The sequence below is a fragment of the Eriocheir sinensis genome, unplaced genomic scaffold (genome assembly GCF_024679095.1).
Source record: "Eriocheir sinensis breed Jianghai 21 unplaced genomic scaffold, ASM2467909v1 Scaffold773, whole genome shotgun sequence".
Classification (NCBI taxonomy): domain Eukaryota; kingdom Metazoa; phylum Arthropoda; class Malacostraca; order Decapoda; family Varunidae; genus Eriocheir; species Eriocheir sinensis.
Genome location: NW_026112135.1, coordinates 142501 through 212496, shown reverse-complemented (window position 1 = coordinate 212496; position 69996 = coordinate 142501). Strand labels below are relative to the sequence as shown.

The 69996-nt window shown below is 41.2% G+C and overlaps 2 protein-coding genes across 3 annotated transcripts; both read left to right on the top strand.

Moving 5' to 3' along the window:
- The first annotated feature begins 38024 nt into the window (after positions 1–38024).
- On the top strand, positions 38025–52602 carry LOC126994321 (nuclear transcription factor Y subunit beta-like). 2 transcript variants are annotated; one of them, XM_050853646.1, is made up of 5 exons: positions 38060–38571; positions 47922–48166; positions 49995–50084; positions 50652–50759; positions 51124–52602. In XM_050853646.1, exons 1-5 carry the CDS (start codon positions 38247–38249, stop codon positions 51283–51285), a joined length of 930 nt encoding a protein of 309 aa, XP_050709603.1. In that variant the 5' UTR covers positions 38060–38246; the 3' UTR covers positions 51286–52602. The 2 variants fall into 2 exon arrangements, 1 of the variants encoding a protein (XP_050709603.1); XR_007749004.1 differs by lacking the exons at positions 47922–48166; positions 49995–50084; positions 50652–50759; positions 51124–52602 and adding exons at positions 40097–40298; positions 40775–42883; positions 44459–44692 and having other exon boundaries at positions 38025–38571.
- A 2624-nt stretch (positions 52603–55226) lies between these two features.
- Positions 55227–65915, top strand: LOC126994318 (actin-related protein 2/3 complex subunit 1A-B-like). Its single transcript, XM_050853643.1, has 10 exons — positions 55227–55386; positions 56467–56565; positions 56949–57100; positions 57343–57451; positions 57582–57754; positions 57962–58079; positions 58840–59018; positions 60721–60824; positions 64000–64180; positions 64311–65915. Exons 2-10 carry the CDS (start codon positions 56499–56501, stop codon positions 64347–64349), a joined length of 1122 nt encoding a protein of 373 aa, XP_050709600.1. The 5' UTR covers positions 55227–55386; positions 56467–56498; the 3' UTR covers positions 64350–65915.
- The last annotated feature ends 4081 nt before the right edge of the window (positions 65916–69996 follow it).

Below are 69996 nucleotides of genomic sequence, written 5' to 3'. Positions count from 1 at the left end.
TAGAGGAGTATTGAGAGGTTTAGAAGAGGATTAATCCTCTTCCATTTCCTCTTGACCCTTTCCATACTGTGATACCGACGTTTGTGTCAATGGATGGAAATGGTTAAGAGAAATAAGAGCGAAATACTCTCGCCTCTCACAACCGTTTAATATGTCCATGCACAAGGCATCATCCCTTTGATTGGAAAAAGGCTAACGAACGATTTTTAAGAAAGGAGACAAAAATACCGGTAATTACAGGCCCATTAGTCTAACTGCAGTTATAAGTAAGCTACTCAAGAGCATAAATAGAGACAATTGTGAGTTACCTAGAAAGCCACTCATTAAATGGAGATTCACAACATGGCTTTCGTAACAAAAGATCCTGCCTATCAAACTGATTAACCTTTTATAACGACCTCTTCTCAGTTTATGACATAACAAAACCACTGGACTTAGTCTATCTTGATTTCCAGAAAGCGTTTGATAAAGTCCCACATCATAAATTACTTTATAAATTAAAGCAACTAAGTATTGACAGTCAAGTACACCAATGGATCGCAAATTGGTTGAGCAAGACAACAAAGAGTAGTGATCGATGGATTTAACTCAGAGTGGGCGCCGGTCACTATTGGCATCCTCAGGGCTCTGTTCTTGCCCCAGTGTTTCATTATTTACATCAACGATGTGGATGTTGGAATCAATAATCTCATTAGTAAATTTGCTGACGACACAAGGACTGGTAACTCGGTTCTTACTGACGAAGGCAGGCAAAGCCTCCAAGAGGATTTGCATAAAATTTTGGCTTGGTCTGATAGATGGGCGATGCCCTTTAATGTAGACAAGTGCTAAGTCCTTCAAGTTGGAACAAGAAATAAGAAGTTCGATTACGAAATGCGTGTCAAATTTAAAAGTTGCTTCAATGTGTCAAGGACCTGGGTGGCAAAATTGCGTCAAACCTCATTCTCACAGCAATGCATCAATGCAGCAAATAAAGCAAACAGAATGTTGGGCTTCATTAAAAAAACCTGTTTATTCCAAAAATAAAGAAGCAATACAGTACTGTCTCCAGGATTGCGAGTTTCAAGTTTATGATTCACGAGTTTATGATAGGGACCCAAAATTTATTTTTATTGAAAACTGAAATTGTGATATGACCCGAAAGGAAAAGTTAAAGGCTGCTAAACCAGGTTTTTTCACACCTTGTTGTGGTCCTTGATTCCCATTCTTGCTCTTACCCACCCCCTGGGCCTTTCCATTGGCCGTGGGAAGTATGGTGAGTGGGATCCGGGCAGCCAGGCGATGTAAAGCCCACACACTATTCTCATTCCCTTCTGTGTGTGTGTGTATTAACCTAGTTGCAAAATACAGGAAAGAGGTGTACTAGGCTCATGCTGTCCCGTCTCCATAACGCTTATTATCCAGTTTGCCTTTAGATTCATGAATCGTTTTGCACACAGTCTCCTCGCCAAGTCCGCTCCATGGTGTTATGCTTCTGTATGGAAAACTGTATTTTTGATGTCTCTCCCACAGTCGCTTCTTCAATATCTTACCACTGCCTCTTGTCACACTTCTGTCACGCACCACTAGGTCTTCCTGTCCGATTTCTCCAATCCTCTTCTATCCTGTACAATGCTATTAGGTCACCCTTCTTCTTTCCAGTGTTGTTAGTCCCAATTTCTCCAGTCTTTCTTCATAAGTATGTTCTCTCAGAGTTTCCAGTAATTTAGTCGCTGCTCTTTGTATTCTTTCCAACTTTCTAATTTCTTTCTTCAATCTAGGTGACCACACTAATGCTGCATATTCCAGTTTTGGACGTATCATCGATGTTATTAGTTTCTTCACCATTTCTTCATCTAAATATGTAAATGCTGCTTTTATGTTTCTGAGAAGATTGTATGTTTCCCCAGTTATCCAGTCTATATGTTTTCCAAAGGATAACTTGTCTGTTATGATCACTCCCAGATCTTTTTCTTGTTTTTTCATGATTCTTTCATTACTCAGAGAGTAGTTCCCGATTATTCGCTACTGCTCTTACCAAACTCCATCACGATACACTTATCTTTATTGAATGTCATTTCCCATTTGCGTGACCATTCACTTATTCTATCAAGATCTTGGCTCAGGGCTACACTGTCATCATCATTAGCCACCCTCCTCATTATTATAGCATCATCAGCAAACATATTCATATAGCTTGTCACCCCTTCTGTCATGTCATTAATATATATTACAAACATAATTGGAGCCAACACTGATCCTTGGGGGACTCCACTCGTCACTTCCATCCACCTTGATTTATTATTCCTAATTACTGTACTAATTTCTCTCTTCAACAAATAGTCCACAATCCAATCCAGTAATGAACCACCCAGACCTCCAACATGATTAGGTTTCTGTATTAATCGCCAGTGGTACTTTATCAAATGCCTTCTGTCCAAATACCCTCAATCTGCCCAACCGTCCTTTCCTGTATCATATCAATTACTCTTGAATAGAAGCTGATCACATTAGTTACACAAGACCGTCCTCTGAATTCAAATTAGCTATTTGTTAACCTTTTGTTGTTAAACGCTTGCAGCAAGCATCTGAAGCGTAACTTGCCAGTGGTGCTAAATGCTCACTGCGAGCTTCAGTCGCACTCAAATTTCCCATGTATGAGAGTGTTCCAACACTATTTCTCACACCACAGAATTGCCAATTCAGTGAGTTTTCCACGAAATTTGGTGGAAAATCACATCAGCCTAGTGCAGAAAATCTACGGACGAGCAACTGGTGGATGGATGTTGTTGTCCAATATAGCGGCATTTTTGCATAGCTTCACCTATCACATGACTGATATTTTGACCAAATGGTTGTAAATTTTGCAGTTAGCAATACTGCCCTGCCAGCACCCCATTTTCAAAAGACCTAACTCAGTAGTTTTTTTACGGCTGACTGTCATGCATGTAAATGTAATCTTCACAGACCCTGAATGTGCCTGTACATTCGCAGGAGAGGCTTACATTACTAAATCTTATAGATTTTGGCCTCTTTTTTCCAATGGTGTTTTTGTTTTTTAGCTGTGATGAATAGTTTTTGAGATACAGAGGCTAAAAGAGCGAGCACTAGCATCACTTGCTGGTGGTGCTAAAAGCTACAGCGCCAGGTCGCACTTACAGCAAAAACAGAATTCCCCTGAATGTGCCTGTACATTTGCTGGTGAGGCTTATATAACCAATCTTATAGATCTTGGCCTCCTTTTCCAATGGTGTTTTTGTTTTGTGAGCTGTGATGAATAGTTTTTGAGATACAGCGGTAAAAAGAGATCCCTTCCTCGCTGGGTGCCCGTACTGCTGAGGATAGTCTCATTGAGTGCTAGCAAGGAAAGTTAACATACTGTTTTTTTCTGTGTACTCCACCCATCTGTTTTTTTAATTTTTCACACATCTTTGCTACAACACTTGTTAATGACATTGGCCTATAGTTCAACGGGTCTTCCTAACTTCCTCCTTTATATATTGGGATGATGATAACCCTCTTCCAGTCTCGCACAATTTTGCTTCCTTGTGCTAGTGAGACTAATAAGTTGCTCAACTTTTCAGCTATTTGCTGGTTACACTTTTAGCACCCAATTTGATATACCATCCGGTCCTGCTGATTTCTCGCATCCACCTTCCAATAATTTTCTAAATTCATCTGCTGATGTTTGTATTCTCTCCAGACCCACTCTATTCCCCGGCACTGCATCTACACCTTCAAACTCACTCTCCTTTGTGAACACTGTTTTGGAAACAATCATTCATTACTTCTTAACTATTTCTACTTTTATACACTATCAAAAGTTTTCCCACCATTAACTTTAACTTTGAATCTCATCTCTATTTTTCAACTTTCCATTTTATGAACTTACAAAACAGTTTTGTCTGGTCTTTTGAGTACACTTATCTACAATATTTTTCTCAAAATTCCTTTTTTCTCTTCTTACTTGACATAAGCATTCCTCTTCCTTTTGTACTCATTCCATAGGATCCATCCTCCTATTTTTCTCCATTTGTTCCATGCCTTCTCCTTTTCCTGCTTGGCGTCCTACACACTTTCTAAAATTGTACCACTCTTCTTGAATTCTGGCCTTCTTTCATCCTTGGGTACCCATTTTCCACTCCTTCAATTTGTAAATCTGTAGAAAGATAGCCCATTTTCCTCCACATTGTGCAGCCTCAAAAAAGTATCCCATTACAAGCTTCCTCAAATGTTTCCCAAGTTGTTCGCTAAAATTTGCCTTATTAGCGGTGAGTGTGTGTGTGTGTGTGTGTGTGTGTGTGTGTGTGTGTGTGACAATGTTAAGACATGACCTGGACCTGAGCTCAAGTCATGTTTTGATTCAAAGCCCTGATCTAACTCTTCCCTTTCTGCCCCATCCTCTCCACATCCTTCTCATTTCACCTTCTGTGTGTGTGACAGGTATGTGACATGATTCCCTGATCGTGAAAGTCAGGTCATTTCCTGACCAAAGCCCTGACCTGACTCTCCTTTCTGACCCTCCTCCCAATAATCTTCTCTTTTCTCCATGTTTTCATCCTCTCTATCTCACCTTTCACAAGAGGGTCATAACCAGAGCTCAAGCTACACACCTCCTCTTGAGTTTCATTTCGGGTTTCATGGTATTGTCAAGCTGCAATCGAGCTGAACCAAACGCGACAGGAGGAAGCGTGCGGGAAGTTCAAACGGTTAACATGTTACTAAGTCTTCGCTGTTAGCCACAATGTTTGAGGAAAACGTCCAGCGTGGATACTTACCTACCTTTTACAGGTAGCGCATGTATGCCGATGTAGTAAGTAGACGGTGCGGACCTATCCATGTCAGAGAGCAGCAAAACTCAAGGTGATAACGCCAGAAAGTCAGGATGGTAAGAATTTAGGACTAACCGAAACCCAAGTATCGTGAAATCCTGGTTAGCATCGAACTCAGAACTTGGGTACTAAAGAACCGAGACCTTCTGTAAGTTTCCACGCTTGCCTGCTTCTGCAGGTATAGCGCTAAACTCGGTGGAAACGCGGGAACCCCTAGGTATTGAAAAATACTAAAAGCGCTTATTTGGTTCCGGCCCGATGAGAGTTTTTCAATTTTTTCCCACTTTTACCCCTTTGGTTATCTCTGTAAATACGTATAGTAAAAAGAAGAAAATGTGAAGAGAAAATTGGTCGTTGGAACCCCGCAGCTGAAGCGTTAATTTCTAGCATGTTCTTACAATTGGCTGACAGTTCTAAAACATGCTTTGTGGACTTGACCGAAGTCCGATGATCGCTATCGACGGCACTCAGTTTACCACCATAGGCGCAGTCATCAGAGTCACTCGGTCACTTTGATTCAGCTTCAGTGCGGTTTCATTTCCTCCTCGCCCGGAGCAGAGTGTAGAACTGCTGATGATACCGGCCACGGTAAGACATGCACGGATGTATTCCGAACAAAAGTGAAAATGATCTGTGGCCTTCGGAATGTTGGCGATGAGATGAATGAGAGTGTAAAGATGTTGATGCTTCCACCATTCTTCTGAGTCAAGAAGAACTGGCGTGGATATTTGAAAACGAGATGTAGAGGTGATGATTATATATATGATCCTGCATCGGTGGGGTATGCGGAAGCGACTTATATATGTTAATGTAATCTAAGTGGTTAGAAGGAATCGCAAGGCTGTAATGCCAAATACTTGTAGGTAGACGTGGACTAGTAATACACAAAGCAGCGTGAAAACTTGAGTGCAATAATTTCCATGAAACCTCGGGATGATAAGAATTTAGATTGAGTTGTAAAACTTTTGAGAGGATTTATAAACAAACTGATGTGCATAGAAAAACTTAGAGAGGGAACTGTACGATATTTAAAAGGAATATTTTACATATCCTTAAAATGTTCAATTCAATTGTTCATAACGATGAGGGGATAAATTTTACATGAATTATAAAAATTTTCTAAGAGGTGAAAGAAAATGAAGAGAAGAGCCAGATTTTCAGTTTCTCTTTTTTTAATGACTTTTATTTTCACTAGTGTTTAAACGGTTCATGATTTTTGTCATGAAAAAAGAAAAGAAAAAGAAAATAAAGTCTTCTTTATTGGTCATTGTGCATTCAGGACCTTTCTTTTAACCTATTAAGCCAGCGAAATAGTTTATATTTTGGAATTTCACTCCCAGCTCTAAAGGCCGGAGCAAAATTGATTGAAGTTTTTTTTCATAAAACGGCTTATAACCATGCTGAAAAATAAAGAATGTGAATACTTTTAGCTTACTCATCACCTAGAAGTCAATTGTTGGAATACTTTTGGGTCGATTTGGGAAGCTAAATGGTCGTTACTGATTGTCAGAGACTCTTTCTTTGTATTTTTTTTTCTACAATGAAGAGACAGCCTAAGTATGCAAAAAGCATGAAACACACATAAGAAAATCCCCTGCTACCGCCAAGCCCAAAAAAGAATCGAAAAGAGGCGTTGAAAGAGAGATCAATTTCTTGGAGGAGAGGTCTGATACCTTCTCTCTTGAAAGAGTTCGGTTGTAGCAGGAGGAAACAGATGAAGGAAGATTGTCCAGAGTTTACTAGCGTGAGTGATGTGAAAGAGAGATGTTGGTTAATCCCTGCATATGGTTTAGATAGCATAGGACGGAGTACAGTGAAAAAGTCGGAAAAGAAGCGAAGGCTGGCAGTGGAGGGGGAGGTATGTAGTTAGGGCAAGTTCAGAAGAGAAGTCAGCTGCAGCCATCAGAGAAGATAGAGCAGAGCAAACATCACACGAATTTAAGAGGTAGAAGACTATCAGTAGGAGGAGAGCTGATGAGACGAAGAGCCCAGGACTCTACCTCCTATCCAGGAAGAGCTGGTGTGAGGAGTTCTCTACACTGTGTGAGATGTATACTTCCATACGAGGGCAGACAAGGCCCCCAGACATGGAGCAGCAACTGTGCACGGGGGAGAAGAACTGGCGGAGACGATATGAACGCCCAACCTTGAGGGAAGCTATTTAGTAAGAGAGATGTGAAGTTTCCAGTTGAGATTTTGGAGTTAAGGATAGACTGAGGATGTTTAGTGTTGAAGATGGTGATAGCTGAGTGTTGTCTGAAGGAATAGGGGATAGGTGTTTGGAAGATTGTGTCGAGTTGAGTTAGGTGGAGAAATTGGAGTTTTTGATAGCATTGGAAGGACACAAGGTTCCTTCTGCCCCAATCGGGAAAAATGAGCAGCAAAGTCTGGAGGTTTAAGCTGGCTCCTGCAGCCTCCAGTCTGGGAGTCTTGTAATTCCTGTTGAGATGGCTCTTCGTTGAAAGAAGTTGAATACCTGCAGAGTGGGGAGTACGTCGGCGTATGAGTGGACAGGACAGTTTGTTGCGGAAAGATCATTGATGAATAACAGAAGAGAGTGGGTGATAGGACAGAGCCCAGTGGAAACACTACCAATGTTGACAGGTTTAGGGAAGAACAGTGACCGTCTACCACTGCAGAGATAGAAACGGCTGGAAAGGAAACCCAGAGATAAAGGAACAGAGAGAGGGATAGAACTGGTAAAAGAGGAGCAGTTTAGAAAGAAGACTTGTGCTAGACTTGACTGTCGAAGGTCTGATATGTTTCCAGCTGTGAACAGAGAAAAGTTTCAATTCAAACGAAGCTAGAGAGAGGATGACCAAGAGTTGTGTTAAGAGAGCAGAAGATTGCCAGTAGAACAAGCCTTGCAGAACGTGTTCTACATACTGGCGATCAGATAGAAGGCATAGAAGAAAGGTGCTTTTAAATCTTTCCAGTTAAGGGATTGATTCAAAAGCTTTAGATAGACAAGGGAAAGTAAAAGCTACAGGGCGGTAGGGGCTTGAGGTATTGAATCGGTCACGCTTCTTAGGCACAGGCTGTACAAAGTGTGGTTGTGTTTCACAGCAGGAAGGAAAGGTAGATGCTGATAGGCAGAGACGAAAGAGTTTGACCAGGCAGGGTGTCAAATAACGGGCAGCACAGGATTTTAAGGACTGCTAGGAGGCACTCCATCAGGTCCATAAGGGCCTTCTGAGAGTTGAGTGCCAGAGAGAGGGCATAGAAAACATCATTTGGAAGAATTGCAATAACAGGCATTAAGGAAGGAGTCAGAGGGGGATGAGTAGGAGAGAATAGTGCCCAGAATCGTCTCAGGGTGAGCGAGTTCTTTTGCCAGAAAGTTTGGAGCGAAGAGTTCAGGCCTGAGAGATAGAGATGAAAGATTTGCAAAAGGCCACAAGTTGTGGAAGTTAAGGAGAGGAGGGAAAGAGGAAGAAGTGAAATTGAGGAAGATATTTTTGGTTAGATGCTAGATGTCACGGGAAGAATTAGAAGAAGCAAGGTGTTGACATTTTCTATTGATAAAAATAGTTTTGGTAAGTCGGAGAATAGATTTGGCATTTCGATTTCCAGGTTGAAAATGTAAAGGTGGTAGTTAGCGTGGGAGTTCAAAGTGCTCTGGAACTCTTTTGGAGAGCTGGGCCTTCTCTTATCTTTTAATATTAGCATGGAGAACAAGCTATGATTAAACCAAGGCTTTTTAGCATGAGGAGTAGAGAAAAGACCGTGGAATGTATGCCTCATTCCAGAGGACAATACGCTTCTGAGATGCGCTGGGCACACAGAGGCCTCTTCCCTGGAAGCAGTAATTTATTCCCATGGAAATGGAAAAGTACATCTCAGGTCGTCCCACCCAGCTGAAGGCTTAAATGGCCAGAAGCATCAGTCTTCGGTGGGGTCCAGGAGGATGTACAAGAGCGATAGGACAGTGGAAAACATACAAATAAGGTTATGATCGGGAGGAGCCTGCAACGGAGCAGAACATAGTTTGACAGAGAGTAAGCAGAAGGATTAGAGGTAAGGAAGAGGTCTAGAATGTTGGGCCTGTCTCCAAGACGGTCGGGAATACTGCGGTAGGGTGCTGAAACCAACTGCTCTAGGTCGTTGGAGGAGAGCAAAGTTAAAGTTTGTTCACCAGGCTGGTCAGTGAAAAGAGGATGAAAAGCCAAAGCTGGTAGGGAACATTGAAATTCTCCTAAGATGGAGATTTTCTGAAAGGAAAGGAGAGTGAGTCAAGATGCCAAGCCCACTTTAGAAAGTTCAAATAGTCAAAGAATTTATATAGTTAGTAGAGCAGAAGAGAGGATAAACAGCAGATGTATTTAGTAATAGAATGACAAATTTGAAGTCTTCAGCCAGATGGTGGAAAATTAGTGAGAGCTGAAAGGTCGTGCTGGCCAGGGGGTAAATGGTGAGTTGGGAAAAGATGTCGTTGCAATACGTAGGCGCAAATATCTAGCTTCTTAGATTGAAATTTAGGATAGAGATAAAGTAGGAGGAACAGAGTAGAGGTTAAGGTTGTCAGTAGCCTCAGTGAAACCTGTGTTCCAGTGGGAGGAAGAGAAGATGATAGTTTAGAGGAGAGAGATGTCTGCACAGAATGAAATTAGAACAAAGACCGAATGTTGCAGAAAAGGAGTTATCAGGACACCTCTCAAGTCGGCAGCCAGAAGGGAGTCCTCCTGGGGAATTTATGGTCAGTGGGGACCTGAGGCATATGTTTTCTCGCCATTTTGAATTTTGAATTTTGGGAAAAGGTGTGTGTTGTGAATGTAGTGTGTGGTGTAGAAAGAGAGGAACTGTCTTTAGAGAGCATGCTGAACTTCAATTTGTTATGAGAAATAGGGAAAGATGTGAGAAAAACTTTGTTTTGAGAAACGCCTTTGAATTTTTTTTTCCTCATTTATTTCTAGCTCAGATTATTTGTTACCTCTACCAAAATTATTATACTAAGTTTGCAAAACATGTTTCTGCCAAATATTCTGATGCATGCCAGGTCTTGATATTGCACCTGGTCCCCTTCTTTATAATGTAAGTAAAAAATTTTGTTTGTGTTTGGAAGGCGGTGGCTGAGTGGTTAGTGTGTGGCCCCTGTGATTCAATCGTGATTCTGGGATTAATGCAGGTTTAACCCTTTCCTCATACAAGAGTCTGGATGCGACTATCCTCAGGCACAGTCGGGGAGCCCAATTAGTCTTTAACCTCTGTATCTCAAAAAATATTCATCACAGCTAAAAACCAAAAACAATTCACTTTGAAAGAGGAGGTCCAGATCTATAGGAGTCGGTTATATGCCTCTTTCTAAATGTGTACATGCATTGTTCAGGGGAGTGTTGAATGTTAACTTCACGGCCGGTGCGCAAGTGGATGATCAGCCATATTGAGGGAACTGTGGACATCTTTCCTTGAGATTCTGGCAAGGTTGTATTGCCAATCGTATTATTTACAACTATTTTATCAAAGAATCAGTCAGGTGATAGGTGAAGGTGTGCAAAATGCCATATATTGGACAAGAACACTACCAAAGTTACTGTCCAGATTTTACACGCTTGGGTTGGATATGATTTTTCACCAGATTTAGCATATTAGCCACCAATTGCTAAACCAGTTGTGAGAATTAGTGTTGGAACACTCATACGGAGATTTAGTGCGTTGGGGCTGTGCTTAACGCTTAGCACCACCAGCAACACGCCAACGCCCGCTGCAAGCATTTAGCAATGAAAGGGTTAAATCCAATCGCTACCACCTGGGATTTTTCAGTCACCGCCAAGTGGCATAAGACTACCCACATGCTGTACAGAAGACCACCTGTCAATACAGACTCTAGGAGGAAACCGTTTCCTAAGTTTAATCAAGAATGAGCTCCGGATCGCAGTATTGAGCCAAGAATAGATGGCACACCACTATAAATACTTTGCTCTGTGCCACTGACAGGCTGGGGCTGACCACCAGACTCCCTCAAGAGAAAACCTCCACGGCCCTTTAGCTTACCACGTAAAAGAAAAGTATTATGATTCTCCCATCTCCTTCTAATCTGTAGTCATACCATACATGTTCAGGCGAGAGAGTTCTTGGAACCATTTTAGTTACGCAATTCTCTGTATCCTTCCCAACTTTCTGATATCAACCTTCTTTTGTGGGCGAATTCACATAATTGCACGGCATATTCAAGTTTTGGTCTTTATCAATGTTGTTATTATTTTTCTTCATCATTTTTTGTCCATAAAATGGAATGATGCCTCTTAGTATTTTGCATCATCCTGTAGATTTCTCCAAATAGCTTGTTTATGTGTGCTTTTGTTCCTGGGGTATAGTGTGTATTGCATCGTTACTCCCAAATCTTTTTGTACCATCAACCCACTACCTTTAAGTTTTCTTCTCCCATCCTATGTGCTTTCCTCGGTCTATTTTTACTTTTCCCATTTCCATTATACGGCAATTTGTTGGAATTAAATTCCATCTCCCATAACTGGCTCCATTTATGCACGCTATCCAGGTCTTTTGCAGCTCTTTCAAGGTCTTCTTCCTCCATCGTCACTTTTCTTATTAACTTTGCATCATCTGCAAAAGGCTCATAACTTTTTTATACGCTTTTGGCATATCATTTATACTATGAACATTATTGGTGCCAGAACTGAGCCTTGAGGAACTCCACCTCTTCTCTCCTCCAATTTGATTTCTTCCCTAATCACCAAATCTCTCATTTCTCTTCCTGTTAAGTAATCCTTCATCCACTTCAGTAACCTTCCTCAGCATTACTCCCCACTGCCTTGGTTTCCAGATGAACCTTTTATGCAGACCTTGTCGCAAAGTTTTTTTCAAATCAGAGATACAATCAGCCATCCTTCATCCTCTCTTACCATGTCTATTGCTCTTGAGTAGTTCATGTACGCTGGTAAGTTGGTGACCTACAATTTTACTTTCCTAATTCCAAACTGTCCCTTATTTATCATGTTTTCCTTGTCCCAAATGTTCGACCCATTACTGTTTTTATTATCACTTTCACAGATTCTTACAATATTGGTTAATTTGTCAAAGAGACTCGGTTCCTATAATTTATGTTTCAATTTAGAATTCCACTTTTATAAATTTTGATGCAATTCGTTTGCTTACCAATTTCTAAGGGCATTTCTTTCCTGTATTTGAAGACGTATGTTATTGTATGTCATAAAGTGGCTTCCATAATTCATTTCTACACTCTTTTTAGCACTCTGACCCGATATTTCATCCAATCACCCATACTTTCCTGTGTGTGTCAATGGAATATGACTTGTTTCAGATCATGGTGTAGATAAGTGTAGAGACTGTGCTTGTCATGTATGTGAAGAGGCTCCATGCTTATCTGCTGCTTGGATCTATGTTGTGATGCCAAGTGTTTGAGTGTAATTGTTAGTGTGAACCTACCTGCCTTGGTGCTGGTTTGCCCCAACTTATCAATGTTTCTGTGTTTGTGTGACTTCCACACCATGGAGCAATATTCCAGTGTTGGTCTCTCACACAATAGCAATGAGTGCCATGCACAAAACATCATCAACGTCAACAACTTCATGCTCGCCATGGCCCTGGAGAACCAAGAAGAAACCGCTACCGCATTTCTGTTGTATTTCTGCTCAGTTTAAAAGACAGACTTTTTGCCAAAGTGCTATCCTTGTCCTTTTGTGACATTTGCTGGAGTAAGGCGGAAATAAACTTAACGTGAATGTAAGTTCTCGATAAATCTTCTCCTACAGACAACCCTTGGACAAGAGAAAGGGACTGAAAGGAGAGAAAGATACATGAAAAACGCTGAGGGCAGATGGCTTGCAAATCTGCTCGTAGTGACTTGTCTGGGGAATGAAGGAGACTTATCATTGTAGTGTGCAATGGTCAATTTTCTAAGTGGTACAGCATTATTATTAATACTTTAGGGCATAACCTGTGATTAAAGTCAATAATCTAAGCGAGAACATAAGCTTTCACACCTGACAGAGTAACCTGCCAGGCCCAATTTCCAACTTTTTGACTCTATAGCTTCTGCAACATTGTTGTACATAAGTCCTTGAATTAATTGCTGAAAGGAATTTTTTTTACCTGAATTACAGACCATCTATACCTATGAACTCCTAACTTTTTGCAAGTGAACCAATCTTGTAAAATTTAACTAGTTATTATAAACTGTATTTACTTAGTACACAAAAAATTCTAACCTCATCTAACCTGGACCTACCCTAAATCTAACCTAACTATATTTGACCTGCGTTTCGTCACAAAATGTGATAAACGGAAAGGAGTCCCTGATATATCCCCCTGCCCAGACCATATTCAAAGAAATAATTTTCATTAAACAGGTGATTTTCGGCTAATGGAAAACAATACATCAATGTTGTATGTGCACAAAAGGGAACATTTCTGAAGGATAAAAGGAACCACAGTTTCCCGGTAGTTGAAGTGTAGGATGAGAGGAATGGTCTTATAGATGAGGAGATTGTGGAGGCAGGGAGTGTCTCAAATGAAGGAGGTTGGGACAACAAATAGACAAGGAGGACAGGGACTATCTGAGCTACCTCAAGCCCTGTAAACTACAAATACACAGGATAATAAAGATGTGCTCTGCCCAAAGCATAAGCAGGGTTTTGCCATTTATTGAAGCAGACAGGACTTTTTGCACCATCCCATCAATAAAAAATATATGAAAGAAGGCTTCTTCCTTGCCTTCATTTCCTCCCCAAGTGATAAAAAGCTAGCGGCAAACACTATATAATTGGGATCACTCTATATCCACGAGGGATATGCAAGGCCAATTCACATGTATCATTGCCAAGTTTCTATCTTTTTCCAATGTATATATGTGTCTATATTACCCATTAGATATATTTTCCTTATGTCTCCTTGCTGCATCCTCCGGGTAGCTGGGAATACAGGGTTGAGAACTCTTTATTCAAAAGTCCTTGGACCGAAAGTGTTACTTAATGCACTTGGATATTTTTTGGATTTTGTGAAATTTTTAACTTTTTCTTTCAACAATATCTTTACACCACAGAGCACACAACACACGGTAATCACAATGAGTAATCGAAAGTATGATGACTGATTGATTTATAAATGCTTATAAATCATGTTTTTCAATTTTGAAATACAACTTTGTGTGTAAGAAAAGCCAATTCCTTTATATAATGATGAGATATATACTCTTTTGAGAGGCATGAGTAGTGTTTTTTTTTTTTTTTTATGTCTTTACCTATTGTGCCGGGTAGGCTTCCTTCCTGGTGGATCCTGATGGCTCGGGTCCAAGGCTTCTTTCTGGTGGGTCCTCATGGTCGGCCCAGCCCGTTCTGGCTACAAAGCAGGCGCAGTGTTCTTATAGTGGCCTTATCTTTGCATTGGCTCATGCTGCCCTCCCGAGCTCATCTTTTAATCCTAGAATCTAGAGTCCGGCTGATAGGGTGGTCTTCTGGACAGCATGTGGGTAGTTTTGCCACTCAAGGGCGCGGCTGAAAAAATCCCCAGCTTGGTGGCACCGATCATCAGGGATTGAACTCTCATGCCCTCCTGAATGCGCCGGCCAGTTTTGCTATCTGTTCAGCCACCGCCTACCTACGTACATGGTATGATACATTTTTCCAGCAACGCCGACGCCTGGGACTGATACAGACACCCCCCCTCCTTCTTTCTCTCCTTCCCTCTTTTTATTCATCTTTCCTACCTCCTTCCTCATCCATTCATCCATCCACATCTAGATTTGTCCTTCCATGGAGGGGATATAGGCCTTTGTCGGGTGACAGTTAATAAAGAGGGTTTACAGCCGATAGATTAATCTCAACTTTATCGGGTTGTCACCGGACCAAAAGTCGCTTCTGGGTCGACAAGGGATCGGGCGCGCTTGTTTTCGTTTTTTTCTTATCTTCCTCTTCTCTAATGTATAAAGCATTCAGCAGATATTGCAGCTAAGACAGTCTTAATCTCTTCTCATGCTCCCTTCTTCCCGTCTCTTCTTCCTTCCTGTCTGCCTCTAAGCCTATATATTTTTTCTTTGCTTTCTTCCTGTCTCCATCTCTCATTTTCACATTTCTCTTCTTTTTCTTACCTCTTAACTCCATACAAAGCGCCAGATACGCATAAATGTACATATTATTTTTTAATACCAGTGAGCGATACGTGCACGTGCTGTACATATTTAATGTATTATTTTTTCCAATCACTGGAGTGTAAATCGGGGTGATTTTCCGTGGTGGTGCCCTAGTAGACTGATCCTTGGGGAATACTGACCAATTCAATATATTACATTTATTGCCATAACTGGCAAGCCTGGGCATAAGCCAGTATTCTGGGTACAAGCACTTTTTTTATTTATTTGTGTAGATGTTGGAGGTGGTTTCTGAGGTTGTGATGTGGAAATTGAAGTGGTTATGGTTGGAAAGTGGTTTGAGCGTTAGCGTTGTAAGAGGTATAGAAGGTATACCGATGTCCAAAACCAGCAATTTCAGTGCCGTCACATTTTTGTGTAAGTGAGGGGGCCACATATAAACCGTAATTACGTTGAGCTTAACACTCTTGTGGGGCTACTGTACATTGAGCTGAACTATCAGAAAGCTCAAATGAGTTACTTTTCAACAATATATACAAGTCTGTAATAAATATGTCGAGAAAAACTACTCTGATGTACAATAACGCACAATAAGCAAGAAAAGTCTACGCGGCAATCAACATCGGACCATTTGGCTTCCCCAAATGGGGCTGATCAAAAATTGGTCCAAAACACTGGGACTTCTAGGGGTGACAGTAAGCTACAAAGACGTTTATATTTCTTCATTTTTCTGTGGTATTGGGCTGTTTTATGCCAAAAAAAAAATCTTGATTTTTCTCCCGACACTCAAGGTGGGGAGGAAATTACAAAATACCAAAAACACTGTATGGGTTAAGTATGAGAGTGATCACTGCTGATTTAAAAAAAACAAAATTATAAAATTGAAAAATTCACTTTCTTCGTACATGCCTCAAGCTAGCTTAGGCAAAATATTGTAAAGAAATAAACAAAAACTAGCAGAGTTATGGCTGAATTCCACCGCCTCTTCTGGGGTTCGCTCACTATGTCACTATGAAACACTTGCCTGTGCTGACGTACGGGCTGGGGGCCGACTACCATCCAGGCCCCTCAAGAAAGCCTACCAATCCACAAAGGCTGGGACATAAAAAAGTAAAAAGCATAAACTATAATTCATACACAGGTGCATCATCATGTTTCAGCATAGAAAATGGCCTAAAAGAATATTCAGATAGCATCTTGAGGCAAACTAGCATCTGTGTGATGGCTCTGGAGGCAGCAGAGCTGACACATTGGCATCAGTCACCTTGAGGAACCTGAGATAAGTTTCGCATCGCCGGCTTCTCGTGACCAGGATTTCCAAGAAATGGACACCATCAGACTCACAAAGTCCTTCAAAACAAAGAAAAATGGTATTCAGTAAAGAATACCAACCAGGAAGGCATTGTTTAAAGGAGAACCTTAACTCTGTAATCCTGCACCAACTCTTCTTTTAGAAAACGGGATTAGTTTGTTTTTTGCACAATCCCGCCAATTATTTGATCGGGATTTAATAAACAATACATCATTGGAAAAAGGAGCTAAAGCACAAGCTTTTCATCATGAAGGACAATTGTTGGAAAAAATTATATTGTTAGATACACCAACAAAATTGAAAAAATTTATCACCCAACAATAGAAAACTGAAAATTCTTCCATGATGAATCTTTTGATTCTGCTTAAGTTTCTTTTGGTTGGTAAATTTTTTCTGCAGTGTAGGTCATTAGATGAGAGAGAAAAAGTTGAGTTTTATAAAAATTACATTTTATTTTTTGCTGCTATTTTTGTATCGCACTTCATAGATCTGGAAAGTAAGTGTATATTACTCACCATAAGCATACATTTCACATGCATATAATCAGGATCATACACTCAATAATTAAAGAAGTGCGGCGATCGCCCTCAAGCATGTTCAGAGATAACAAGATGTCGTAAAAAGCAGTTACCTTGGATCGTAAATGTGAAGGAAACAATTAAATAAGTTTCCAATTACAATTTAACAGTTTACCCTAAAATATTAAAACGAATAGCAAATATTGTCTTAGAAATGTTATGAATAGCCATTGTATCTTATTATGATGGAAAAAGGAAGAAATGGAAAAGAGAATGGGATGTTTTGTGGAATTTTCCATTTGACGATCATGTCAGCATTCAAAAGCTTTTTGGATTTTGGAGGTTTTCAGATTTTGCAATTTCAGATCAAGGATTCTCAACCTGTAGTGGGTAAAGTAACTCTATGTGTAGCCATTTCAAGGCTTCGCTTCCACGAAGCGTTGGTCCTCCAGAGCCAAATGTAAACAAAGTAACCCTGCTAGTTGTGTGAAAAGTTTCTCTGTACACGTGACCTATACATTATTATCCACAGCAGCAATAGGTCATAAACCATACTGGCAACAGGTTACTGTCCTCCTCAGGTGTCACACGGGGTAATGTTGGTTATCGGTGAAAAGGTAGAGTGACTCGGTGGCAGTTTTGTTCTGTCTACTTCTGCCATCTTCAATTGTGTGATGCTGGATGTCTACCTTCTGTATAAATCTTAAAATAAGTTATGTCAAAGGAGTTCTGATGCTTAGATTTTTATTCTCGAAATTGTGGAAAATAACCTCCAATGGAAAATTTGGAGACAAAACAAAGGATCTTCGATTCGGACAATATCGCGTGGCACCTGTATAGGTGCATAACACGCATATCTGTTTCTACAGTTTGATTTATGACATAACATTTCATTGTTCTTGCAACCTGGTGGTGGCACATCACCTCAGTGTGCGGTGCTCGGGCTGCAGGGCCTTGGCGGGAGATTTCTTCTTGGGTGTTTTATGGGGCTAGTTAGGCTGTGGGACCACAGCCTCCAGAGCCCCGTTTGGCGGGAGGTGGCTGAGCGAGCGGCCGTGACAAAAACAATGATCATGATATGGCAGCATCTTGATGATGATGACGATGGCATTGGGACGAAGGCTTTACCTTTGCAACGGCACATCCGAACACTGAACAGTTTTTTTCCATCTTGAAGAAGCGGACGTCTGAATCCCCCTGCCCCTTTCTTCACCAATTACCACGTTCGCCCCTGCCCTGGCAGTACACGTTACAGCACACACGGCTCAGCCCTCACGCCAACACTCTAGACAACAAACCCCTACATGACCAAACTCTATAAGGGAGGGGGCCGTCATCTCTGGGCCCCAAACGCCCCTGACCAGGTGATTGACCCCTCGGACGAGCCACTTGCCCGACCCTCTGCTCAGCCCACGGAGACGCCCACCGCCACCTCCACATTGTAATCCAGCACTAGGGAGCAAGGTGCACTGTTAATTTGAGTACCAGTACTACCGGTACTGAAAACTCAAGTACTGTTATGTTCCGTTACTGGTACCAGTACTCCGCAGGAGTTTTTTTCTGAATGACTTTCTTAGAAATTCCCAAATAAATTTCCCAGAAGAAAACTCTCTCTCTCCCCTGCAATCTTAACATCGAACCGAGAAGATGAATGCAAATGCCTTAGGGAGCCTTTTCGATTAATGTAAAATCACTTTAGGTTTAAGGACAGACCACCTAGTCTTGAACCATGGGGCCCTGTGTGGTCTGATTTCTATGTAAATGCCTCTCTCTCTCTCTGTCTTTTTCGATGTATCAGTAGTATCTATCTAGTAACTCTAACAACAAAATAACTAAACAATGGAAGGGAGCATGTCGGATGAAAAACGAAACGCCTGAGTGATCTTCCTGAACCCAAGTGATCAAGGAGGCTTCGCGGTACCAGGTACCGATTAGGTTGGTATTACCGGGCTACCAGGTACCGGGTACCTGGTACCACAAGAATTGATTCCTCGCGGTACCCAGTACCGGTACCTGGTACTGCAAGTGAAGCCTCATGCCATCACTTCGTTCCGGGAAGCTTATTGATCACTGGCACTGGCAGTACTGCCGCTAGTACTGGCACCTGTTTGATCTTAGTGACGCTCGGTGCCTGCCCACCTCCATGTGGCGGTATGGGCCTCTGTGTGTAGACGTGCTGAGTCACTGCCCTGGCTGCTGACCGTCTCCCCAAGTTCCCACCATTTTGTCCTGCTTTCCGTTTCCATCACAGCTCCCGTTTCCATTATTTTATTATTTTATTTATTTATTGGAGTTACTGGATATAATTCTTGATGTCCGATTCTTTTTCTTTTTTAGGTTGCTAATAAATATTGCTATTGTTATTAGACTATGATCGAGTACATCCATAATAACTATACATGCTATTTTTTTATCGAAAAAATAAATATTCACTTCATTCAGAGAGAGAGAGAGAGAGAGAGAGAGAGAGAGAGAGAGAGAGAGAGAGAGAGAGTGAGAGAGAGAGAGAGAGATATACATAGAAAATCAGACCACACAGAACCCATGGTTCAGACTAGGTGGTCTGTCCTTAAACCTAAGTGATTTTACATTAATCAAAAGGCTCCTAAACGTTGCATTTCATCTTCTCGAGTTGATATTAAGTTGCGGGAGAGAGAGAGAGTTTTCTTTACAGGAAATTTATTTGGGAATTTCATCAGAAGTCATTAAGAAAAAAAACTCCTGCGGGTACTGGTACCGGTAACGGTACTAACGGTACTTGAGTTTTCGGTACCGGTATTACTGGTACTCAAATTAACGGTACTTGCCCATCCCTAGTGCTGGATTGATTGATGTCCGATTCTTTTTCTTTTTTAGGCTGCTAATAAATATTGCTATTGTTATTAGACTATGATCGAGTAGTCGAGTACCCATATCACCGAGATATCCACTCACTGAGTGGTGATGTCTCTCTCTCTCTCTCTGAATGAAGTGAATATTTATTTTTTCGATAAAAAAACAATGTGCATGTAGTGTTATTATGGATGTACCTGATCATAGTCTAATAATAACAATATTTATTAGCAACCTAAAAAAAAAAATCGACATGAAGAATTATCATAAATCCAATAATAAACTGAGTGAACTTGTACCGGTACTGGAGCAATCTGGTACCGGTACTGTACCGTTTAGTTGAGTATTCGTTAGGTACTGGTACTGGTACCGGTACCGCTCACCCCTCTATCCAGCACTTCAGAAGGTGACGTACCACAAAACAAAATGTGTGACCGCTCCTCTCCTCTCGGCAGCCCCCGCATCCTCGCCTCCACTCTCAATGACCCCGACCCTACCCCCCAAACCCAGCCTGGCGATCCTCCCCAGCGCCCTGCCCTCACTCCGAGAGGTCAAACCGCACGCGCTCCCACTTCCGTGACCTCTCTCGCTTGCGATTCCACCCTCGTGTGCTGTACTGAACTGTACTGTAAATCTTGCTGTGCTAAAGTACAAAAAGGTCATTTTCGCGTCGTGCTGCGTAATGCTTATTGTCAACCGAGTTAGCTGCCCGCAGAGGTGTGCTGTTTGCTGCACGACCACGTGCTTCGCTGACAGGATTATGTTGCCCTTATATTTTACTACCTCTCTCTGCCTGTATCTACCTCTCGCCGTAAAGCGCCCATATATATACACATATACACAAACACAGTGTTACACTCTTTCCGCCACATTCTTTATATATTTCCAGATTCCACCTGACGCGCCAACTCTCTACGCAGGTGTTCAGACTTACCTGACCTGGATTCTGACCAGATTATTCCCAGACACACACAGTGTAATCCTTCATCACCTGCGCGTCTCTCCTCTCGTCCCTCGCGTTTCGGCTCCTCCTTTCTCTCGCCTCCTCTCTCCATTGCCCCCCCCACTCCTGCCCCTCTCTGTCTCTCCTTCCTCCCTCCCTCATCTCCTTACCACCCTCTCTCCCTCCCTTCCTTCGCCCTCTTCCTCCTCCCATCCCTATCTCCTCCTACGCCTTCCCATCTCTCTCTCTCTCTCTCTCTCACTTATTCTCGCTTATTCACGCACGCGTCCCTCTGCCCTACGAAAAGTTAGAAAAAAGAAGCAAATATATAGATAAACACTACTCACTTGCTCTTCCCTCCTACCAAGATGGCGCTTAAAGAAATGTTCGACTGGTACAGGAAAAACTTCTCTGGTCATTTCTTCCTTGACGATCGACCGTTCGCAAAGATCTGCCTGTTGGACACAGCAGATGGAAACGAGACTCCTTCAACAGGACGAAAGGCTGACGGCTGGCGAGAAGAAGATCACCGAACTAACAAGTACTGCTGATACCCTTTGCAGGAGCTTATCCAGGCCATCATCGTCGCTCCCTCTCTGCAACGGACGCCTCATCACTCTCCCTCTCACCTGCACTCGATGCCCAGCCACCTTCCGAAGAAGGCACGTCACAGGGGAACTGGTAGAGCTTGACGCTTGAATGCTTCACCCCCGTGAGAGGAGTGCGGGGAGCCAGATCCGCCCCTAGAGCCATTTATCCTACTCATTGCTACAACAGATTTGGCGCATACTGGAGGAGGAGGATGAGGAACAGAGCACCTTCTGGTCGGTGACTCAATGATTCGCCATCAGGTGGTTGAATTCTGTGGGCAGAGTCCCCGTCGAAGGCGTAAATGCACCAAGGTATATCCTGAGCTGGTGTTGACGAGCATCACAGTTGCCCTGGACGAGGTCTCCGCTGAGGCCTCTAATGACTCACTCTTTGTCCTCCACACAGGTACAAACGACGTCACCACGACCTTGAAGTCTGAGGAACTGCTGGATGCGCACCAGGCTCATCCAGCAGTGAGCAAGTCTAACTCCCCTAATATTATGATTTCAGAATTTCTACCACGACATGGGATGAGGGCGACTTACTTGCAAGGCCTTTCAGCCTCAACAACCGCCTGCAGACTCTCTGCGGAGAGCTTGACGTCGAATTCTTTAACGCCTGGAACGATTTCTCGGCCAGAGTAGACTTTTTCCAAAGAGACGGCATACACCTGTCCCCCATCGGGCAGCCAGATTTGGAAGGCTCCCTCAACGCCGTACGTAACGCCCGAACAACAAAAACGACTCTCAGCCACGTCCTCCATCCCGCCCGTGTAAATAGACACCTCACACCACAACAGACCTGTAACATTGAACCCTCCAGTACCTTTATTACCAAGCTTCAAGATAACCTAAGAGTCCTTAGTTTCAATGCGTAGCCTAAGAAACAAGTTTGATGAACTGCGATGTCTTGCTCTGACAGAAAACTTTGGCGTAATTGCTATAACCGAAACATTTATCGACACCACTAATATTGATTTAAGTTCGAATATAACATAGATGGCTACAGATTCTTCAACAATGATCGTGTAAACCGTAGAGGGTGTGGTGTCGCCCTTTTGGCAAAAAAGCTACACAACCTACTGACAAAACACCAAGAAACAGTAACGTTGAACATTTGTGCGTGCGAGTAAACATTGCAAAAGTCAATTTAAATATATCTGTATCCTTACAGGCCTCGGGGCAATCACTTGATGGCGATCTTGAAATGTACAGCGTCTTAAGGCAGTCACTTAATAACAGCGACTCACTGATACTAGGAGACTTTAACCTCCCCATATCGACTGAGGCGACACTGTCGGTACAGAAGGTGAGTCCCATAGAATGATCAATTTCTAGAGGAAAATTATCTAAGCCAAATGGTTTCTGAACCAACTCGACAAAATAACATACTTGACCTTGTTATAGCGACCCAAGATAACCTAGTCAGTAATGTCACGGTAGGAGAACACCTCGGTTCCTGCGATCATAAACTAGTGCGTTGACATTGTTGAGGAGCTCAAACATCGGTGACTGAAAATAAAGTTAAGGTGCCCAATTTCAAAAGAGCCAACCGTAGAAATCCGACGAAAACTAATAGATATGCAACTATCAGATGACGGCAATGCAGAGGACGCCTGGCTAAACTTTAAAAAATCACTTACTCACTCAGCAGGACACATTTGTCCCCTTGTGCGAGAAGCAATTAACACTAATAAAGTCCACCTTGGTTTAATATCGAAATTAAACACTCAGTCAAGGAGAGAAAATTGTCTTACAGGTTAAATAAATACCAAAGCACGCCCGAAAACATTAGACTTTACAATGATGCAAGGCGACGAGTAAAAGATTAGTGCATCAGGAAAAGCGTATATATGAAGTAAATATTGCAGCCAACTGTAAAAATAATCAGAAATCCTTCTTCAGTTACATAAACAACAGAAAGGCGATCAGAAGTGGAATTGGACCTTTAATAAACAGCGACGGTGCACTAGTGACTGACAGCCAACACGTTGCAAACCTATTAAATAATTTCTTTTCCTCGGTGTTTAATTATAACAGTCCTCCCACCTCCACAACCAACACCAGTACTAAGTTAAATCCCGAGCATGCATTGTCTACCTTTGAAATAAAACCCGCTTAAGTCCTTAAAGCCCTCAAATCACTTAAAACAAATAAAAGTCCTGGACCTGATAAAGTATATCCAACTCTGCTGAAAGAAACAAAGAGCGAAATACTCTCCTCCCTCACAACCGTGTTTAATACGATCTTGCGACAAGGCATTGCCCCTTCAGATCGGAAAATGGCTAACGTAACACCGCTTTTTAAGACAGGAGACAAAGAAGTACCAGGTAATAACTGACCCGTTTGTCTAACTTAAACAATAGGTAAGCTACTCGAGAGCATAATTAGAGACAAAATTGTAAGTAATCTTGAAAGACATTCATTCATTCATTGGGACTCACAACATGGCTTCGAAACAAAAGATCCTGCCTATCAAATCTATTAACCTTTTATAACGACCTCTTCACTGTTTATGACGTAACCAAATCACTGGACGTAGTCTATCTTCATTTCAGAAAGCGTTTGATAAAGTCCCGCATCATAAATTACTTTACAAATTAAAACAAATAGGTATTGACGGTCAGGTAAACCAATGGATCGCGAATTGGTTGAGCAACAGACAACAAAGAGTAGTGATTGATTTGATTTAATTCAGAGTAGGCGCCTGTCACTAGTGGTGTCACTCAGGGCTCAGTTCTTGGCCCAGTGCTGTTCATTATTTATATCAGCGATGTCGACGTTGAACTCAATAATCTCATTAATAAATTTGCTGAGGACACAAAGATTGGTAACTTCGGTTCACTGACGAAGACAGGCAAAGCCTCCAAGAGGATTTGCACAAAATTTCAGCTTGGTCGGATAGATGGGAGATGCCCTTTGAACAAGTGCCAGGTCCTTCAAGTTGGAACGAGGAATAAAAAGTTTGATTACGAAATCATGGCGTTAAACTCAAAAGCGTTCAATGCGTCAGGACTTGGGGTCAAAATCGCGTCAAACCTCAAATTCTCACAGCAATGCATCGATGCAGCAAATAAAGCGAACAGAATGTTGGGCTTCATTAAAAGAAACTTTTATTTAAGAATAAAGATGTAATACTCCGGCTCTACAACAGTTTAGTCAGACCCCACTTGGAATATGCGGTACAGTTTGGTCTCCCCACCATGCAAGGATATTGCTAAATTAGAAGGTGTTCAGCGTCAGACAACGAAAATTATCCCTTCCTTGCGCAACAAATCCTCTGAAGAAAGGCTTTCTACCCTTAACATGTTCTCTCTTGAGAAAGCGTCGCCTCGAGGAAAACTGATCGAATGTTTTAAAATACTTAATGGTTTCACGAATGTAGACAGATCAACATTGTTTATGATCGATGACACTTTGCGCACGAGGAACAATGGCGTAAAACTCAGATGTAGACAAGTAAATTCAGACTGCACCAAATTTTTCTTCACCAACGTTGTAGTGCGAGAATGGAATACGCTCCCATCATCAGTGGTCCAGTGTAACGATTGACTCCTTCAAAAATAAGCTCGACCGTCACTTCCTTCAACTTAATATCAACTAGAGTAGAAATGCAACGTTTTGGAGTCTTCTGATTAATGTAAAATCACTTAGGTTTAAGGACAGACCACCAAGTCTGGACCATGGGGTCTGTGTGGTCTGATTTTCTATGTAAATCTATGTAAAATGTAAATCTCTCTCTCTCTCTCTCTCTCTCTCTCTCTCTCTCTCTCTCTCTCTCTCTCTCTCTCTCTCTCTCTCTCTCTCTCTCTCTCTCTCTCTCTCTCTCTCTCTCTCTCTCTCTCTCTCTCTCTCTCTCTCTCTCTCTCTCTCTCTCTTTGTGTTTTTTCCCCTTTATCTGTAAATGTTTGGTTTCCTTCATATTATTTTTTTATTTTGTTTTATTATTATTATTATTATTATTATTATTATTATTATTATTATTATTATTATTATTATTATTATTATTACTATTATTATTATTATTATTATTATTATTATTATTATTATTGTTACTATTGTTGTTGATTTATGTTTTATTTATGTATATTGATGTATTTATTTATTTATTTATTTATTTATTTATTTATTTATTTATTTTTTTTTTTTTGTGTGTGTGTGTGTGTGTGTGTGTGTGTTTGATTCACCAAGGTCTGCTCAAGCTGGAGCCACCATTGCCAACCAGTACCCTCCCAGAGAGAGCTTGGAGCTCATTAGGGGGTCCCCTGGTACAGATGGGGCCTCACATGCCTGCAACCTCCATCCCATATATGATGAAGGTGGGGGTGGTGGTCATGGAGGGGGAGGGGGTCAGTATCTGCTCATTGTCAATGAAATAACTCTCAGCCTGAGCACAGCATAAACTTTCCTATTAAGAGAAGAGTATCAAGATACCTCTCATCAAAATTTATAACTTTGTAATGCTCTCCTCTACTTTTTATGGGAGTGGCACTTTGGTGGATTTTTTTTGTTTTGTATTACTGGTGGGCCCCATTCTTTTTTTTATTTTTATTATTATTATTATAATTATTAATATTATTATTATTATTATTTTTTGCATTGATGTCAGTTTTCCCAGCGTCTGAACCTTTGACGTCATGTTCTCAGAATTGTTCTCATCGTCATCTTCAGAAAAATTATCAAGACAGGATGTGAAGGCAAGATACTGACACTGGATAGGAGACTTTGTGACTGTTACAGCACACACCCACCTCTTACTTTGAACATTTGTATAGAAAATGTAGTAATTTACTATTTCTAGATATTCATATTAGATTTGTGCACACATACATTCTACTTTCTTCATATACAGTAAAAGTTCATTAATCACATCAATTCTCTTATTAATCATAATATATCCCTATGTTCAAACACACACACACACACACACACACACACACACACACACACACACTCACACACACACAAAGTTAATATAGCTTCCTGCAAAGAAATACAGAAATTTGGAACAAACTAAGTGAGGATTTAGTATCAATGAAGAGTGTGCAAAACTTTAAAGAAAAGTTGGACAAATACAGGTTACAGATACGGAGATGGGACCACACGAGCATAAGCCCAGGCCCTGTAAAACTACAACTAGGTAAAACTAGGTAAATACACACACACCCACACACACACACACACACACTGCTGACACTTATAAGAAACAGTAAAGACTGAAATTCTGCAAGATGACCAGAATAAGATTTGTGAATGGAATATGAAATGGAAGATGGAATTCCATGTGAAGAAATGTCATGTAATGGAAATGGGAAAGAGTGAAGTGAGACCAAAATGGACTTATACAATTGGAGATGGAGAAATATTAAAGAAAGTTCAAGAAGAGATAGATCTGGGAGTGACAATACAGGATAATCCACAGCCTTAGAGTCATGTTAATAAGATATTTGGTGATACGTATAAAATGGTAAGAAATATAGGATTAGCATTCCACTACATGGATAAGGATATGATGAAAAAGTTAATAACCACAATGATTAGACCAAAATTGGAATATGCAGAGGCGGTGTGGTCTCCCCATAAGAAGAAACACATAAAAAAACTAGAAAGAATACAAGGGATGGCAACAAAAATGGTTCCAGAACTGGAGGGATTGACATATGAAGAAAGGTTAAAAGAAATGGACCTACCAACACTGGAACAAAGAAGAGAAAGGGGAGACCTAATACATATTTATAAATTATTGATTAAAATGGAAGAAGTAGATAATGAGGAGTTACTACTAAGAGAAGGAATAAACACCAGGAACACAAGAGTACACGGTAAAAAATTGAGGAAAGGAAGATGCTTGAGAGACATAAAGAAATATAGCTTCCCGCAAAAAAATATAGAGGTTTGGAACAGTCTAAGTGAGGATGTAGTATCGGCGAAGAGTGTGCAAAACTTAAAGGAAAAGTTGGACAAATACAGATACGGAGACGGGACCACACGAGCGTAAGCCCAAGCCCTGTAAAACTACAACTAGGTACCTCACGCACCAAGGGCAGAATGCTAAGTGAAATGTCAGGGCTGTACAGCCTCGTACATCTTACAGCTTTCCTTCCGCAATGCAAATTAATCCCCCCATGCCGGCATTCCAGACAACAATAGTAATCTAGGGTTAAAGTGGTTTGGCCACATGGAGCGAATGGAGGAGAGTAAGATGACCAGGAGGGTGTATGTGAGTGAGATGGAGGGAATGTTAGAGGACGACCTTCAGTGAAATGGAAAGATAGGGTGTAGGAGTATGTCAGGGAGAGGGGTGAAAGATCCTTGAGAAACTTTGAGCAGGCAAGGAGGGAGTGTCAAGATAGAGAGAGATGGAAACTTCTGTCGTGGCCATCCCCTGGTGGGAGTTCCTAGGAGCAGGCGTCAAGATGAATGAATGAATGATTCTACTCATTACTGTTTTGTTCCACAGAGTTGCAAATGAAGTCAAACACATGAGAATACTGAAACATGAGGAGACCAGCAGCTTCTACCTGGGCGAGGTGCTACTTCCACTGGACTCCCTCGTCGAATACTATGGATCAAATTCCCTTTCTGAGTGCTGTTCTGAGTGAGTGTTTTTAGCTGTAATCCTTCACTTCATTAAACACATGCTTTGGGTAATTAATTGATCCGGTGTTGGTGTTCGTATTGTCATCAATTTTTTTGACTTCTAATTATAGAGACTTTACAACTCTTTCAGCCTCTTCGCTTACCTGATCCGTCCTCTGTATGAAGTTGCTATAGCAAACTTCCCCTACCGTGGGACGGGGAGGAACCACCTTTCACTGGAACTTGGTGACCGGGTGATTGTGACCAGTCATGATGGCGAGAACAACGGCTGGTGGAAAGGAAGAATAGACAACAGGGTGAGTAATGGTCTGGGTTTTCCATCTAGACTCTAGAGGATCAAAACAAGATGAATGCCTACTATTATTGCAGGGCTTATCAGTAAGAGGAGATGTCTGTAATCTGTCACTGGATGATAACTGGTGTGATATTTTTTGTTAAGTTATATGCTGGAAATCATGCTAACCCCAAATGAGAAATACAGATTTCAAATAGGGAAACTGTAAAAAGATTGTGAGTTTAGAGAATGGCTGCTTAGTTGAATTTACCATTACATCAGATTAGCGTCAATTGTCATTCCAGAAATGACAATTGACACTAATCCCAAAGCAAACTAACTGTAATCCTTTATTTTTGCAGGTGGGTTACTTTCCCAAGAACTTTGTCAGAATACAGATCATGTAAGGCTTTGGTATTTCTGCTGTTGACTCTGCTTGATATGAATGTGTGATGGTGCTGAAAGAGGGGCTGTGCACATCACTTTCTCCATCATATTTTAACATTATGAGAATCTTTACCTTTTTCTGTGATCACTTCTCTCCTTTTTCCATTCCTTTTATTGCCTTGTGTGCAGAAAACTTTTATCGACAATAGCATTAATTCTTAAATTTATAATTTCTTCCAAAAACATAAGATAGGATCTTTACCTCAAAAGTGATATAGTTTTGTATATTTTTTGTAAGTTTCTACCACTTTTCATCAGTCATTACCAGTCTTTAGGGTATAGCTGATTCTTAGGGAACTTTTCATGAGGTTCACTCTGTTCCAGGGCAGAGGTCTTTTCCAGTGGAGTCCCTTTGTAAAGGTGACGGGTGACTCCAGTCAGCAGTGTTATTCATGTGCCAAAAGTGTTACACAAGAACTCGTCTTTCTTGTTAATGCTATAGTTGTAACATCTTTTTATAAGCTGTTATTAAGTGAATGGAGCCATAGGAGCCTTGTGTTCTTTGTATGAGCGGCCTCCAGTCACTGGCCGCTGCCACAGTCATAAGTGTTCTGTGTCAGTCATTTAAGTATAGCGTGCTGTGAGTTGTTACTTTGATCCTAATGACAGGCATGGCACACCATCATGTTAGTCTATTGCCTCCACACCCATGAGGGTCACTCAGTAGTGCTGAGGAACTTGCTGATGATTAGAGACTCAGGCTGTGTTACGTGTGCATCCTTTAAGCTAGTGGGACATGGTCGGGAGGGTAGGTTTTATATATTAGCAAGCTGCACAATAGGCAGGAGACAAAGTGTACTGTTAAAAACTGTTGTTAGTTTGGCAGAAGACTTTTATGAAAGAAAAACTGCATCATTTGGCATTAATATTTCTGGGACTCGGCATAGAACTAATGGGGGACTTCTATACCAATGTGGCTCAAAGAGTGAATACAGTAACACATAGCACTGTATGCAGTTGTGCATTATACAGTTATATATATATATATATATATATATATATATATATATATATATATATATATATATATATATATATATAGATATATATATATATATAGATATACCGTAGAGTGGGGTAATCGCGCCACACTTTTTGGAGTTATGACGTTAGTGCATACACAGATGTAAAGGAAATGAAACTTTTATTTCTTCAATTTGGACACCTGTGCTGACACTTTCAGCGATAAAACATAAACTGTATTTCTCCCAAAATTAATGGTGTGACATTGGAAAATGGTGGCCATTTGCCCCATCATTTTTGTCTAAATGGGCCAACGCATGTTAAATCATGAGATAACGATACTAAATTTTTTTTTTTTTTTTTTTTTTTTTTTTTGTTGTTTTTTGGCCGGTAGACATCTTCCGGTGGGGCCTGATGGTGGCCCAGGCTTCTTCCAGAGTGGGGCCTGATGGTCGGCCCAGCCCGTTCTAAGCAGGCAGTGTTTATTGTGGCGCCATCTTGCATTGGCTCATGCCCCGGAACTTCGTTCTTGATTCGCAGGGCGGCTTCCTCTAGAGTCCGGATTGATAGGTGGTCTTCATGACAGCATTTGGATAGTTTTAGGCTACTAGGCGGTGACTGAAAAATCCGGTAGCGTGGGGATTGAAGCGTCGTCCATCACGCTGGCACGTGGGCCCAATCGTTACCACCTACCACGCTACCCCACATAAACATTCATGAACTGTATATGCTACCACACGTCTTGTGGTCTTATAAGAAAAATTAAACCTTTAAACATAAATTTTGTGTGTTCATCAGCAGGCAAACATACCTCTCTACCTGACAAGAAGATCACCAAACTCCGATTTATTGAAACTACTTTGCCCTTAACAATTGTTGGCAATGGCAGCCTCTTCACAATGGCATCTTTATCAGTGACAAATAAATCTGGAATGTCAGGTGTCTTAAACATGAAAAATCATTACCAGACTCACACACGTCTGAAATACTCAATCTCGACAGTGTCTCTACTGATACCGGACCACACACTTTGCCAACATAATGAAAATTCTGCTTTTTGCAAGAAACTTTACTAGCACATAGTCCCCTGTGTTTATTTCAAGATTTGTTTCCTGCTCTTCTTCTATGATATGGTATTACATTTTCTTCTCAGTTTCTTGTATGTTTACAGTTACTGTTAAATCATCAGTTCGCCTCCTCATCCTGACTAGCGTTTGCACTTTCTCCGGTAGTTCTACCTGTAGTTTTGCTTCCTCATCTACACTAGAGTCTTCAGGGACCTTGTTCATTCAGTCTGAAAGCAAGAATATAAAGCAATGTTCCACAGTTGAATTGGTGGAGGGTGGATAAATACAAATTAAATCATAAAAATTTAAATGGCCCGTTGACCCCAACTCAATTGGCCCAATTACCCCATCAGTGGAGTAATGGCTGTAGCTTGGACAGTTATTTCCTTACATGTCTAATATTTTATCCAGATGTACCTTAGAATATGACTAATTAATCAATTTGAATAGTGTAGGTTGTTTTGCTGCCTCAGAGTAACCTTAAGCGTTTCCCTATATGGAAACATGAAAACTTGAATTTATCTAAAAAATATAATATAAACATAACCATAAGCAATTAGAAGCTGAAACTTGGCAAAAATATTATACTTTTACTCAGAAATAAAAAGCATACCTCCAATTTTACTAAAGTTTTTACTGCTTATCTCCATTTCAATAAAATGAAACATAAATTAGCATTGGCCCGATTACCCCATGGATGGCCCGATTACCCCACTCTACGGTATATATATATATATATATATATATTTTTTTTTTTTTTGGGGGGGGGGGGGGGTTCTCATAAGGTCCAAGGGAGCATTATCATAGGCATTTAAACTACAAAACTGTACAACGAAAGTTTTCCGGTTCTGTGCTCAAAACCCAAGGAGTGATGGAAGGGACACTTGCCGCACTGCCTGGCCTGTTCATGGTTGTGTGCAGTGTTATCGGACCATGGCTCGCCCAAACATGCAAACTAAAAATTAAATAAGTACAATATCAGAAATTATAATGCAGCAGTCAGAACAAAGGTGAATGTCTTTTCCATTGTAATTTTCCTCTTCATGAGCTATTTTTGTGTACTATTTAGCAATATGGTTTCAGTTATGTGTAATCAATTGCTTTCATTATAATTTGTAATATGCTTCGTGCTTTCTGCAGTGCATGTTTTCAGTTATTTTAGATTTCTTGTTAGATTAGCATAGATAAATTTTTATCTCTAAATCAATCAGATTACTGTAACTAACATTAGTGTCTGAAGGATAAGTGTATTTAACATTTAGGTCAAGGCTAACTCAGGCATTCCATAGGATGTTGGGTACATTGAGTGACAGAGTACCAGCTAAGCTGGGCTCTGGACAGCTCACCAGACAAACATTACAGAACACAATCCCTGCCGTTCAGCTGCCTAGCATTAGCGGCGTGGTCAGTATTATAGGTATTTATGTCTTTTATATATAACCTTGTTCCTGAGTTGTAGTGTGATTACTATTTTATACATCCTTGCACACACACACACACACACACACACACACACACACACACACACACACACACAGCAGATGGAGTTCAACCTTGGAAAATGTAAAAAAATAGAGTTTGGTAGGAGCGGTAGAAGATGTGAATACGATTATAAGATGGGAAGTGAGATAATATACAGAGGAATGGAAGAAAAAGGTTTAGGAGTGACTATCTCAGAGAACATGTCATTGGACAAACGCAGCAACAGGATAATGGGACAAACTATGAATTTGCTGAGGAACATAAGGACGGCACTTGTGTATTTGGACGAGGAGATGATGAAGAAAATAATAGTTACAATGGTAAGGCCAAGGTTGGAGTATGCAGCAGTGGTCTGGTCTCCTCACAAAAAGAAGAACATAAGAAAGCTGGAAAGAGTGCAGAGAGTGGCAACTAAGATGGCACTGGAACTTAGTGATCGTACGTATGAGGATAGACTCAATAGCATGGGGCTCACAACCCTGGAGAGAAGAATAGAGAGGGGAGACCTGATAGCGGTGTACAGGGTGGCGAACGGGGTGGAGAATCTGGACAGAGAAGACCTGTGTGTGTGGAACGAGAGAGAAACGAGAGGACATAGAAAGAAGTTGAGGGCGACCACGTACAGGCGAGATGTAAAAAAGTTTAGCTTCCCAAACAGAAGCATTGAGCTATGGAATAGACTGGGGGAGGAGGTGGTTTGTGCAAGAAACATTCATGATTTTAAGGAAAAGTTGGATAAGAGAGGATATGGAGACGGGACACTGCGAGTGTAGCTCTTTTCCTGTATGTCACAACTAGGTAAATACAATACAATACACACAGAGTGACAGATAAAATACAGGAAAGGGACGGATGGGTTGATTGTGTCTACCCAGACCTGAAGAAGACGATTGACAAAGTTCCACATACAAGACTGCTATGGAAACTAGAAAATAAAGGAGGATTGAAAGGGAAAATGAAGAACTAGATGGAAAGCTACCGAAGGGGAAGAGAGGTGAAAACAGTGGTTAAGGACATAAAGTCGGAAAGGAGAACTGTAGAGAGTGGAGTGCCTCAGGGCCAATACTTTTTCTAGTATATATTAATGACATGCCAGAGGGACTAAATAGTTATATGAGCCTGTTTGCAGATGATGCAAAGCTGCTAAGACATATGATAAACAGTAAAGTCTGCAAAATTCTGCAAGAAAACCTAAACAAGATTTGGAAGTGGAGTATGGAATGGGAGATGAAATTCAATGTGAAGAAATGTCATGTTATGGAAATAGGAAAAAGTGAAGGAAGACCAAAATGGACATATAAAATGGGAGATGGTGAAACATTAAAGAAAGTACACGAAGAGAGAGACCTGGGAGTAATAATGCAAGATAACAAACAGCCAGAGAGTCATGTTAATCGGATATTCGGTAATACGTATAACATGGTGAGAAATATAGGAATAGCATTTCACTATATAGATAAGGAAATTATGAAAAAATTAATTGCCACTATGATTAGATCAAAGTTGGAATATGCGGAGGCAGTGTGGTCTCCCCATAAGAAAAAACACATAAAGAAACTAGAAAGAATACAAAGGATGGCAACAAAAATGGTTCCAGAGCTAGAGGGATTGACATACGAGGAAAGACTAAAGGGAATGGACTTACAAACACTAAAACAAAGAAAAGAAAGGGGAGACCTAATACAAATCTACAAATTATTGAGCAAAATGGAAGAAGTAGACAATGAGGAGTTACTACTAAAAGAAGAAATTACCACCAGGAACACAAGAGGACATAGTAAAAAATTGAGGAAGGGAAGAGGCTTGAGAGACATAAAGAAATATAGCTTCCTGCAAAGAAATATAGAGGTTTGGAACAGACCAAGTGAGGATGTAATATCGGCGAGGAGTGTGCAAAGCTTTAAGGAAAAGTTGGATAAATATAGATACGGAGATGGGACCACACGAGTGTAAAGCCCAGGCTCTGTAAAACTATAACTAGGTAAATACACACACGGCCACTGTAGGCGAGATGTGAAAAAGTTTAGCTTCCCAATCAGATGCATTGAGCTATGGAATAGGCTGGAGGAGGAGGTGGTTTGTGCAAGAAACATTCATGATTTTAAGGAGCGAGCGTAGCTCTTTTCCCGTATGTCACAACTAGGTAAATACACACACACACACACACACACACACACATACACATTCATTCAATTACACACACACACACACACACACACACACACACACACACACACACACACACACACACACACACATTAATGAGCAATCACAAAATCACACAAAAAAATTATAGAAATGCCATAACCAGAATTGGTAAAAGTGTATACAATGTACATATAAAATCAATTGATATATAGAAAGAAGTAAGGTGTAGAAAAGATATTTTGCTTGAGAGAGAGAGAGAGAGAGAGAGAGAGAGAGAGAGAGAGAGAGAGAGAGAGAGAGAGAGAGAGAGAGAGAGAGAGAGAGAGAGTGTACGAAAATCACTAATTTCGATTGTTAAGTTTTGAAGAATGCTTTTATGCATGATGTGGATGTGACCTTTTGCAGCCAGTGTGAAGGTCAGAAGTAAAGTTCACCTCAGGTTGAGTGTTCTGATTCTCATTTAATGCTGTGGTTGGATAAATTGAAGTGGGCCTGACTGCATCCTAAATAATTCTCAAAGCTATGTTCATCCAGTGCATGGCATCTTATATTGCACAGAGCCATACGTCTTATCTTGGTGGTGCTCTTCTGAGGCAAAGTAACATTGACTTCAAGGTGAAACTTGCTCTCACTGATAGAATATCAGTGTTGAGTTGGTTCTCCTCTTGATGCTCTCTCTATGCAGGGGACAAGGGTGACTAATGCAGGTGTATGTGTGTGTGTGTGTGTGTGTGTGTGTGTGTAAGAGATGCTGTGCTTCCACCTCAACGGTGCTTGGAGCTGTGCTCCTTGCAATAACTGTTGTGATGGATGACAATAATCTGTAACAGCAAGTGACTTCACTTGCTCTGTGTATATGGGCAACGCTTAGCAAAAACTAACGCATGATTCTCTCTTCACTAATGCACTAATGTCATGCATAGTCCATGATTTAATACAATGAGTAGTCTAGTGGAGGTTGAGTTGTATTTTCCCCAAATGCTTTAAGAGGCACCCTTTAAGATACACAGACACTGCCACTTACCCCAAGTCAACTTTTTGATAAGTGGGTTCTGGCAAGCCTCTGACTGTGCACTTCTGCCCACAAACCATCAGCTCAAAACCACCTATTTACAATGAACAGTGTAGCCAAAATAGCTTTGAAACATGCCTTGACTTAGTGAAGTAGTATTCAGAACACAAATTCTAATTGATTGGGGGGGACATTCTTCAGTACTGAAAGTAAAGGACAATAACATTTGATCCATTTGCTCATTTGTGTAAGTTTTGGAAAGCCATGTACTGCTGGTGCTCTAGTGTGTGTGTATGGAGCAAGCCTCACTTCAAATGCATATAGGATGAGATGATTTAAAAGTGATTACAGTGGTGCTCAAATAAGTAATTGTAAAGGAGCCAAACTTTCTTGGAAATAAACCAAACCGGTGAGATGAAGGCCTTATGCCACTCTGGACATCTTGATTGTTGGTTATTGAGTTTCATTGTAGTGTGTGCGTGTGTGTGTGTGTGTGTGTGTGTGTGTGTGTGTGTATATAGCAAAAGGCATGAGATGACCTATTTGCTCCCTCCCACTAGATATTGTCCTAGGTTTCAAGGTCGCCAGTCTCCATCTCTCGGTTATGTACAAACACTTTGCACCAGAAAACTACTCTGCATGTATATTCCAGTCCACTATATTGCATTACTATTTTTACTCAGTATACTTAGTGTAGCTTGTAAAAGATTAGCCTAAAAGATATTTATTTAGTTTGAACTACAGATGATCATATGACTATCTATCTATCTCTATCTATCTATCTATCTATATGCCTTTCTGTATGTAGGTAAATAGATAGATAATTGTTATTTAGTACTTTTAAAATACCAAATGCTGGTAAAGTGTATTACTGGTTATTGAAGTTGTAATCAGAGTACAAGTTTCATTTGCCTATGTCCCTTTATTCACAATGTGGTGGTGGTGGGCCAAGTATGTTGCCTCCTCCCTCCTGCCTCCATTATTTTATTAACTTATATATTAGAATTAGATAATTCTTTAGTTTGATTCTTTTTTTTTTAATAATAATATATACTGCTATTGTTATTAGACTATGAGTCCATTCATAATAACTATATGCTGATACTCAGGGGAAGAAGAGAGTAGGGACTGGGGAACTGAGTACTTTCTGCAAACTGAGTAATTTGGTTTTGGTTACTCCTGAAAACCAAGTAATCCAAGTACTGATTTCCACCCCTGCATTCTTCCCTTCGTTGTTTCTCCCAGCACACACACACACACACACACACGCATGATCGAGGCTTTGAAGGCGGACCAAGAGCAAGGCCAGCAGGATGCTCATTTCCATTTTCTGAGCCCGTTGCTCTGTTAGGTAATGTGTCAGTCACCTCTCCTCCTCCCAATAGTGATACACACGCACACACACGTGATTTTGTTCTTTTTTCCTTCCTCTCCTCCTCCTTTTTATTATTCTCCCTTTCCCATCCGTCTGATATTCCTTTAATGGTAATTGCAAGAGAGAGAGAGACAAAGGAGATCTTATAATTTCAGTTTTACCCATCTTTTAGTTGGTGTAGCAATGATTTTATATATATATATATATATATATATATATATATATATATATATATATATATATATATATATATATATATATATATATATATATATAAATTTAAAGCACAGAAAGTCTCTGATACAAAAAGCAACCAGAATGGCAAATATGACTTACTCAGTTGTGGCAAGGAGCTGCTCAAGACAACTGATAGGAAAAACATACTGGAAATGTGTGGCTCTTCCAGCAATATTGTATGGGGCCAACATATAATAGATTTCACAAAGCAAGAGATAGACAGGTTGCAAAGAGTAGAGAACAGTGTGTGCAGGAAGATACTGGGAGCCCCAAGTTATGCCCAGGTAGCAGCTTTAATTTAAGAAATGTGCGAGTATCAAGCATGAAAGCAAGGATTATGGAAGGACAATTAAAATATTTGCAGTATGTTTTGAGAGGGGAATGGAATGAACTGGTAGAGTGTTGTAGAAGAGATGAGAGCTAGGACAGATCAAGAAGAATGGATGGATGAAAAGATGGGAATAAGAGGAGGCACAATAACAAACGACGAAATAAGAAATAAAGAAGTTGGAGCATGGGACTCAAAAATGTGGAAACAAGAAAAAGCAACTCTGAGAATAAATAGAACCTGGAGAGAAGAGATGGGAGGACAAGAGGAAGTGTACAACAGTGAAGCATCAGCGCCATCCTCTTCAACTGCAGAACAAATAACATGAGGCTGAGAGATAGGAAAAGATTGATTGATAGTTTATTGTTGCAGGCAAATAACAAGGGAGAAGGGAGGAACATGCCATATCAATCCCCAGGCAGGGCAGAATGTGATTATACAACTAGTAATACATGTGGAGGCAGCACGTGCCATGAAACTAAAAAGATACAATGGTAGGAATGAATTCACAAGGGAGGGGGGGATTTAACAATGAGAGTACTACGGCGTGCATCATGTGTGGAGACGAGCTGGAGCCACCTTGCACTGCGGGATGCACTGCAGCGTCCATACCAGCAGGACGAAGAGGACACCATTGGAAGAGCTCATTTTGAAAACACAGGAATGGAGACAGTATTATATAAATTTTGGCAAAAAAGAGAAAAGAAAAGAAAGGAGGAGGAGACGTAAAGATCACATTCTGCGCCTGCCTGTGGGTTAACATAAGAACATAGGGAAACTGCAAGAGGCCGGGTGGCCAACACAGGGCAGCTCCAGAATCCCCGCCACTACTCTCGAAGGGTGAGGTGTAGTTTCAGGGGTTACAGGTAGAGGCTTGATCCTCGTTTACCTTCGGTACGGGCGTACGCTCCAGTACCCTGTCTGAATGGCATGTTCCTCCCTTCTCCCTTATTGTTGACCTGCAACAATAAACTATCAATCAATCAATCATAAAACATTAGAAACTCAGAAGACCCAGACCGAGAAAGACCACAGACCCAGAAAAAGCTTCTTCAGGGAGTGCCGTTATAAAGGCAAGACTCCCGACCGACAACTCGACTCAAGCAACTCAACGTCCCATAGTACATTTGTTTACCTAGCCATGGCTGCTGCTCGGCAGTGTATTTAATTAACTCGCTTTTCACTCACGCCCTCCTCTAGACACGGGCAAGTGTGTGCACGACTGAGCGGGGGTCGCCTGGAACATGAAAAAGACGGGCACCAAAGCCAAAAATAAGAGCAGGATCAACTCTGTCCCCTGTGACGACAGTGTCCACATAGGTGACCCTGGGAAGGATGACGGGACCATGGAGTCCGTGCTCGCCTCTGTCCACCCGGGGGACGCTGGGGTCAAGCTGAAGGCCGAGGGCCACGCAGGGAGCTCCGGAGGCCTGCTGGAGACGGTGGAAGAGGTGGTGGAGGCCCCATGGGGGGATATGCCAGGCCCTGACCTCTCCCAGGCCTACGTGGTGGATTTGACGCAACAGTTCAATCGTGTATTCGTCCAGACAACCTTTAATAGTTTCAAAGGTTAGTGACAGTTACTTGCTTACCATTAGTGTAGGTCCAGTGTAGCTGCAGCCTACTCCGGGAGATGAAACTTTGCTAATTGTTAAGAAGTTTTACTGTTTCTATTTTATTTTCATTGTTCTGGAGTCTACCAAGGCTGTTGTTCATGGTGGATTTGCAGCATTCTTCATTTAGTGGAGTTCAGATGGCAGGAAATGGTGTGTCTAAATAGAAATAAGTTTTCCAGGGTGTGCATGGTCCTAGAGACCTGCCTAGAACTCACACCATTGTCACTTGTGGTGCTACCGAACTCTGGGCTAAGCCTCAATGTGCTGAATGATTGATAATGGTCTTGGTGTTTGTTACTAGTATATTAATGTGAGAGAAATTATTATGGAAAACTTTGAAAAATAGAGGTTTGCACCCTTCCTAATAATATCTAACTTTTTTGCTGACAAGTTTTTATTCACTGTAATTAATCTTATATTTCTTTTGGCAGAAAACAGTTTTCTATTTTTGTTTCACCTCCCTCTTTTTGGTGGCAAGTAGGAATGACATTTCCATCACATCTATCAACCTCGACTGGCCAATTCTTTAAAGCTTTATCAAATCACTGCAGATTCACAGTGTTGTAGATTAGTATTACGTAGTATATATATAGAATAGACAGGTAATCAAAATTATATACCGTACCTTGGTACTACCTCCAGCATTCTTAGGACCATTCAAGTACCTACATTATCTATAGACCCATCCATCTTTCTTTACAATCTTGGAGACAATAATGGAGAAGCCTGGCAACTAACCTCTTAGGAAGTTTTAAGGGATAATGTAGTAGCAAGGTAACAGTTGGTGGGCTCCAACTGTGGCAGATTTCTATCTTAAGGAAAGCAGACCTCAAATCTTTAAAAATCTTGATGACCAGACTACAGCTACACATTAGTGCATAAGTAATTGTATTTTTGTTTTAAATGAGATGTTGTTCACCATGTACAAATTGTTTTATGGAAACAACTGTTTTTCAATAAGACAGTAATTGTGTGCAGTATGTATATGGTATACTCCAGTTCTTTATGTGATATGGTCACTCAGAAGTCTTTGTTAAATTGTTTACTCTTTGTAAATATCATTTAAGGTGACACAAGGTGACAGTTAAACTTCGTTATATTTGTGCTAGTCCTGTGATGCATTACTGTTATCATTCTGCTATTTATTCCTGCCTGTATAGTACCTTCATTTGTTTAATATTTACCTGAAGGTGGCATGTGCCACGTCATCCTAATTCTCAATTGACATGACTATCTCTTATATATAAAAACAACCAATCTGTATAGTGGAGAAAAATTGTTGTTTCTTTCTCAGTCATACCTGTGAAATTTTGCAGATTTTTTTGTCACTATGAAGATGAACCATGTGGATGATTATGTTAAGCCTTGTGAGAGAAGGGTGGAGGGAGGAAGAGGATGGTGGACAACATGTTGTCAGGATTGAGTGTCCACTTGACCCACTAGCTAGAATCAGTATTACATGATGGTTTCTTTGGCAGAGTTTGAGATGCTGTTCAACAAATTTAAAGCAGAAACTGGTTCAGTATTTCGAATCAAGTCCTCATGCAGTATTGCCTATGAAAATTCTCGTAGGAAGAAGCATTTAATTCCGTCCCGGTTCAAGTTCGTCACCGTGCAGTACTGCTGTGTGCACTACGGCCAGCCCAAGGTGGCTGGCCAAGGCATCCGCACCAAGCAAAGGTTAGTGGAGGCCCCTAATAGGAGTCTTTTCCAGCAACACAGTGCATGACAGTCTCTGACTTGAGGAAAGGGATGTCATAATAGCCAACAAGGTCTTTCTTTCCCTCATTAAAAAAAAAACATCCTTGTTGCCTAAAGGTTTCTCATATCACTTTCCTTAATGGATTGACTGCATCTGTCATGTTTCTGGAAATGAACTTCTGTAATAGGCCTCAAGGGGGAGAATTTTTTTTCTTTGTCACTATAAAAGTAAGAGCATAGGCATGCACTCAATGAAAGCACGAGAACGCAGCACCAAGCACAGACTTAGCTTTGTCTGGATAACTTAAACTCTTTAAGCTGTGAGATGGAAAAGGGGTTCTTAATAAAGACAAGTGTATAGCCTGCCTTGGGATCATCACCTGACTCAGCTCCTCCTCCTCCCCTTCTGCCTTTCCCTATTCCTCTCCCTATCCCTCCACCTCCTTCACCCTCAGATACCTCCCCTGTGGGTGTGAGTCCATGCTGTCACTGTCGTACAACCGTGGCGCCCTCGTCATATCTCAGGCCAACATGCGACACAACCATGAGGTGAGCAGCGAAATGGCGCCCTTTTATGCCATCAACCGCCGCATCACCAACGCCGAGCTGCTGGAGGTGGCCGGGGCTGTGGAGATGATCCCCAATAGCAGAAGCCTCAGGCATTTCCTCCAGATTCACTTCCAGCGCCCCACCACCCTCCAGGATGCCAAGAATGTTCGAGCTCGCCTCAAGGCCCTCAAGGCACCTCCTGTCACGTCCATCGCCAAGCCTCATGTGGATGAGGAGCAGCAGTTTTCACCGCAGGAGGAAGAGGAGAAGGAAGAGGAAGAAGCAATGATGGAATGTACTGAGGGAGGTGCTGATGATGATTATGAAGAGGAGGAGATAGAAGAAAGAGTTGAAGGTGATACAAATTATTATGGAAGGCAAGCTGATAGACACAAAACATCAATAAACCTTGGGCAGGAGGAAGAGCAAGAGCAAGGATGTGAACTTGACCCAAGACTCAAAAAAGAAGTCATCAGCAAAATTAAAGAAAGACTCCACGGGACTCTAGAAGAGTGTGATGCTCAAGTGTTTATGAAACGTCTGTCTGTCATTGATAGTCTCATCGAAGGCTGGGAGAAAGATAACTTGAATTATGCACAAAACACAAAAAAGAGTGGCAGGATGGGTGGACTTGAAAACACACACAGTAGAAACACACACCTAGCCCAGGAAAGGACTGGTTTTACTCAGAACAATAGAAATGCAAATTTCCAGGCAAATATTGACAATCTAAACACTTCAGTGCCTGCCTTGGGGGTAGGGAGGACAGTGTTTCTTCCCACACAGTCAAATGGGAAATTAGTGCATTTGAATAACAGAAATCAGTCTGCATTCACCAATATGGAGATGAATGGAAGGCAAAACATCATGAAGTTTACCCCTAGCTTTGAAAATTCAGTTAATTATTCCAGAGCAGATGAACAGATGTCAAGGATAGGTGAAACTAATGAAAGAAAACCTATAATTCTCTCCATAGCAAAGGGACTGGTTGATGGTGAGCAGCCAGTAGAAGTGGAAATAGAGGTGGATGGTGAAATGGCAAAGGTAAGGGCTGTGAAGAGAGAGCCCTTAGACTACCATGAAGTGAATGTTGGTGACTACTGGTGAAGTGAGTGGTGAACTGTGCAGGTCCATCACTGTACACTTTGAATCCATTTTCATATACATTTTACTTCTATTACCCTGAACTGTGAAAATACAGGTAGTAATTGATCAGAACAAGGGCAGGCATCTAACTAAATATTACTTCTGTTCACCCATCTCTCTTGTGACTTCAGGATATCTGGCAAGAACACACTCATCCGCATGGAAAGGCTTCTCTTGAGGTCATTAATAAACTGGTGGATATATATTTGCAACTACCTTCACCCCCTAAAGCTTCATTGCTTCCACTTGTTTCTATTTTTATTAGTGTCTATAACTAGTGTTTTTTTGTGTGCAGGAATTTGCAAAACTGTGCCATTGTTCTTGAAAAGTACCTTAATTTTGTTCAATAGTATATATTAGCATGCACTTTTTTTTATGAAAGATTACTTACACATCAGTTGGCAAAAATCAGTCATTTTTCTATTCCACTCAATAGTCAGCCTGTGCATATTCTGTCACAGCAGTGGTGGTGCTGTGGAAGGGATTAGGCTCTGGAATCCACTGCCCCCCCCCCCTCCCCCCCATCACTTTTTTTCACCAAAGAGGCTTCCTCCCCTAAACTTCCTTTAAAATAAAATAAACTTGGAGCTGCCACTGTACCAGATAATTTGCCTGGTTTTGTTCTCGTTTATCCACTTGTGATCCTTGTGATGGTTGGTATGTAATGTATGGTAAGAAAGAAAATAATATATTAAAACTATCTGGAAAACAAGACAGAAAAACACAGGAACTGCAGCACAACTAATGAAACTGTCTAGTGGGAGCCGATGCCAAGGCTTATCCCACGCCTACTACTGAACTGAACTGAATTGCCAGCAAGAGAACACACCAGACCAAACCAGCAAGAACTGAGTGAACATCAACATGGGGTAATTCTTTCTTAAATCTGCCCAGTTCGTTTGTTGTAAAGCCTTCTCTTGATTAAAAGTGTTGCTCTGATGTTTGTGGCATGTACTGCGAGCTGAAACAGGACAAGTAGAAGATAGCGGTGAGTGAAATATAGAAACAGTAACCAATTTGAACCTCTCTACGAGCTATTATAAGGACAGGACATTTAATAGACCCCTAATTCAAACTTCTTTTATTTAAGCAGATGAGTGGCATGCAAATCAGTTTTCATTGCCCATCCACATTGTCATTTTTTTAATATTAACTGGAAAGGATAAGAGATCGAGGCCCACGGTCTGCAAACTTGCTACCCTCTTCTCATTTATTTCAGTTGTGTGGAGTTCGTTAATTACGGGTTATCTTTTGTATGGTTCATTACGGGTACCCTGCTGTCAGTTGTTTGGGTCCAGAGGATCTTAAAGGCTGATAAAACTAGAACTTAACGGAGTTTGTGCCACAGAACATTGGTGGCTGTGTAACCTACCGTAGATATAAGGGATTTAAATTTAGCGGGGGTTGACATGCTGAAGCTTACTCATGGGTGTCTGATTCACCCGTCTTTAGTGTAATCTTTTGTTATATGCTACACTTTTTTATGGCATTAGTAAGGAAAAGTAACAAAAGGGAGCTTGGTATATTGACAGGGAAAAAAAATAGTTACATCCCATATAGATTAATCCTACAAAATCTCTCGTCTGAGTAATCTTACACCGTTTTTCGACGGCTTGATTATACGCCAGTGATAGAGGAGGAAAAGTAGCAAAAGGAGGAAAATATTGACTCCGAGAAGACGTACGACAGTATACAGCTGCCCCAAGATAGCTCACCGCGGCTGTTCCATCCTGTTCACACCCTCTTTCTTTGTTCTTTCTTACACCTAACTTACGAAATCCCATTCAAGAGGAGCTGTGATGTCTTCGTTTGTTTATCATAATTCCTTGAGTTTGTTTCTGTGAGTTTAAAAGCTTAGGTTATCGTATGGAATCCTTATCTTTATTGGAAGAAACCATAATTCTATGCCTCTTCAATCTCGCAGCTGCAACACTGATGGAAGCTGTCATCATGAAGGGCACGGGAGTACACTAATTTAAAGATTATAGAGGACCGTATAGACTTCTTAGAGCACACCGATCCTTCAAAGACCGGAATCTGTTGGAGCCTCCATGGTTACAGGCATTTCCATTTGCCAATATGAAAAAAAAAAAAAAACTGGCAGACGGTGGTGTTAAGTTAGCTATATTTGTATAAATCTAATATCCTATGGAGGGCTTCGTCCCCATTCTACTCCCAAATTAAGGCCAAGGGTGCGCCCCTCCAATGAATATGGTGCGAGCATTGTGGCTCTGGCAAGGCGGGGCGGGAAGGAGGGAGGGCTGGGGCCGGGCAGGAGGAGCGAGGAGGGAAGAGCCAATGGCGGTTTGTTTACGGCCCGGCGCCCTGTGAGTGGCCGCTTCTGACCAATCTGTAGTCGCCGTTATTTCGTCCAATCTCAGGTAACTTTTCATGTTTGGCGCCAATAATTATCTGCCAATCTTCTTCTCCCTGGACCCCATTAGAGAAGGCAGGCCTGTGTCCATGGGTGGAGAAACGGGGGACTTTGCCACACTAATAAGCAGGAGGGAGAGTACTGGAGACAAGAAATGGCCGACGAGGAAGTTCTTCTTTGTGCACGCAAATTGGAGGAGGAGGAGGAGGCAGGCAGGCACTGAGTGGAGCCATGGGTGCCAGGAAACCCCTTGCAGCAGGAAGCCACGTCCTCCCCTCAACATTTCCACATTTTGGCCTCAGATATGTGTGTAAGCTGCGTGGGATAATGATCTAAATATGTACTCGCCCTATCTTTTTTTCCTTTTTTTTTCTTGCTCTTCTGGTGGCGGTGGCGACGTCTTCCTATTGTGTGTAATGTCCCTCATCTATAATGCCACGTCCTTCCCTCTCCATTTCCTCCTTTTGACCTCAGATATGTGTGTACGCTGCGTGGGCTAATGCTTTAAATATGTACTCGCCCTTTCTTTTTCTTTTTTCCTTGCTCCCCTGGTGGTGGTAGCGACGTCTTCCTATTGTGTGTAATGTCCCTCATCTATAATGCATGGCAGAACTTCGTTGACTGTTGCCTTGTGGGTCGTATTTTTGCAGCCTTCAAGCCTCTTCTTCTACTACATAGAGGGGGAATCGGCCTTGACTCCACGTTTTTAGGTGTAAGAAGGTGGATGAGGGAAAATAAAGTGGAATGTGGCAGAGGCTGGGGTGGGTTATTTCTGAACTAATCACATCCTTGCTGTACAAATAAGGTGGATGAAGAAAAATGAAGTGGAATGTGGCAGATGCTGGGGTGGCTTCTTTCGGAACTAATCACATCCTTGCCGTACAAATAAGGTGGATGAGGAAAAATGAAGTGGAATGTTGCAGGTGCTGGGATGGGTTATTTCTCAACCAATCACATCCTTGCCATAGGAAGATGTATTTCTGCAGTCTTCTAGCCTCTTTTGGTGCTAAATAAAGACAAATATGGGTTAATGTATAGAGTTGATAGGTGAAATGAGATAATTTGAGTTATCATAATGCAGGATGTTGTAATCTTTCTTATCACCACATTTTCATACAAGGACATACTCATTTGTAGTCCTTAGGTCTTTGCCACTTGATAAGGGGAAATTTAGGTCTGTCTACTATTGAGGTGAAAAATAGATGATTAAGGTAGGGATGAAGTCTGGATGTTTCACTGGTTAATCTCCTTAGGGCTTTGCTCTCACGGCATTTTGTCTTAGGGTTCGTATTTTTAGTCTTCAGGCCTCCTATGGCACTGAATAAGGTGCCATATGGGTTTGTGTACACTGTTTTAGGGTGAAATATGATGGTGGAGGAAATATGTACAGGGATATTGAGGATGTAAGGGTGGGTTATCACTTACCAGATCACACACTTTCCATATGGCGATGTATTTCACCCGACAGTTTACCACAGGTCACCCATATTTTAGGGATTATTTGTGATTTGTGCTATAAGTTGACATATGATAAGGGGACAAATATAGGAGTTATAACCTAATTGTAAAAGAATGCACATCTTATGCAGTGGAGGCTGGATAAATAAAATTTTCCTCTTGTTTCCTTTGCTGGCATGGTGAAACTTGCTTATATTCACCGAAGTATTCTATTGCTTCTTTCAGTAGTAACCTATTACTGCTAAAAGAGTAAGTAATTAATCACTGCTAAAATAGTAACCTTTCCCTTCTAAAATTTATAGTAATTTAATAGTCACTAAAATAGTAATCAAGAAGTGCTGAAATAGTAACCAGTTGCTGCTAAAGTAACATTGCCACTATAATAATAACCTATAGCCACTAGAATATAAAGTAATTAGTAGATGCTAAAATAATAATAAATCAGTGCTGAAATAGTAACCAGTCACTGCTAAGATAGTAATGTATTGCCACTAAAATATATAGTATATATAGCTGCTAATATAGTAACCAATTACTGCTAAAATATAAAGTAACTTATTGACTTTAAGCGAGAAGCTGAGGAAAAAAACCACGGGCTCGTGGTATTTTATTTGTTTATCTGCTGTTTACTTTCTGCATCAATCTCTAACTAACACATTTCAAGGGGGTTCTGGTGTGTGCTGATTCAACTTCTACTCTCAAAATTGTGGAAAATTATTTTCTATCAAAAACCTTTTCTCATTCAATAGTTGATCTTATGTGAAACTCAACCCCCAAAGCTGTACAGGTAACTCTCGATTTACGCAAGTTTTGTGTCCTTGAAGAGGTTGCGTAAATCAAAAACAATGTAAATCAAACAAGAGGTAGGTTTGTACCTTTATTGCCTACTGTTTCACTCTGACTCGTCTCCCTCTCGTGATTCCTCCTCTGGCTGCCCTTCCCCTCGTGGTAGCACACCAGCGGGGGTGCTGTTGTTGTTGAGTAGTGTGGCAGCGTGGGTACTGTATTGTTGTTCAAGTGGAGCGTGGGAAGAACTGAGCTCTGCTGTGTGATTCCAGTTGCGTGAGACATCTGGTGGCCACTCCATAAAATATTGTGTATAAATGAAAAAAAAAAGTGTAAATTAAATACTTATTTGGATTTTGGACCCTGCTTTATTTAAAAATACACGTAAACCAAACGCATAGATCGAGAGTTACCTGTATATTCAATTGAGGAATAGCAGTAGTTGTTCCTGTTGCTATAACTTCTTTGAGAAGTTGGTTTTATCCCTGTAAATGTTGACTCCTAATTAATAAGAAGTAAGTAATAAAATAAGCAATTATTATTATTTTTGTAATTTGACTTTTACATAAATGTGCATAGATTTTATATTACATAGCTTGGTCTGTTTTGCTTATTTAATGGTCAGAGCAAGTGCAACAAAGCAACACTTGGGTTTAATATTTGGGTTAAGATTCATTTTAGCAACGTGCCAGTATTTCATTACCTACCTTATGAAACATCTCTAGCTCTTCATATATCTTTTCTACAAACGTTCAACAATCATGGAAACACTTTTTAAATCAAATTCAAGGACTATTTTTTATTGTTGAAAACAGGGGATAATATTCACGAAAGCATAGCCTCCTCTGGCGGCAGCCACGGCGGCGGTCCAGCCGATGTTGCAAGAAATACCGCCTCGCAGAAATAAGTCACATATACATGTGGGGGGGGTCCTGTTAGCTGTCAGGTCATAAAGTTCAGTTGGAGTAGTTTAAATATGCTCCCCCCACCCAAAACCCGATTTCTCACGGGTCCCCCAAGTTGAACCTCTCTGCGAGCTGTTTTGTGGCTGTGGCGGCGGGCCCACAAAAGCCATTGAAAAGTCAATCTTTTAGTCATTTCTGGAGAAAATACTATCTACTTGATAAACAGCATTATATTTTGTCCAGAAATAAGCATTCAGCATTTCGAAATTAGTAATGTTATTAAAACGAATCTTTACCAATATTTGTTTTACTACTGAAAAAGGTTACTTCTACTCTCTGAAAATTTGGAAAACAAGCACTAACGCATGTTGTTAATCATTTCAGAGAGGCAGCAGCAGCAAGCAGGAGGAGGCAGTATTGGCAAGATGGAGGGTGCAGAGAGTGATGACATTGGGGCGTCTTTCCTGACCTCCGAACAGTACATGGTGGAGGGCCACAGTGTGCACAGTCAACAACACGATGACGAGGACAAGGAGGATGTGCCTCACCTGCTGCGTGAACAAGACCGCTTCCTCCCCATCGCTAACGTTGCCAGGATAATGAAGCGAGGCATCCCCAAGACGGGCAAGGTGAGGGAGGGAGAGGGCAGTGACTTAACAATTTGTGCCTTCATTGTTTAGCTTCTGAAATCTACTATGTATCATCATCATCTTTTAACGTCCATTTATTCCCTATGGTGGGGTTGGACGTGATATGAGCCTCCTCCACTGTTGCCAGTCCATAGCCATTTCTTCTGTGATGTTCAGCCTCCTCATATCTTCCTCCACCACCCTTCTCCACTTCTTCCTTGGCCTTCCTGGTAGTCATCTGCCCTCTACCTCAAAGTTCAGGGCTCGTTTCAGGATGTGTTCTTCTCCTCTTCTCACATGTCCAAGCCACCTTAATCTGGTCTTACTCAGTAACTCCTCCGGGCCACTCCTCACCACTTTTTCATTTGAAATTCCATCTTGCCATCAAATATCTAAGCATTCTCACATCACACCATATCAATAGTGCTTCCAGCTGTTTCGTCATAGCCCAAGTCTCTGTCCCATACAGGACCACTGATCTCACACACACTCTGTACACTTGTGCTCTGCTGCCAAGCGGGATATTCTGGTTCACTAATAAGCTTGCCAGTTCCCTCCAGTTCTTCCAAGCACAAGCTATCCTCCCTCTCACTGCAGCTTCTGCTGCTCCTTCACACTGTATGACTCTACTCTATATTATGCATACTTATTGCAGCATGGCATGAAGGACCCTACTGTGTAAATGGCTCACATAATTCCCTTGACCTCATCATTTCTTCTTTTCATATAAAGACCTTATTTTCCCTTATGGGGTTGTATGGTCTATGAGTTTCTCCCTTGACCTCATCATATTAATAACATCCAATTATTGTGTCCATCAAGGAGTCTAATTTGTAAATAAGGTAAATTCTGACTTTCGAAGCATGGTAAGCAAGGGTGATCCTGGCAAATTGTGATTTAGACAATGTTTGGCTATATCAAATTACCAGGGTGGGTGCGGTACTGAAAAATCAGTAGTGTGGTTGCGGTAGTGCAGTACTTATTCCAGAGTAGTGCAGTTGTGGTAGTGCCGTCCCATTTTTTCTTTCCCTGTGCGGTACTGCAGTAGCGGTAGTCAAAATAAAAAATACTTCAGTGCCTATCCTGGCTATCCAAACAAAGGAAACATGCTTAAAATAGTACAATAAAAAATTGTCTGGCACCACGGACGGGTCCGGGGTTGAAATGGCCGACACTGCACGGGTTAAAGAAGACTCGCAGTGTAGTAGTTTTGTCTGTCTATTTAGTATTTAATTTTGAACAATAACTGAAAAGTCAGAATGAATAAATCACTGATTCTGGTGACTGATACCGATTGATTGATTGAGTCTGATTCACTGTAAAAAAAAACATTTCTGTGAGCATGCCGCGCTGTAAATGTTGTCTTCGATAGTTTTCAAAGTACTGCAAAAAAGTACTTCAGGATTTTTAGTGCGGTATTTTCAGAAGTTTTGCAGTAGTGCAGTACATTTTTGTGATGTGGTACTACCACACTTGCCCACTTCTGTCAATTTATTGAAGATCTGATTTATTAATTGTTCCACCCTGTTTGATTAATGTGGTACCATTAAATTATCAGTTCTTGCATTTTTACTCTAGCTTTTTCTAATTTATTTACTCCCACCCTTTTGATTAATGGGTTGCCAGTAAATTATCAGTTCCTGTATTTTATAATTTCATTTATTCTTATGTACTATATGCTCTTCCACCCTGTTTAATGCATGTGATACCAAATACATTCTCACTTCCTATATTTTCTAATCTCATATATTCTTATGTATATACTTTTCCACCTTGTTTAATGGATGTGGTACCACTACATTCTCATTTCCTGTATAATTCCTTCCAGATTGCCAAAGATGCCCGGGAGTGTGTACAGGAGTGTGTTAGCGAGTTCATCAGCTTTGTGACCAGCGAGGCCTCAGACAGATGCCACCAGGTAAGGAGACACCACATATATTGCCCGAATTTCCCTTCACTTTATAGCCATATGACTTCTGCATGTCCCAAAACACACGAGAAATTAATCCAGACCGGGAAAGGTTTTGCCAGTGCTGGGGATTGAACCCGCGACCAGCGAGATGGGAAAGCCACTCCTTAACCAGTCAGCCAAAGAGGTACCCTACCTGCCCATTAGGTGGGTCTTTGGCTTTACACTGTTAGCTTCTCTTCCTATTAATTTATTAACCTGCATTTGTCCCACCTACAGCTCCAATTTAGTTGTGTAGGATGCTTTAGCACACAACTTTACATCTCATCCATTTTGTCTCCCATATATGATACAGCTTTCATGAATCTGTGCATTTATGATAGTTGACAAGGCTCAAGAGTTTATACATTTTATCTCATGATTGAGATTTTTTAATTTGTATGGCTATTAGTAAACAAGACTTCATCTATTGCTCAAATTTCAGAGTAGGGAGTTCTGATGCATTTATGCTTATTACATCTTACACATTTTATCATTATATATTAATACAGATTTTATGAATGTGTATGTCCATAGGAAAAGAGGAAGACGATTAATGGAGAAGACATCCTGTGGGCAATGAATGCACTTGGCTTTGAGAACTATGTCGAACCACTAAAAATTTACCTTCAGAAGTTCAGAGAGGTAAGTCAGAGGTCACAGAAAAGTAAAAATAAGTAGTGGTTAACAAACTTAGCCATGAATCTGTAAGCCTGTGTTCAAATCCCAGCCTGGGCAGTCAGCATACAGGTCACTCAGCTTTTCATCTTCCCTTTCGGGCTGGTTGATAAATGGATGGATGCCTAGGGAAACCTGAGAAAGTAAACTGTTGTAAATATTTATGTAAAGAAGAGTGATTGATTACATATATCTATTATTTTAAGATAATCTCATTACCCAATGTAAATGCTGTAAATAGGGGGCCCCAAAACATAACTCTGCTTACAGACCCCTGAAGAAGTAGTCCTTTGTATTCACAATTAACAGTTCTCCCAATTTTTTCTTACAGTCCACGAAAGGAGACAAGCCAATGGAAGGGTCAATCGAAGGGACGTACGACGTTGACTTCACCAACAACATGGCAACCTTCACGGCCGATCATGTTAACCAGTCAGAAATTGTGTGTACCTATGGACCAGGCCAAGTGACCCAACAGTTCACGCTAGGCTGAGGTCGGGTGTTGCTCTAGGTATTAGTGTGTGTGTGTGTGTGTGTGTGTTCGAAATTCATACCATGTAGGACAAAAGTTGCGAATCCATGTGTTGTATATTTTCTTACATAACTATTTATGATTGTGTGATGTTTCTGGCATGTGTGCGAGTTTGCGTGTGTGTGTCCATATTCCTTGTGTATATTCCAACTGTTTGCCCTGACCCCCCAAAAATTGCATGCTCAGGCAGTATTTAGCTTTTTTGTAATTCAGCAACGATTCATCATCCTTTACTTTAGCTCTTAACCTCCTGACACTGACCAGATGTTCCTTAAATTTTGCATTGAAGTCTCAGGGAAGGTATTGTGTACTTAACCGTAGCGAGGCAGTCTGACTAGGCTCCCACAAGGGGGTGGCAAAAGGTACCATGATATGCACCATAATCAACAAAGTCATCCCACTGAGCAAACAAAACTTGTATCAAAAGCTCTGGGGTGGCCCAGAAGACTTCTCTTGACACCTAAAATGGGACAGTGAAATGAGTTCAACAAAATGACTTTTTATTTTTGTATTATAATTTTTTTCCAGGCATAAAAATGCTACTACATAAATCATCAACCTCGTAAACAAATTGCCTAAGTCATGTTCGACTTTCGAGATATTTGTCTGAATTATTTTTGCACTATGTGCACTTTTGGGATAGTTGTCTGTCATTCTAAGGTGTGTTCTAAATTTCACCATTACTTTTAAGTTCCCTAAGTAGAACGTACTTTGGCACTTTGTTTCTGAAAGTAATGAAATATTGTTGATATATCCAGTTTTTAAGCTGTTATCCTTTGTATTATCAAGCAAAAGCTATTTTATATTCTTCTAGATCATTAAAGCATTAGGGTAGAGTACAGAGTGGCAGGGGGTTGAGGTAAGGAGTGAAAAACTTGTGAAATTCATCTACATGGTATTGGATTTTTTTAACAGTTCTAGACCCACTCCACCCTACCTTTGCAATTTTAGTGACAGTTATTTTTAGTGAGGCAGAAGGGAAATGGGCCCTTTTATTGTGTTCTGTTCACTTTATGTACCAAACTACTCTTGAGAAAAAAAAAATAACAGCAGTGGGTATAATTGGTTATTATTTGATAGAAAAGTGACTATTTGTAATAGTGGGATTGCTATTTTTTAGAGGACATACAGTAACCAAGAGAACTTTTCTGGCCACTGCACAATGTACTAGCGATAAGTGTGTGTTGGGGAAGGCAACAGAATCACAGACTTGGTCCTCCCATAAAGTTATGCTGAATGTTGATGTTATTTCACATAAACTTTGATTTATTCATGAAATTTTTCTTTCTCTCCTTAGCTTTAGTAAAAGTAAAGTTTCAGGCATATGCTATTGCATGTGGCTGTAGTGCTCATCTCCACTGCATTGACCCTTTGAGCCTGTGGATAAGAACCCATTTTTCCCAGGACAGCCAGTGTGACATCTGGGTTGCCACAGTTTACCTTTCACAGGTTTCTCCAGGTACCCATTTATTAACCAGACCAGAAGGGAGGATGAACAGCTGGGCGAGCTGCACACCAGCTGCCCAGGCTGGGATTTGTAGCTAGTAGTTATGCAAACCACTGCACCACAGAGGGACTTTAAGCTATTAAAATCTATGCTTCACACACTCCAGGGCTGTGTTCTATTTTGACACGCTCTTTAAGGTAATTCACTTTCCTTCTATATTATAGACCTGCTTCCCTTACCATTATAGAGTTGAAAAGCAAAATAATGGACAAGCTGATATGAAGAGATTGCCTTTGGTCGACTCAATATAAAAAAAAAGTTAATACAGCCTCTATAAAAAAAATAATAATGCAATTGACAATATCCGCTTAACTACAGAACAGTTTTACTTACCATTACATATAGTCACCTTGGGTTTGTGTTTTATAAGCATCCATAGAAATACGTCAAAAAAAAGCATTTGGAACAGCATTCCCAAATGTGGGACAATAATTCCTTATCCCTTGTTTACCTGCAACAATAAATGATCAATCCATCAATTTTTTTAATTTTTTTACAACAAAGGAGGCAGCTCAAGGGCACAAAAAAAGGAAAATAAAAAAGCCCGCTACTCGCTGCTCCCAAAAAACTTATGAGGTGGCCGAAAGATCAATTTCGGGAGGAGAGGTGTCCTGATACCAATGCGCATGCTATTGTAGCGGGGTGTGTGTCGCTACATCCCTTTTTGACGACCACTATGGTTGTGATGGTATGTGGTAGCGTGGTAGTCTTCTACATTCCCGAGCGCTGGTCCCGGATGGTACGGCCTCAGGACAAGTGAACACTCGTTCCGCCTGTCCCCGGAGTTTGTTGGTGAGTTCTCGTGGCTTGGAGGAGAACGAGGTAGCGAAGGCACAGGCGCGGGGTGACCGCTGCCAACCAAATGTAACGGGCTTGTCGGGGGGCGTTTAAAGGGTGTTGATTAAGACTTCAGCTTCCTTAAGGCGAATTATATTCGTAGCCTTTATGTACAAGAAGCGACGGAGCGAGAGCGACTGTCGTTGTGTGTCAGTCGGACTCTCGTGAAGGAGTGGCGAGTTACAGGTTGGAAAATAATTGTTACAATTGGTCACGTATGTCAAGGTGACCTCCACGCACCATCGGAGTGCGAAGTATACAAAACTGAGACGGTAAACACTGACGGACGACATTCCTATAAGGTGGCGTGATCTATCTGTCGTGGGTTTTTCCATTGACAATTGTATGCCTAATTCGTGGTGATATTAAATAATAATAATACATTGATATCCTACTATAACAAGGACGGCCACTCGGGCAGTCGAGGGGCAGGTTACCCCGCCATACAAGTTCCCATCCTGTTGTCCGTCTCACACAGCAGGCCGTGGGTGGTTCTTCGGGGGGGGGCTGAGTGGAGAGATGGACACCTCTCTCACTCAACTCAAACTCGCTGCCTTTCTTGCTTCCTGCTGCTCGTCTCCTGACTAGCCCGCCTCACACAGCAGGCCGTGGGTGGTGTGTGGGTCGGGGGGGCTGAGCGGAGAGATGGACACCTCTCTGACCAGCCCGCTTCTCTATGATTTCTCGCTGCCGCTCCTTGCTGTAGGGGTGTTCGTCTCATCACGTCTCCCAAGCTTGTGGTGCTCTTCCTCACTCTTCCCTCCTCACTGGCCCGTGGGTCTCCTTGCCCTCGCCTTCTCGCCTCTGCTCCTCGCTAAGCTCCTCCCCCTTCTTCACGTGACTCCCTCTTGGCATTACAATCAAACCCTACCTATCTAACTAACTAGGTATTGGTTTCTTGGGGGGGGGGGTTCGAGGCTTTGAGATGAGGGATTTCAGTAACTCTCGTTCATGATATTTACTCATTCACTCGCCGTGTTATCCTTCCTACCATTGTATCTTTTTAATTTCATGGTGCTACCTACACATGTATTAATAGTTGTATAATCACACTCTGTCCTGCCTGGGGGTTGGGATGGCATGTTCCTCCCTTCTCCCTTGTTGTTTACCTGCAACAATAAACTATCAATCAATCAATCAATCAATCTTCTCATAACCTTTTACGCACTTACATTTCTTAGCCACCCATTCACTCTTTCACTCATTCACTCTTTCACTCATTCACTCTTTCACTCATCCACGCTCCCACTCGCTCACACTTACTCTGTCACTCACTGACTTACTCACATTCTCTCGTTCATTCACGTACTCGCTTACACTTACTCTGTTACTGACTTACATTCTCGTTCACTCACATTCGGACCGTTACACTATCATAAAAAAAAAAAAAAGATAAATGATTGTGGCTGGACCCATCATGCCCTGCATCACTGTCATGTCAGATTCTTTTTTTCAAAGGTTTGCTAATATATACTGTTATTATTAGACTATGAGTCCAAGGCGTGAGCGACTGGTCAGTATTGGTACCGGTACCGAGCACTCTGGTAACGGTACCGTACCGTTTAGCGGTACCGGTGCGGATCCCTAATTTCCCCGTCCCATAGCGCATGCGCGCAGTTGCGGGACTCTCCCGGGGAAGTAAACAACAGTGTGTCGTGGTGGTGTTGGTGTCGACTGCCCAGAGTCCGCTGACATCACTACCTGTTTGGGTCTTTTAGGTAAGTTATTCAGAGTCTAAGGGGCCGCCGGCTGAGAGTTTAGGCCATTATCTATCACTTTCACAAGTAATAGGCTGGGAAAGGTGAATAAGAGGGAGTTTACTGGCGTGTTCGGTGGGCGGGGCTGCTGTGTGTCACATCCGGCTGATAAGAAAATCGGCTTTTCATGGTTCATGTGGAAACTGGGCAGCTTTAAATGACTCATTGGAACAGAAGCCACAAAATATAACGAAGAATTTAACCTAGTTTATTTCAGCCTCTTTAGCTAGTGAATAAATCGGGAGGAGCCTGTTCGTGGATACATAAAATGAGGGATTTATATTAATGACGCAAGGGAATAGTAACCTCTTAGTATAATGAAGAATGTAACCTAGTTTATTTCATCTTCATTCTGGATCTGGATATTAATGAGCAGGGCACCTGAACAGGTGCATAACAAGCATATTTGTGTTGGCTATTGGGGGGACGGGGGAGCCGGGTGTGCTGGGGAGGGGAGTGAATCAAGTGTAATTGTTAGTGTTGGTGTGTTGTGGTGACAAGTGAGTGTATTTGTTATTTGTTTTCTGTTAGTGAATAAATGAAGAGGAGTCTTTGTGATTCCAATTGTTTTTATTTGTTAGATTTGGAATTACTATACACTTGACAGGTTTATTATGTTCTTATGTGTAATGGCCTTAAAATGCATCTTAGGGAGTGTAAGGGAGCACTTATTATGCCTTATTAGTGTTAAGTGCATGGTCAGCTCTGGGTCAGCTGGTCTAAAATCTAACAAAAAAATTGACTGCCAGATTGAGTTGGGTGTAATTCTTTAATAATATCAGTATGGTTACATGACTGATGTTAAAATGTGATCTGCTGGGCATAGGTATTTATCTCACCCCTGGGTGTAATGGCCTCAGTATGCATTTTAAAAGTGTTCAAGTATTTGTCTGCTAGATAGTATAGAAAAATAATTAGCCCCTCCAAATTAATACAAAGCATAAAACAAAAAGCTGAGTTGGTAATTTCCCCTTTCTCTCTCTCTCTCTCTCTCTCTCTCTCTCTCTCTCTCTCTCTCTCTCTCTCTCTCTCTCCCCACAGTGTCATCTTGTTGCAGCAGTGTTTGAGGCACCATGACGGAGGTGTTCCAATTTGGTCTTGTCCCCATCACCTGCCATGCCTGGAATAAGGATCGCTCCTGTAAGTGCACACACACTCACATGTACACAACCCAGTAGCTTAGTTGTTAAGTATAGATTATTTTCTAATCAGTAATGGAATAGCAACCATTTAGATACATCAGCTCTAGCCATAACTCATCCACAACAGGATTGAAGCCTTTCATTGTGCACCCACCCACTCTTAACTCATTAGGTACGGTATTGTTTTTGTTTCCCCCTCTTTTTAATTCATAATTTATTGTCACTTATTTTTTATATCCATGTCTGCTCATTTAGGGGACTCTGTTTTGATCTATATATTTTTATTTTATTTTCCCCTGATGGCCTTTCTTTGATTAATAATTCAGGAGTAAGGAGAGATAATGAGTACTTGGCACTCACAGTCTTTCTTCCCTCTCCCAGGTGTGGCACTGAGCCTCAACAACAATGAGGTCAACATCTATGTGCGCGCTGGGTCAGAGTGGCGGCTGCAGGAAACTCTTCAAGGCCATGACCTGCGTGTTACCGGCATTGACTGGGCTCCCAACACCAACCGCATTGTGACCTGTGGGGCTGTGAGTAGTTCCTGTATTTTCTGATTGATTTGTTTATGTATTTTATCTGCTTATTCATTTATATATCTATGTATTTCCTTTTTTATTCACATATTCATGTTGGTTTATTTATTTCTGCTTATATAGTATCTATCAATTTACTTCCTTATTTATTATTTGCATTATCTTGTTTGAATAAATTTTTCACTTATCACTACATTCATCTTATGGTATAATTTCTTTTGTATTTTTCTCTCTGGTAGGACCGGAATGCATATGTGTGGACCTGTGGGTCGGATGGGAAGTGGAGCCCAACCTTGGTGCTGCTCCGTATCAACCGAGCTGCCACCTGCGTCAAGTGGTCCCCCAACGGTCAGTTTAGGCAGCATTGTCAGGCACCAGCCATCATGATAGAACGTCATTGTTGTCTGTTTTTTTTACCTGTTCTCCCATTGCAGCAGAAACAAATCCTAATCACAGCTGCTCTTCATTGCCACCACAGAGAACAAGTTTGCTGTGGGGTCTGGCGCTCGTCTCATCTCAGTGTGTTACTTTGAGCAGGAGAACAACTGGTGGGTGTCAAAGCACATCAAGAAGCCCATCCGCTCCACCATCACCACCCTCGACTGGCACCCCAACAATATCCTGCTGGCTGCCGGGGCCGCTGACTTCAAGGTGAGGCAGCCTCGGAGGGGACTGCAGGTTCTTGAGGGAATTCCTTTGCTAATTAACCCCCATTTTGTTGGCACTCTGATTTTTAAATGAATACTTTCCTATTTTTGTGAGTTCTTAACCTGCTTGTGACAGAAGCCATTATGATTATTCCCACACTGGCCACAGGAAATGGAGTAGCTAAGTTGATAACTATGATGACCATTGCAGGTGCGTATCTTCTCTGCCTGGATCAAGGACATTGAGCCCAAGCCAACACCAACCCCCTGGGGTGCCAAGATGCCTCTCGGCCAGATGATGACGGAGTTCTCCAACTCTACTGGTGGAGGTAAGTCAGTCTCTAGGGAGACTGGGACATGTAAGCCTTGGGAGTTTTACTTGGTTTTGACAAAGCCCATTTCGACTCCACCCTGGCTGCAGGAAGTGAGGTAACAATGATTAATATGCATAGCTATGGTTGTGAAAGAAGCCTACTGAATCTTGTTATTGCTTGTAAACTAATACCCTTTGATATGTTAACAAAAGTATGAAGAAAATTCACACGCATCTGACGTTCTTGAATAACTACATTCATAACTCCAATATTGTTTTATAGTGAACTCAAGTTAACAATTTGGCATTCATAAATATACTTTAATCCCTAAACATTGTCTGCAGGTAATTCTCAATTTATGTGAGGGATACTTTTCTGAAGGGATTGTGTAATTTGAATTGTTGCCACCCAGATGCGAGCAATGGTTATTAGTACAATAAGATTGATTATGAAAACAAAATTATGTAAATGAGATGTTTGGAGGGAGATTAAAAGGTAGTGAAGATGGTGACACAGGGTGCATAAATCAGTAAATTAAACAGCATTTGTCACATAGTCAAGCCACCATGATTTTGAAAGCCCACATTGCAATTATCTAAATAAGCCATGGAAAGTATAAACCTGACGCTATTTTTGACCTTGTATTTTTCCAAATTAGTGTCATTTAAACGCATGCGAGAATCACTTGTATTAATCTGTTTGCATACAGCCATGTTCACTTGTAGCAGTTGCAATATATTGGTTCAAACCTTAATGAGATACCTGCGAACTCCAGGTGGATGGGTGCACAGTGTCAGCTTCTCGGGTGACGGGAATCGAGTGTGCTGGGTGGGCCATGACTCCAGCCTGACCGTGGCCGACGCAGGGAAGGAGATGGCCAAGACGCAGCTGAAGACGGAGTACCTGCCCTTCACAGCTGTCACCTGGGTCTCCCTAAACTCACTGGTGGCTGTGGTAGGTCCATTAAGTCATGAATGTGGGCATTATTTTCAAGCCATTCTTTCCCTTGAGTGTCTTTGGTCAAAACTCAATTTTCCAGTCTCCACCATGACTGCCAGGTGAAGGGGTTGACAGGTGATGCCTTGCTCTTTAGTCTGACCCAAAGTAGGATGTAGGTCTGGGCCGTGTGTGGGTGTATGTAACTCAGGGATTGCCCATTGGGGTTTTGTTAGGTTAGGTTTGGTTAAGTTTAGGGTATCTTCAAACACATGATTTCCAGCACTTTAGGGCATAAATCAACAAAGAGTGACCTCACTTTGTTGTATAGAAAGTTTCATTAGTAAGGAAGCATATATAAATTTTATGAGTCAAGACCTATAGTAACCTTTTGTGGTTTTGTTAGGTTAAGTTTAGCGTATCTTCAAACACATGTTTGCTAGCACCTTATGGTATAAATCAACAAAGAATGACCTCACTTTGTTGTATAGAAAGTCTAATTAGTAAGGAAGCATATATGAATTTTCTGAGTAAAGATGTATAGTAAGTGTTTGAGGTTTTGTTATGTTAGGTTAGGTTAAGTTTAGGGTATCTTAAAGCATATGATAGCCAGCAAGAAAGCATATATGAATTTTCTGAGTCAAGAGCTATAGTAACTGTTTGGGGTTTTGTCAGGTTAGGTTAGGTTAAGTTTAGGATATCTTCAAACCAGGGGTGTGGAGTCAGCTACTTTCGGTCAGAGTCGGAGTTGGTAAAAATATCACCAACTCTGACTCCTTTACATAATCATTTATCGTGTAATGCTTTTTTTTTTCCCCATGTCGCCTATAACACCACAAGGATTACTTGAATGGTCTTTTTTGGCGATCCCAGCTCATTACTGCTGTGATACATGACCGCTAGGCAAGTTTTGCTACTTCTTTGACGTCGGCGTCACTGTATTTAAAGGGTCGAGGAAATAGAAGAGGGTTAATTCTCTTCTAAACCTCTCAATCCTCCTCTAAATTCCTCTTAATCTTCTTCCATTTCCTCTTAAAAGGTTTAGAAGAGGATTAAGAGGTTTAGATGAGGACTAACGGTGACACTGTTGGACGTCGGCGTTGCCGGAGTGAAGGGGTTAAACTCAATTATATTATATTATATTTGTATTATATATCATTTAGGTACACGTACATTACGCGTCCTTCCTAGGTACCTGTCCCTCCCTCTCTCCTTTCCTTCATAGAACATGGGAAGTTTCTGCTGTGTGTGTGTGTGTGTGTGTGTGTGTTCATTGTCTTTTCACGTACCCCTTTGATCTATGCTGTGTATATCCTGGGGTACGCGGACCCCAGTTTGGACAACACTGGTATAAATCAACAAAGACTATCCTCATTTTGTTGTATAGAAAGTCTCATTAGTAAGTATATATGAATTTTCTGAGTAACTGTTTGGGGTTTGATTAGATTAGGTTAACCGGAGGGTGGCATGAGCCTCAATAGGCGTCACTTAACAATCCTGCCTGCGCCACCAACAGGCCAGTGGACATTCACTAACATCCATAGGCAAACTTGTGATTTTTTCTCAATTCTCAAAGTTCCTGAATATTCCAAAAAATTCCCCAAAGTTTCCCAGATCAAAATTCCCAGGAATTTTGCAACCCTAGCTGGGAGTAAGGTTCTTAAGTGTCCCTCTGAGCCATGTTCGTGTGGCTGATGTGCTGTGTCTTGTGGTGCTGCAGGGCCATGGCTGCTGCCCAATGCTGTATTCTGTGGATGACATGGGTAAACTGACCTTCGTTACCAAGCTGGACGTGGCTCAGAAGAAAGAGTCAGGAAGCCTCAGGTGAGAAGACCTTTGCTTATGCCACTTTATGATATATGCTAATTCTCTGGTTTGTTTAGAGATTTACGGTAGATTTCATAAGCTTAATATTTGCCACTTAACCATAACACACTCATGTGATCAAGGCTAAGATTCTGCTCTTGTTTGTAAGAGATTAAAGAGAGAAAGGCTTTTATTTTTGCTTTTAGACTTGATAATAATGTGGAGATGTATGGTGAAGCTGGGTCCTCAGTGGTGCATAACTTTGTGGGATGTTTCATGGGGCTGACAGTGTAGAAATGATTATTAGTGTTGGTTAGGTGTTTGAAGATGTTATCCTTTTATATCTCTGCAGTGTAATTAAAGATTTTATTTAACGAACTCCCAGTCATCTTTAGCAGGCCTGGATCCAGCAAAGGCCTGAGTGACACACATTCCCTGCACCTGCCACAGCACTTACAACCCATGACACTAATGCTTCTCACAACCTATTCAAGCCCAACCTAATGCTTCCTATGAATCCTGAGTCTGGCTTTGCATCCCAAACCAACACTATTAAATGATCTGTGTGTCCCTAGTCCATCTAGTCTGGATCCAGTCCTGTTTAGCAATTTTTTGAAGCAATATATTCTCAGCAATGACTTGGAAGAAGGTATATCATGACAGTGCAGTTATAATGTTGTGTGGGTGTGGGTACATGTGTTTCAGGAGAATTATGGTATACATGCATGCCTTTTAAATAGGCTGGAGGGAAAGGGAGAGAAGCAACAAGCAAGATGTTCAAGTACAGTATTTTCTACCAAAACTTGTCAGTCACCTAAACATACCAGATGAATATTCTACAGCATTAGGTATTTGCTAATGACTTGTAACATGAAAGGAATTAACTGTTTGATTCTTGATTAAGTGTCTTGATACTCTGCACTATGATTACTCTCCTAAGGCCTTAAATTTAGCTTTTATCTTTATTTACAATTTTACATTGGAATAAGCATGTGTAATGAAAAAGAATTCTTCTCTGATGTTCAGAGAAGTGAATCCTATTGAAAGGTAAGACTTAGGTAAGCTGCTGCCTTAGTATTGTCACCTTTTTGTAGTGTTCCTCGAAGGTCCAGTTTCAAGTGTGTTGAACCTGTGGCTCTCAAGTATTGTTTTTTGGCACTGGGCAGTGTGAGTCTTCCATTCAAACAAAATATTGATTCTCAATACCTGAGTGACTAAGTGGAATGGGAGGATGCCATGGCTGTGTGGTATTTTATGGGCAGCTGCAGCAGCAACCCTCACCCTGGACGCTGGGCCACACACATGCACCTTCAGTAGTAGTATTATCCAGATTTCGGTTAAAATGAGCTCCAAAGCTTTCTCCGGGAGGGTACTGGCTGGCGATCACGGGTCCAGCACGTGATGAGGCCTTGGTAATTACATTTATACACACACACACATACACCACTGTTTACTAGACTCTTTCCCTCCCAATTATGATGAAACTTTATTTTCAGCCTCAGTTATCTGCAAACACCAAATTGTTTTCTCTAACAATCAGCTTCTTTAAAATTAATTAGTTCCTCCTGCAAGCTTATAAGCTGATCTAATCTCTAATGACCCTTCCCCTCATGTACAGTAAAGTGAAATCTGTGCTTGTAGAGGTAACCACTCCCTTTTGGTAGACACTCTGCCAGCCTTGCCCTTCGCTCCTCTAGTAATCAGTGGTGTAGTTTTCCTGCTTCTACAGTAAAGAATCAACGTAATATGGATGCCAAAAAACAATACTTCTTCTATTTTAGTGTAAGGAACATTTTTAAACTTAGGACCTTCAACTCTTTTTACTTAAAACAGTTGTCTTTTTTCCTATTTATAAACATTTTTGCAGAAAATTGCTTTTATCTTGCTGCTATAACCTGTATAGTTTTCATAGTGCAATGAGAAAGATGGAATCAAATCCACTCTTTGGCATCAACAAGTCTGGCCCTTCACTTGTATCCCTGTAGCAACACAGCACATTCCTGCTTCCTGCACAGCACTTCACCCCATCTCCCTGGAGACTTAGTCTAAATTTCTTTTGCTGTTTCAAACACAGGCACTGAAATAATAAGATTTTAAATCAGTTGAGTGAGATCTTTCACCAAATAGTAAATTATTTTATTAGTTTTATGATATAGTTACATCTCATTAGAAGTTTTTAGTATCATTTCTGTTGCTTATTACAACACAGTTGATTGTGTCATAGGTTCTGTAACTGCTTATCAGAATAGTAGCAAATAGAGAAACATCCACTCTAATCTACTAGTGTACCATTGGCTCTACCCTTCCACTCTTTCCTGGTACTTCATCTGCTATTGGCTTTATTGGAGCTGCATGTTGCAGGCATTGAATTTTCTTTTCCTAGAGCCCATCGTTTAACTTCTCTTACTGAAGAAATCTTGTCCTTACCTCAGCAGCACTCACTGATCCATCCTAATCAACAGCCCTTGTAATTTGCCCTCTCATCACATTTCTAAAACACATAAGCACATTATCCTTCACCATTACCTTCTAATACACAACTAATTGCTTCTGAATGAGATTTTATCTTCATCTTGATCCAGTTTTGATGTGATCTTACCATTATGAAAGATGCCAAAGAATAGATTGTGATTCAGGTGTGCTGGCTAAGCTCTTTTTGCATTGGACTCTTTTCCAGCAGTCTGTGGTGGAATATTCATACTACACACTTGTTGATATGTCATACCCAATGATCTTTCTTCCAAATATACCTCAAATAGACAAAGAATCAAGATATTTCCATCTGTTAGCTGTCCCCTAGAAAGCCCCTTTACAGACCCCAACTCTTGTGCGTGTAAAATCCCCCAAAATGGTTACTTCTGATCTTGAAATACTGTTTTTATGACCTTGCTAGCATACATATAAGTAATCACAGTTGTTGAGGAGTATAAAGCTAGACATGAGAAAGATGTGTTTTGCAGTATCTGTAAAGTGCTCCACTAGTTCATGTATACTAGAACAATTGTGTTAGTACCTAGTTATTTACAGATAGAGTTCTTAAGCTTCAGAGTGAAACATGAAATACTGAAATATTATGCAGCAATCTTCCCTCCAAAAGGAATCCACTAATAATAGGGACAAAAATATAACAGTCTCACCTCCCGACAACACACTCACTAAAAGCACGCATCTCCTTCCCCTCTACACCACACAGCGCCATGAAAAAGTTCCAGTCACTTGATCGCACTGCCCGCTCGGACCAGTCGGACACCACCCTGGCTACCATCCACCAGAACACCATCACCGGTGTTGCCATTTACTCTGGGGACAAGGCCAACTGCTCTTCCATCTCCACCTGCGGCGCCGACTCTCAGCTCGTCATCTGGAACTTCAAGGTGAGGCTCTGATTGTTGTCCTGTTTCTGTTGTTGCTTGTTGCTTACCTGTTCACACCATCTGTCATCCTCTGTACTGTGTAGATGAATTTGGAAATAATGACATTTTTCTTATTTGTTCTTCCTCTCAGCTTCTGGAGCAGTCGGTGGCAGATCTTCGTCTTACCTAAGCATTCCAGTCAAGAAGGCACCCAGCAAATTCACTTGAGAACCTGAAGGATGGATACTTACTTGTCATTCAGGGAGGCATTATAGGATGAAAAAAGGATCATGACAGATGTACTTGTTTGTCATTCACTGAGGTGTCTAATGTTATGGGTCATTTTGTATGTGATTTCTGGTGATGGTGTTACGAGTTCATCACCTCATGTTTTAGATCCAGTAGCTTCTAAGAGCTCTGGGGGTGTTAAGTGGCCTCTTAGAACTCTGGGGGTCTGAGAGCTTTAAGGGCCTAAGTGACTCCTTAGAGCTCTGGGGGTCTTAAGTGGCTTCTAAGAGCTCTGTGGGTCACAAGTTGTTATTGATATGCACACATATTCCATTGTGGTTCATCAGGGACATCACCTTGTAGTCAACCTCCTTCCAATGTTTTAGAAACCCTTACTTGCGCCACTAAAAATGTGAGAAGTACTTTATTTCAGTCTCAATGGGAACACTATATGATTTTTTATAGAACCAAGTGAATGCAACACATTTATCAGCTCATGAAGTAGTTGAACTAGGAAAGACTAAGTTAATGGTGGACAGACAGACTAAATGCTAAGTAAGATATATAGTTTGAAAGGTTTGATATCCTTATTTTACTAGGAACAAATGAATGCAGTAAGTTAAGCAGCTCAAGAAATAACTGAGCAAGGATATGTAATGTGACAAAGATAAGTGACTGAAGAAGGATATGAAGTAGGATAATGAGTTGTTCTTAGTATGGACAGTGAAACGGACCAAGGATTGAAAAAAAGCTTGAAGTGCTTGTAATAGAATATGAATATAAAGAAAAATAGAAAACGACAGCAAGGAAGAATGATCAACTTAGAGGTATGTTATTTCCAGCACTTCACTAACCACAGGAGTCCATACAATCCATTAAATATACTGAATGAATTGGGATTTTTAGAGGTAGAAATAGCACTGGATCAAGCAAAATGGAGGAAGATCAATGCAAGTCCAACCCCAAGAAAGGGAGAAGATGGACTATAATCGAAGAAACAGAAAAAGAATTGGGGTTTATAATTATACACTGTGATTTGATTGATTAACTTAAGCATTATATCCCATCCTGTAGGTCATGTACACGCCCATCTTTCCTTTATCTCTCTTAACCCCTTGACTGCAGATTTCCTACAGTCAAGCCTCACCAAGCTTCAGGAATGGAGCAAAAAGTGGCTGCTATAATTCAATGAAGAAAAATGTAAAGTCCTGCACATTGGGAGGGGATACCCAGCACACCAATACCACATGGAAAACACTACACTATCCACCACAGAGCCAGAGGAAGACCTGGGACCATATGCTACCAGGCTACCAGTAAAAGCCAAATCCATGCCAGTTGCAGCGGACGGGTTAAGGCAGATAAATATGATTCGTGGCTCAGCACAACTTGTTCTTAGGGGGAAATCGGGTTTGTAATGTTTTGTGTGTTCCATAATATCTGTTGATTATTACCACTGTTGGGTGCCATGTGAATAAGCCAGTCAGTTTACTTGATGTGATCTGTGGAATAAAAGTTATGATTGGGAGGAATTTGTTGTCAGTGGTCCCCTAAACTATTATTATTAATATTATTCTCTCTCTCTCTCTCTCTCTCTCTCTCTCTCTCTCTCTCTCTCTCTCTCTCTCTCTCTCTCTCTCTCTCTCTCTATTTTTTTTCTCTTCAATATGACTAGTTCATTTGTCTTCCTTACACTCTCTCTCTCTCTCTCTCTCTCTCTCTCTCTCTCTCTCTCTCTCTCTCTCTCTCTCTCTCTCTCTCTCTCTCTCTCTCTCTCTCTCTCGCTCTCTCTCTCTCTCTCTCTCTCTCTCCAGTAGTTTACCTATATATTATACTAGCGAGAGAGAGAGAGAGAGAGAGAGAGAGAGACGGTGATATAGCTTATGCACCATCAACATCTCATATTTGCTGTAATGAGATGCTGTTCTTTTTTTATTTTATTATTTTTTCTGATCTCGGTACTGAATAAACATGCATAATAATTAAAGAAAGTTGAACAAAATGTTTTCCTGCATTCCCAGTCAGCAGCGTAAATGTAACGCAAGGGTTGTAGTCGCTGACCAATGTCTTGACCCCAGTCTTGAGTGTTTGTCTCGGCGTCCTCTGCCTGGTACCCTCAACTTGTGGCACCACATTTTGTCGAATCTGGTGAGCAACACTTGGTGTGTGATAGCTATTTCTTGAGGTATGAAGGAGGCGTCAGGTTCTCACAAGTTTTTAATGTTGTGGAAGCTTTGTCGAACTATCACTATACTCATAAAACTATCCATGAAAATACTACCAACACAACCTGTATGCCATGATGTGTCTTCACCTGGAGGGGACTGTTTGGGTCTTACTTTTTTCTTTTCCCTTGATGCCCTTTTGTGGATCTAAATGATTGGTAATAATGTCCACCTACACATGGATACCTGCCTGTGGTGATCTCCAAGCTGAAGGTTAGTGTGTATGTATGTATGTATGTGCTCACATCTGATTTGTGTATCTTTCCTCAGAATATTGCCTGGAACAAGTAAGTGGTTACCTAGTTTATAACAGCAAGGGTTGATCTGGAGAAGGAATTACGTTTTGGGGCGTTGCACAACATTAAATTATAGGTAGCTAATTGGACTGTTCGAGGAGGTATTGATTGTACTAGTCTGCTGGCTTTTAATAGCAAGTTTAGCAATGATAACTATGAGCAGCAGTCGATTTATGATGGATTTTCATCGCTGAATGCTGCATAGAAAAGGGGAAGAGTTCTTGTATTTACGGATTGGGACAACTTTTAAGGGTTAGTTCATCAGTTCATCAACCGAGTAATACTCAAATTCAAGAACCGAGTACCGCTGGGACCGAAACAGTCCCTACCAAGCAGACGAGTTTTGTTTGCATGTGAGTGGAATCGACCTTTATGTTTCCATGTGGTTTTCGTCATTTTTGTGGTTGTCATCGCGTGGACTTGACTTCCAGCACCTCGTGAAGACCCCAAGAGTCACGGACATAAGGTGAGACGTGTGTAGACCCTTGAATTACGTCTTTAAAACGCAAACTAGGGAGGTAAGTCCTAATGATCACTCCTCGTGTTGTATAGTATCTTCTCAGAGTTCGCTTTTTCCACTCATTCATATAAGTTTTTCATTGTAAGGAGACGGAGAATCAATACTGGCGACTACTACATAATGAGGAGATGATAGATATATTAATACGTATTTTTAGTGGCTATATATGGTATCAAAAGGCGCTATATTATTAGCCTAGTTTTGTTATTGTGAGAGAGATTCTGCACCGTCATTTAACGCCATATAATCCAAGAGTAAGCTCGCTGACAAACAAACAAACACAAGCAAACAATCGATAGTTTATTTACATGAGATTCTTTCCTTTTTGATTGTCATTTATCTCTTTATTTCCCCTTTATTGTTTATATATTTATTTTCTTGTTCGTCTTTACATTATCACGAACAATAGATGAAAGGATGATATGCAAAGACGAACATAAAAATAAATATATAAGAAATAATAAAGGGGGAAATAAAGAGATAAATAACAATCAAATCACATGTAAAATATACTATCGATTGTGTGTGTGTGTGTGTGTGTGTGTGTGTGTGTGTTAGTGTAGGGGCGGAAGGGGTGGTTACAGTAGTTTCTCTCTATACGTAGAAAGTTCCTCGCGACTTTCCTTGAACTTTCCCTGTATGGGCGAAGGGAAAAAGGAGGAGGAGAAGTAAGAGGATGAGCTGGAGCTAGGAGGGGGAGGAGGAGGAAGAGAAGGAGCAGGGGCCCGGGAGGAGGAGGAAGAGAAGGACCAGGGGGGGAGGAGGAGGAGTCATACCATACACCCACGTCTTCATTGCACTTGTATAGAGAGGTATTTTACTCCTCTTCCTCCTCCACCTCCTCTTCCTCGATCCTTCTCTCTCTTATCACTTTCCTTTGACGCAATGCATTTTTCTTATCAATTTCACGACAAGACATTTTTTTTTCCTTGTTCTCAAAGGTACACATTAAACAGTGATGATATTAAATATTTTCTTGTTTAGTTTTGTTCTTACTACAGTCAAAATTTGGGATGTTTTGTCACATTTCCAGCTATTTTTTTATTATTTAAGTTAGTTTTTCAATTATCTCCCATTATTTTGTGTGTTGACGAAAATAAAAATGAAGGAGGAAGGCTTTGTTGAGAGAGAGAGAGAGAGAGAGGCATAGCGCATCATCATTAGTATTCTAAGAAGGAACGAAGAAGTCTCAACGTCAGAGGTCAGACTTGCGGAGAGAGAGAGAGAGAGGTGAGGATGACCCACTCTTACCTGGCCTGGTCGATCGGGGTCACGGGGGGTCACACAGGTAGGTATGCATGTATGTATGTATGTAGCCTATACGTCTGTGTGTGTGTGTGTGTGTGTGTGTGTGTGTGTGTGTGTGTGTGTGTGTGTGTGTGTGTCCTGATTGAGTTAGTGAAAGTAATTAATTGTCTTTGCTGTTGTTGTTTCTTGCGTGGACTGATGGGAAAAAAAGAGAAAAATAAGTCATGCAATTTTGTCATTATTTTTTTCCAATAACTCCTTCCTTTCTTCCTTCCTTCATTTCCTCCTTCCTCATCCCATCACTTCCTTTCCTTTCGTCCTTCCTTCATTTTTCTTTTGTTCTTCTTACCATATATTTTTCTTTCCTCCTCCCCCCACCCTCTCTCTCTCTCTCTCTCTCTCTCTCTCTCTCTCTCTCTCTCTCTCTCTCTCTCTCTCTCTCTCTCTCATACTTGTCAACCAGGATCTATCGCCTATAAATAAAAGCTGTGTTACGGACGTTCCCAAACCACTATTTCCCGCTCGAGTTATGGTCTTCGGGGATGCTTAGGAGGGTTCGAAAGTGTACCACCACCACCACTACTAACTCCACCACCACCACTACCAATAACACCACTACCAATAACACCACTAGTCCACTACCACCACCATCACCACCACCACTATCAGCACCACCAATAACAACAACATGAACAATAATAATAACCAGTGATAACAACACCAGTAGCCACAAAAAAAAGGAAGAAGAAAGGAAATATGAAGAAGGAGGAGGAGGAGGAGGAGGAGACAAAGCAGAAAAAAGAGGAGGACGTGAAAAATAACAACACCAGTAACAACAAGAAAGAGGAAGAGGAAAGAAAAAGATGATGAAGAAAAAAGGAGGAGGAGGAGGAAGGGAAGAAGGAGAAGGATGAGGAGGAGAAGGGATAAAAAAGGAGGAGGAGGAGGAGGAAAATATTAAAAAAATACGCATTTCATCATATTTTTAGGCCTAGAGATCAAACATGTTGAGTTTTACGTGGACAAGGACGAGAGAGAGAGAGAGAGAGAGAGAGAGAGAGATTGACCAGAGGACGGACAGGTAAGCTTAATGAGGGGAAGATCCAGGTAAAGGCAAAGGTATACAGGTGATTGTTAATAAGCGGTGGGAAGCAATCTTTCTATTAGTGTGGGAGAGAGGGAGGGGGAGAGGAAGGGAGGGAAAGTTTCGTCATTCTTTATGGTGAATAGTGAGGCTGAAGGTAAAGTATCCTCTCTCTCTCTCTCTCTCTCTCTCTCTCTCTCTCTCTCTCTCTCTCTCTCTCTCTCTCTCTCTCTCTC

Excerpts from the sequence above, each read along its gene's own strand:
- LOC126994321 (XM_050853646.1), top strand. The coding sequence starts at position 38,247 with ATGAAAAAGACGGGCACCAAAGCCAAAAATAAGAGCAGGATCAACTCT. Across the intron at positions 48,167-49,994 it reads GCATCCCCAAGACGGGCAAG|ATTGCCAAAGATGCCCGGGA; the intron begins GTGAGGGAGGGA and ends AATTCCTTCCAG. Across the intron at positions 50,760-51,123 it reads ACCTTCAGAAGTTCAGAGAG|TCCACGAAAGGAGACAAGCC; the intron begins GTAAGTCAGAGG and ends TTTTTCTTACAG.
- LOC126994318 (XM_050853643.1), top strand. The coding sequence starts at position 56,499 with ATGACGGAGGTGTTCCAATTTGGTCTTGTCCCCATCACCTGCCATGCC. Across the intron at positions 56,566-56,948 it reads CTGGAATAAGGATCGCTCCT|GTGTGGCACTGAGCCTCAAC; the intron begins GTAAGTGCACAC and ends TCCCTCTCCCAG. Across the intron at positions 60,825-63,999 it reads AAAGAGTCAGGAAGCCTCAG|CGCCATGAAAAAGTTCCAGT; the intron begins GTGAGAAGACCT and ends TACACCACACAG.